This window comes from Cryptomeria japonica, chromosome 1 (genome assembly GCF_030272615.1).
Source record: "Cryptomeria japonica chromosome 1, Sugi_1.0, whole genome shotgun sequence".
Lineage (NCBI taxonomy): Eukaryota > Viridiplantae > Streptophyta > Pinopsida > Cupressales > Cupressaceae > Cryptomeria > Cryptomeria japonica.
The window spans coordinates 544,546,917-544,619,005 of record NC_081405.1 but is presented as its reverse complement, the minus strand read 5'-3'; the positions used below and the strand labels follow the sequence as shown (position 1 = coordinate 544,619,005).

At 35.4% G+C, this 72,089-nt stretch overlaps 1 protein-coding gene and 1 long non-coding RNA gene across 2 annotated transcripts; one reads left to right on the top strand and one right to left on the bottom strand.

Moving 5' to 3' along the window:
- Nucleotides 1-24,155: 24,155 nt before the first annotated feature.
- LOC131856128 (uncharacterized) lies at nt 24,156-24,619 on the bottom strand. The gene is made up of 3 exons (XR_009358263.1): nt 24,556-24,619; nt 24,350-24,463; nt 24,156-24,224 (listed from the first exon to the last, which is right to left on the bottom strand). It is a non-coding gene; the product is annotated as an uncharacterized LOC131856128 (long non-coding RNA).
- Nucleotides 24,620-34,232: 9,613 nt separating this feature from the next.
- LOC131044944 (protein DETOXIFICATION 27) lies at nt 34,233-56,075 on the top strand. The gene is made up of 9 exons (XM_057978435.2): nt 34,233-34,670; nt 53,212-53,753; nt 53,851-53,937; nt 54,722-54,778; nt 54,859-55,097; nt 55,223-55,341; nt 55,440-55,526; nt 55,678-55,747; nt 55,858-56,075. The coding sequence occupies exons 1-9, from the start codon at nt 34,401-34,403 to the stop codon at nt 55,863-55,865; spliced, it is 1,479 nt and encodes a 492-aa protein (XP_057834418.2). The 5' UTR covers nt 34,233-34,400; the 3' UTR covers nt 55,866-56,075.
- The last annotated feature ends 16,014 nt before the right edge of the window (nt 56,076-72,089 follow it).

The window sequence follows — 72,089 nt, the reverse complement described above, 5'->3', positions numbered from 1 at the left end:
AGCATATTAGCAATGCATGTGCAGAATTTACAACCACGGAGTCAGATCTCACACATTTGAGGTTGGTGATCTTGTCCTTAGACAAAATCCAAAGAACTAGCAAGATAGAGAGAAAAGGGGCAAGTTTGAACCCAACTGGCTTGGTCCATATATTATCACGAATGTGTATGGATCAAGAGCATATCAACTGGAAACTCCCGAGGGTGAACCGCTTGAAGATCTAATCAATAGCATTCACCTTCACAGATTCTATGCATGAGTACCTTAGAAAATTTTCTTTACAAGATCCTAAAAAAATACAAAAGAAAGAGAAAAAGATCCTGAAAAAATATTAAAAAATGAGAAGAAGATCTTGAAAAAATACAAAAAAATGAGAAAAAGATCCTGAAAAAAGATCGTCACTCTGGTGAAAACCTATTAAACAGATGCCTTGTGACACAAAAAAAAGTGAATAAATTCATCCACTGGTGAAAACCTAGCAAACGGATGCCCTGGGCAAGTACCATGGTGAAAACTAGGCAATCGGTGCCATGCGTAGAGATTTCACTTCTCCTTCCTTCCTTCAGTACTCTACTTGATCATTCCCTATCTGTATCTACCTTCCCATTTTATAATAGCCTTTCCACCCCCACCATAGCTTGTGGATTGTTTGCATACCCCGTGCACAATGCTTCTCTTGCATACTATGCTAGTCTTATCCCTCACTAGGGCATCTCCTCAAATAGCTATGCATATAAAATGTCCTATTTGAGATTGGAGGCTGACATTCAACCTCACTGGGGCATCTCCTCAACCTTAGGAGTGGGTTGGGATAGTTGGCATCTCACGGTCGAAGGAACTATCTTCTAAAAATGTCCTAAAACAAATCATAAAAATCATAAAACGTCATGAAAAAATCATAAAATTTTCTAAAAAAGAATCATAAAAATCATAAAATGTCCTTAAAAAACCCTAAAAATTAAAACATTTATAAAAACCCTAAAAATCATAAAATCCAAAAACACGTAATAAACATTATGATGACACAAACACTTCGGATGACCATGCAACTTTTAACTTCAACGAACTCTTGATGTGACGAAATTATGATTGAGCAGACATAACAACACGCTATTGATATATCCAATCAACATGATAACTAAACGAGAATCCCCGTGGCATAAAACATGCAGTTTGTTTGTTTGCTTTTATCTTTTGATTATTTTTTATTTTCTTTTGGTGACATGTGTTTTAGCTTTTATGGGATGTCTCTAACTAGAGATTTTATCTCCAGGATGTCTTTGACTAGAAAGGCGAGGATGGGGCATCTTCACCTATTTGTTGCTTGTGGATTATTCCTTAGTAATACGATGACTCATCTTAGGACATGATCATGCAAGATCATCGAGGACATAATAGTCTGATGCAAACTAAGGCAATCCTTCTTGTCTGATGTGTTTTCTTTCATGCAATTGGTATGATGATTCATTTGGGTCTTATTTGTATGTATATGAGTTTTTTCATTTGCCATAATAAGTTCGATGATGACTTTAGCACTTAAAAAGCACAAGAATTCTCATCACCTTTCATATCCTCTTTCTCATCACTCATTCTTTTTTCCCATCACTTTCCTCTTCTCATCCTCCTTCTCATCTATCTTTTTCATCATTTATTTCATCATCTTCTCCATTCTTCTTATTGTAGTGAGATCGATCAAACACTTTATCCAAGTAATGCATGCCTTTGAATCTTTAATCGCTTTATCAAATCAACCAACTTGCTTCTTGCAATCTCAACGCCCCTAGATCAATAAATCATTGGATCACCTTATCTTGCACTATTGAATCAATCCCAATCAGCTTAATTAGCTCCACCAGCTTGATCAACTTATCAACTTGGCTATGTTGTTGTTGTTCAGTTACGCCTTCCAACTGTGCATTTCCATCAAATGTACATCTCAATTTAATCACTTGCGCAATATCATTCATCCAATCTCATTTTTGTAATCTATCGAGAGATCAATATCCATCAATCTCTCGAGGGGGCATAGCCAATCAATCATCACCCTTACCAAGATATCTCTGGGGCATATATCAGTTGATCATTTTCTTTGAATCAATGTGACAGGCGACATTGTCTCAAAGAGAGGCAAAATGTAGACACATGAAAATTTCCATTAAAATGTACTCTTAATTAATTTTATTTTTTCCAACATCATCACTTGTGGATCCATTAATTAATATTCATTTCTCATTATTCCATCATTCTCCATTATAATATCCATTCATCAATATTCATTATTCCATTATTATATCTTAATAGTAATAAAATATTATTATTCCATTAAATCCATTAAATCAAAATATATTCTATGATTCATGCATTTAATAACATATATTCCATTTTATTTATTTTAAATAAAACCATTTTTCCAAATTTCTTTTATATCTATTTCATCTCCTATTTATCCTATCCCACTCTTATCAATCTCACTCGTCCAATGCATGTGGGATAAACACTAAATTATCCAATCCAATATTTTATCCCACATTCACCCTACAACCTAAATCCACTTTTGAGGACTTCTATTTAAGCTCAACCCCTCTCTCATTAGAGGCTATCTAGCAATCTAGCAAATCTCTCGCAATCTAGCATTTAGCTTATTTTTGCACTCTTGCATCTCTTGCTTTAGTTCTCATTTGCATTCATCTTTTTGAATCTCCATTCACCATAGCCTCTTGTGCATAGTGCTCTGAGAGAAAAATCTTAAAAACACAAGACCTTGGTTGATAGGAGGGAAATGGAGGCAAATTCCTCTTAATGCATGTGTGTGTGTTTTGTTTATTTTGGCTTTGCATATGTGTTTCTCTTGCAGGTACTTCATTGTTTGATGTTGAATCAACTGGATCTTCTCTCATAAGATCTCAGGCTTGATTTTTGCATCTACACTTCATAACCAAGTGTCGATATCCATTTGGTTCTAGGTTCTACTACCTCCATAATACATTCATATGTAGTTATTTAAAAAGTGATGTTATCGTGATATTTGTCAACAAGGCTTTTGGGTATTCTTTCTCTCTTCTGCATCCATTGTTGGAAAATGACAAAGAAGGTAGTAAAAGCTTCATATTCCATTATCAAATCCTTAAACTTGCTCATATACTCACATCTTTGATGTGTCATTTGTCTGCTTGGAGTCCAACCTACACTGGTGTAACTAGGAAAATCACCCAAAAAGTAGAATAGTATGCACAAAGTTAATGTGCCATACCAAAAATTATGTTTCTTCTCTTTTGACTGCCTTAAATTCTCCAAAAAATGTTGCCTCAATAGTTCACATAGATCATAGTTTGCATTCTTCATCACCATCTCATAGGGTACATTGATAGTCGTTGTTCATACAAAGTTCTTTCTATTGGTGAAGTAAATTTTATTTCCAATTAGTAATGATGCATGCTTCACTGCAAGGTTAATGATTGTGTTACCTGGCATAGCTCTTCCATCCGGGGTAGCTCCAGTTAAGTTAGCCACAACAATATTCTTTACTAACCTCATTACTAGAACTAATCCAGTAGACCATAGTCGAGTAATCCATTCAATCACTTCCTTAGTTATTCTGCAAGGTCATTCTAGCCACACATACTCATCACGAAAACTGCTAATAACCATGCACACACATTTGTCATCATAACAGAAATAGGGAAATTAGTTCCATACATACAACTTATTTTCTATCAAGGCATTGCATTTAGGCTTCACTTCATGGTTGTCATCAGTCAATTATTTATCTCGTATCTCCGAGAGGTTCCCATGATTGTACTCTTCCATTTGAACATGTATGTACACTATAACATCTTCAGTTAGAAAACCTCCATATGGAATGGTTGACAATGCTCCCATCGAATCATCTTTGGTTGATTTATTAGGGTATCGTTTAAACTTAGGATGGGCCTTATCATTGATGCCAACAACATTTGGCATTATCGCCATTGAAAAAAATAAACTTGGTTGCAGAGCCTAGGGTTTAGAAAAACTAGGGCACATAAATACCTTTTTGCACTTTGTCAAAAACTTTCGCACTTGCTCTCCTTGCTCTCCTTGATCTTCTAATGAAAGAAATGACTTAAGAAAATCCCTTTTAAAAGATCACCCGACTTGCCAATGCATACGATACATGTTTTGTGAAAAGCTGCTAATAAGTCTGTCTAACACAATTACAAAGTAAAGTACCACAAATCACCACATTTCAATGTTTCTTACCATAATATTCGCCAAAAGGTGAATTAAATCATTCTACAAATTATATCTTCATGTTGTGACAACATCATCGCATTCTTCAATATGGAATAATGATCTTCTTTTTAACTCCCCCTAAGCTAAAGCTCTTGACTAAATTTTTAGAGGAACTTTTTGCACTAGAGCTAGGTGCAACTACATTTTCCTTTTTCCTCTAAATATTTTTCATTTCCTTTTTAACTTTTTCGACACTGACCCTTTTCACAAATTCATCTCTTTTCACCAGATTATCTTTCTTTATACTTTTGTTTCTACAAAACTTTGCAAGATGTCCAAACTTATTGCAATTGTAGCACTTATCATTCCTTTGTCCCGTATTTCCTTTATTCAGTCTACATCTACACAAATTTTCCTTATGACCAAAACCATTGCACACATAACAATGACCTTTGAAGGAGCTAATTATTCCATAGTTGTTCATGATCTGACTTCTACACTTACTAGCTATATGACCAAACTTTTTGCAAGTAAAACATTGACCTTAGAATGATCTTACTTTTTGATTCGTCCTATTTCTACATTATATGGCTTTATGTCAAATTTATTCCATAAAAAACAGTATCCATTAAAAGAAAGGTACCTTTGACCATTTGGCTACTTGACTAAAGATTTTTCTTTCTAGTTTTGGATCTACTTTCCTTTAGTAAGCTAAACAGGTTATTCCTTCTAAGTTGTGTTGGCTTTGATTTTGTCTTCAGTTTTCTAATGTGAGCATTTACCAACTTCAAATCCTAATCCAGTCTTGTCTTTCAAAGTCTTCTATATAACTAACATCTCATCAAGTTCTATTATACTCATCCTAAATTTTTCTTCCCGATTCTTTGTTTTCTCTAGATCCGATTTTAGGGATACTGCTTCTTGTCCTAGTTTCTTGCATTCCATTGTTTTTCCTTGAATTATGTCATTTAGATAGTCCTTAGTAATTTTCTCATCTTTAATCTAGATCTTTAGATTCACAATAATGTCATTTGCTTGTTTTAATTCTTTACTCACTACCTTATGTCTTTTGTTAATTTTATTGTTCTATTCCCTTAATTTCCTAATGCATTCATTTGCTTGCTTTAAGTTTTTTTCACATCTCTGTTCTCATTTTCTGCATTTTCAAGATCTTCAAGAGTTGCCTCAAGTTCTCCATTTTTTCAAGTTGACATTCTCCTTGGAATTCTGCAAGAATAGATTTTGGTGGCATATGTTCAACCTCCAAGATCTCCTTTAAGTTGTTAGACTCATTCAAAGGACAAGGCTTTATACCAATTACTGAATATTCAAGATACTGAGAGGGGGGGGGATGGTGAATCAATATACCCTTAAATAAATTATAACTCTTAAACAACCATCCACATAACATAATTAAAAGAAGGAAAAGAAAGGAAACTGTAAGAGAAACACTTGACACTAGTATTTAAAGGTGGAAACTTGTAAGGAAAAAACCATGGAGAGGGTTAACTCTAAATATCTTATAAATGTTTACAAGATATTACAATAGTGCCCACTGCACGACTCGCTGTCAAAGGGCTTATTTCCCATAAATACATATAAAAATGAATTGTTAAAATTGCATCTCAAACATGCATGGAGTATAGTTCCAATTAGGCCCAGTAAATAGATTCTACACACTTCATCATCTCTTCTTCCACATATAATTGTGTAACACTACTATTTTTATATCTACATCATTTTGCATCAAAACATCATACATACATATATGCATCGATTCATATTTGATTCAAGCCGACTGCACATCCTTCATACTGCTACACTTTACATGTTACATGATTCATCCACATAAGTCGGCCAAAACATGATGCAAGAGAGTGTCTAATAAAATTTACATTCTATGACCAATTCTTAGTCTTATCCCAAAACCACAAAACAAAATGTGGACCCATGAGCTAACTATCATGTTTCAAAGAAATAGGGTAACTATTAGATAAAGCTTCCAGACCATGTATCTTCCTAACTTTTCTATGCCAACATGAGGAAAATTAAATATAGGTTCTTTAGGCATCCTCAAGCTTACTGACAAAACCACAAGACGATACCATTTGTCTCCACATTCCTCAAGGTTCATTGGTAAAACTTCCCAATGTGCTTAGGGAAGAACAAGGGATAAGATATTCCTTGAGGGATAAAGATGAAGAATTAAAAATTCTTCAAAAAGGATGTTCATGGGGTTTGGAGGAATAAGGAGGAATTAAAAATTCCTTGGAGGATGGGATGTCTAGAGGAATGTGAGATTTTGAAAATCTCACATTCACCTAGGAAATTCAAAATCTCACATTCACCTAGGAAAAGAGCATTTAAGGAGGGTGGTTGGATGGAAGGGACAAGGAGTTGACTTTGTGGCCAATCATCATGATTAGCCGCTAGCAACTCATTGGGAGAGGGATTAGAAGAATGATTAGGTGGGATTAGGGTAGATAAGATCTGTAGGAGGATTTGACTAGGAGAGAGAATGAGTGGAGGGAATAAAAAATTAGAAAAATAATGTTGGGTGAGTTTCTAGAAGAATTCATTAGGTTAATGATGGATTAGGAAAAAGGTGATTTGTAGGAATCACCTAGGTTAACTAGTTAATTGAAATTAATTAGTTAAGAGGGGGAATTTGAGGAGATTTAATATTAAGGATTTTTAGAGGAATAAAAGGGGATTGATATATTAAATCAATCAATGTAGACTATAGTGACAATATTAATTATAATTAATTAATATTGAGGAGGAAATTAAAAATGGCACAATTAATTAATTAATTATGCCAGGGACTTAAAATAATTAAAATAATTATTTTTAAGTGTCTACAGAATGTATTTAATTTTAAATAATTTTTTAGTTGATACAACTCTAGGAAACTAGAATGAGAGACTTGTCTAAACCCTTATAAAATGAAATTGAACTAGAATATAATCTAGGAAACTAAATTAATTTATAAAAATTGAGGTTGGTCCAATCTTTTGTAAGCATTATAAATTAAAAAGCCATTGTGCACACAAAAACATCAATAGAATATCCCACAAATTATTAGGAAATCAGTTTGAAAACCATTAGTTGAGCCTAAGGAATTCTGAAATAAAAAACTCCCACAACATAAAACATTATAGGAAATGATGAGACTATAACTACCCTACCAAAATTAGTTGGCTCATTTCCTTCAAGATGACTTGCTCTTCTAGTTTGGTGGAAATTAAGGAAATTCCTCTTGAACTATAAATCAAATCATTAGAAAAAATTATGGATGCTATTTATATTTAGTTTGGAACAAAGAAAGGTATGTGAAGAGTTAAGGGAAGAAGTTGAGAGGTAGAATGGAAGTAGAGTGAGATTGTGAGGTCTTAAATAAAAATTGTGAGTAGAGAACAAGGAGTAGGAAGTGGAGTGCATTCTAAAATAATATAATATTGTAATATAGGGGAGGTAATTAGACCAATATGTAATTAAGAATCTATATTATAATATAATCTATGTTTGAATTGTTATAGTAAGTGTAATTAAATAGCTATGAAGTAGCATGCAGGAGAGCCTATTAGAAAAAATGAGAAGTAAAATCATTATTATAATCATATTAGCTTAAATAAATAAGAATGGTTTATTTTCTCCGAGGTCTTTGTGTTGTGCATATTAATCATCGTTATAATCATGTAAGCTTAAATAAGTTATGTTCATATCTTGTAGTGAAGCGTTCTGTGAGACCATATTTATTTAAGGTATTTTGTCAAACAATTTACATGCCTTGTCTAGGCTTACACATTTTGAATACATTTCTAATAGGGAAATTGCAACTACACCTTATTCCAAAGCTCCCATTTTCACACAGGCTGGAGGATGTTAACAAAGCATTTGGTTGAAAGAATCTAAACATTATTCATTAAGATTGTTTTGTGCATAGCCAAAAATCATAGCATTCCACGAGCCAACATTTCTTGGAGGCATTCGGTCAAACAATACACATACCTCATCGATGCTTCCACATTTTGCCTAAATATCTATCAAAGAATTATTGACTGTAATAAAAACTCACATAACATTTCTGACTAATAAAAACTCCCAGAGAATTTTTCTATAACAAACCTTCTGTTATGCTTCGATGGATGTCTACCTTGTTGAGAAGCTCCCAATTTGGCACAAGAAATAAAGTTGTTGTGATGGAAACCTATTTTCTACATACGGTGAAACTTCTACATGGGAACAATTCGAATTCAAACATTAATGGTGTTGTTGGTTGGGATGGAACAAACGAGAATGTATGGTTAAGTGAAAGGACTGGGCCCACAGCTACCTAAGCTCGGTCAGAGCTTAGTGTGTGATGTTTAAGGCTAGCTATTATAATAAGTGCCTCAAAGTGATGATTGTTGGGATTAAGGTGTCTCAACCTTAGGAGTCTCGAGTGGTTTTTAATTAATTGTTTAAATTGGTCCTATGTGACGAAATTAATTAATTCAATGTTTTAATATGATATTTCCAAAGTGCAAGCAACAAGCATTGAGGAGGAAGCAAATTTGTGACACTTGTCACAAGGAGGGAACTTTATGAAGAAATTTTCTTTGGAGCTCTTCAAACCTCCGCTCTTGCGACAAGTGGCTGCGTAGTTTTGTTTTCTTTTCTTGTGCACATTTTTGGAAAGATTTTCAGCGGGACCAAATCTTCCACATGGATAGATTTGGAGCAAAATAGAAAGTTCTTGTTTTTTGGCAAAAAGGCTTGATTTTTTTGGACACCTTGCATTTGTGGAATAAATAATATTTGTATTAAATATTATTTATGCAAGAGTTGTGCAAAAAGGAAGTTTACATTGAATGTGGATGCTTTGAGAAGCAGTAAGAGAAGTACAGTGAAATATTTTTTAAAGATGTCGTGAATTAGATAGCTATAGCTTTTTAATATTGTAATACAATTGATCTATGCTTTGGTGTGATGGGTTTTTTCCCAAAAGTATTTTCCCACGTTAAATCTTATGTGTCGTGCATTTATGCAAAATCTGAAATTTATTTGTGTGTGTTTTTTATTTAATCTGTAACGCTATTCAGGGGTTTGCAAAGAAATTTGCATTCACTCCCCCAATTTTCCCACGTTAAATCTTATTTTGTGTCATGTGTTTATGCAAAATCTGAAATTTATTTGTTTGTGTTTTTTCTTTAATTTGTAACACTATTCAAGGGTTTGCAAAGAAATTTGCATTCACTCTCTTTGAAGGTTTGCATTAGGAAGGTTGTTTCTGCTCCTCTGCTTTCCTTTCAATGATTATCTCATGAATGCCATTGTTACAAGATATACACAAAATCTTTTTCATTGAAAAGGATTTAGAAACTTCCAACTAAATGCAATTCATATGTGTGGAGTTAAATACCATCACCTTTTGCTAGCATTCTCTCTTACCTTTGGTAGAAAACATGGAAGCATTTATAAATGTATGCAATGTGTTTGACTAAACACTTCAGAGTAATCCAATCTCATAAAATATTGAATTTCTCTCCCCACCGTTTACTTTGGAAACATCAACTCTAGCTCTCGGAGCAGCATGACCAAATGCACAATATCCAAATCCACTCTTAAGTGCTAGGACAGATGGCCTCAATTTCAATGTTGCAGAGGGGTAGATATCTATGAGAGTGAGCAGGGAACGCGAATGCATAACCAAAGGGGATCAACAGAAGGGCTACGAAGAGTTCGGGGTTCGACATCCCCCTTTGATCGACAACCCCTTATTATGGACAAGGTAAATTTGCTGGAAAGCTGTCATGCAAATGCAATTAGCAGGTGCTAACCAAATCCCACGACCTTTGTTGTTATTTTACTTGTTTAATCGGATGGATTTCAAACCCACTTTACCAAATAAAAGATGGATTTCATGCTTGAGATAGGTTTTAGTGAAACCTCATGTTTTATAGTTTATCGGTTAATAAATACAATTTAAAGAAATTAAATTATGTTAAGGTAAATAAATTAGTTCTAATTGATATCATTTCTTTAGAAAGATGTATTTAAGATATCTATATCAATTTTATTAATATTGTTTATTATATATTATTCATTTTATTTTTAATTAAGAATTATTTTTATTTACTAAAAAGTTACTTTATTATATTTAATTTATTGGAACAAATTTTAGTGAATATTGTTTTATAATTACAATAACTACTATATATTAATTTAAAATTTGAACAAAAGTCAACAAAAATTTGAGGCACTTTGTTAATTTTATTTTGCATGAATATAATCTAATTAACATATTAATTGATACAATATATCAATATAAAGTTGAAAAGATTATAGTTTTTGTTTTAACAGGATAATGTTAAAATCTACATTTAATTGAGTTTATTATTTAATTTGATGCTCAAATATATACTCATAATAAAATTGATATATATTTGAGTGTATTCATTAATTGACATGATGATTAATATAGATCCATATTAAGAAACCAAACAAAGTCATTTATAAAAACAATTTTTTTTTTTAATCAAAGCTGAAAATAATAATTTTATGAAGAAAATAAATAGAGTCAAAAAAGGACTGCAAAGGTAAGGAAAAACTACAAGGATATCAAGATACCTTGACATCAATAACACATAAGCAGTCATAAATAGATGCAATCAATTGAAGCATCCTAGCCCATGAAACATAGAGGTTGGATGTACATTACAATATAAAATACAATCAACTGAAACAAATCAACTACTAGGGATGTTGTGAACAACCAGCTGAAGCAACTTATCTTATGAAACATGGAAGTTGGAAACTCATTAGGATACAATTTATAAATAGCTAAAACAAACCTACTAATGAAGCATAACAAGCTACCAGCTGCAACCACCCAACTCACGAAACCCGGAAACTGCATACAAATCAAACTTGGAATTTGAAAAGGTTTTGCAATTTCTTGGCACATTTCATCTCTCTGTCATGTAGTGCATAAACTGATGTTTAATTTAGTGAACATAAAAAAGTGAATTAAAACATAATTTGTCACAGTAAAACTTTAGAATTTATACTTCTTGATGCAATATATGATTAGAAAACATTGCATGGCATCTATTTTTTCTTATGTTTAACAAAATGCATTGCATCATAGAATCAACAATCACATTCTAATGAAGTTTATAACCCAAAATCTCTTAAGGCATAATAAAAAGTAGAAGTGTTTAAAAATAATTTTCCCCTTTTTTTGCTCTTAAATAGTACGAGAAAATATGTTTTAAACTTTCCCTTCAATGACAAAAGGTAGCTAATTGTAATTTCATAAATTTAAGTGTATCACCAACATGAAGCTTATAATGCAAGATTTTTCAGGATAGAATATGTGCATTTGCTTCAAACTTAGACTTTCATATATTTTTTAAATTTTTTTTCACAAAAGGGGTAAAAATTTATTAATCACAAAAGAAGAATACAAAACAAAATTGACCAATGACCCAACAAAGAAAACAAAGAACAACCAATCATTCAACCTTGTCCTCTACAACAAATTACTCAAACATACGAGATAAATCCAAAGGCAAATCTCCTCTATCTACAACATTCCAATCCCGCAATCATAAATGAATAACCAAACTACTTAAATCATTATAAATAGGTATGTACTTGTCTACTCCAAATACTAGTCTTCTAGGTTTTAAGTTGCTAAAAGTATTGGCAACCAGTTGGAAGAAAAACAATGGAGGAAGAGTCTTTCATAGTTCTCTGAATTCTAAGTTACTTGTACTTTTTAAAGTAGTCAGTGGTCTAGGATTTATATTATTTTTATTTAAGGGTAAAGAACCAATAGTCATTATAGCTAATTTTGCACACCCTAAGTTCCTAAATGGTACATGGGATTTTCACAATTTTTTGTTTTGGCTTCTAGGTAGTAAAGATGAACGTTGTGGGATCCACACACAAGGGTCAAAAAGTGGTCATTTGAAAGTGTCATTTGAAACATATTCCCTTTGCCCATTACTAGTTTGCTTTGCAATCAATTTTTTTCACAATTTTTTTAATACTTATGCATCTATGCCCCAATATTTGTGCTTTATTGGTACCATTAAAGTTGCACAATTGATCTAGTTACTAACCTCTTTCTAGAAAATGGATTGCTATTGGCCTACTAGATTCTTTAGTGGACTTTTAATTAGCGAAATCCAATGAATAGTAATTAGAACATAGGTTGGTGCTCTTTCTCTAAACCTCTAATCCTAAATGAAGCTTACATCTAATTCTTTTTAAAAAATTAAAAAATTGCTTAACTATAATTTCAATTTCACCCTCATAATGTACTTTTAGATATTATTTTAAGTATGAATTCATATTTAATTATTAATTTTTTAATTTTTGATTAGATGAGCAAGGAGAGGGGCCCAATCCCTTACAAGAGAAGAAACAACTTAAATCTCAAGACCAAAATCAGCTAAAGCAAAAACAATGAAGGAGCCCCCAACACGACAACCCAACAAAAACAAACAAAACAACAACCCCAAAACACTAAGAAACTAAAAATCACTACAACAAGGCAAAAACTCTACCAGACCATCACTGACTTTAAAGAACCAAACAAAATAGAATTCTTCGATATGAAACCCATCTTAACTAAGCTATCCAAAATTATAAGGATTTGAAAAAGTTTAAAGGCACCTTCCTAGATTACCAAACTTGAGCTTTCCATCCATGTCACTCTTTTCTCAACCTTCTCATACCTTTTTCCATCACTCTTATTGGTCTTGTTCAACATGTTAACCTTCACCCGTACTAATTTCATTTGAAATAATATTTTTTATTTTTAGTGGGACTATATCCATGTTCCAATTGCTCCAAATTTGAAAATGAAGACCTTCATTAGCTATGCAGTCACCTACCATATTCCCCTCTCTATAGACATGTTGAAATTTGAATTGGGAAAAGCTTTTAAGAGAATGAATGTGTTCCCTCATCAAAGACTTAATCTCCCAAGGCCCTTTTATCTCCTCTTTTAGGGTATCTATGATCATTCTTGAGTCCTCCTCAACCTCAAGCTTATTCAGACCTAAATATTTTGCCATTTGGATACCTCTCCAAGAAGCAATGGCTTTCGCATAGTTATTTTACTTGACCCCCAAATCCATGGTTGAACAAGCTACGAGTCTGCCATTGTAATCCCTAAGAACAACACCAGCTCCAACCTACCCTAGGTTCCTTTTAGAGAAGCCAATTGATCCAACCCTGATCGAGAGGTCTCCACTTCATTGTTATCCTATTCTTCTTCTTCTACCAATTCACCTCATAAGGTCTTTGGTTAGGCCCCATAATTGTTTTAGTCTCAATTCTTGAAGATTGGGAAGATCTTTGAAGACACTAAAGGAGGTAGCATTGATGTTTTCCACTATGAGATGTTTTATTGTCATGAAGACTTCCTTGCTTGATTTAGAGCTTTCCCATAAGATTATATTATTTCGTTCCTTCCACAATCCCCAAGCAATCATAAGAGGGATATGTCTCCAGAGTTCTTTAAAAACATTTTGCTTGAAAGGACTTCATTACTAGGAATTAATATACTGACTTAAGGATTTAGGACTTACCCAATCCACCTAAGTCAAGGGCTTGATCAAAGACCAAACCTCCACCACGAACGGGAAATTTAAGAAAAGATGATCAACACTCTCTATTGGCATAACTAATGGTGTTGGCACAACCGGTTCATTAGTTAGTATTGTCATTGACGACTAACACTTATCGGTGAATAAGGCCAAGCTCATATGCAAGGAGATGTAGTAAACCCCAATGGTTTACTCATGGCTGCAAACAATATGGAGGATTCAGTGCTTCCCACATATGCATTATTGACACACTTAAGCAGTATGTTAGTAGAAGACTAATCGGTTGAAGGATAAACAAAGTAGCTGACCAGTCAGTCAGGCACCCAATAGGTGTTGAGATCAGTTTCTTAAAACTGGCAGATGAAATGATGATGTGGTCACAAGAGGTGACTCTAATTGTAGTTTTGTAGTCTTATGCACGATCAGAACACTCTGGATAGACTAGTGATTAGTCGGATTGATGACTAGTGACCAGTGGAAAAAGATGAAGAGTTACACCGATGAACTGGTGATACAGGCTGAAGAATGCTATCCATCGAGAATCTCATAGTAATGACCGGTAAGTTGGATGCGATGAACAAAGATGAGTCAATCATGGCAAGATATCATCAAACAAATAACTAGTGAAGTCTACAACAATTAACAACCACTTAAGGTGAGATTTGTGCATATTTTACGGTTTGCATCAAAGAGACAGAACATGACCCAAAGGTTGGTGAAATTATGACTTGGAGAGGCAGACAAGGATGAGTTGCTAGCAAGATTGATGGAGAGCGTGCAAAGAGAGTGCAGGAAGATTTGGGAAGATTTGAATTTCAAATCTACCGAATGTTAGGTGTAAACTAATTGAGGAATCAATAGGTATGTGTTGGCAAAATATGGTATAAAGGTTTTTGGTGAAAACCAAAAAGATTGATCGAAAAATTGCTAAGTGCAATTTTGAAGAGAGGCGATCCAACAAGGTGAGAAGAGTGCAGAGCTGTTAAGTGAATATCAGAGTGGTGAAGAGAGTGTGCAGATCTTAGATAGTGTGAAGAGTAGAGAAAGAATGCAGAGCACCAGTAGAGTGCAGAGCAAGTGAAATGCAGAGCACCAGTAGAGTGCAGAGCAAGTGAAATGCAGAGCACTAGTAGAGTGCAAAGCAAGTGTAACCGGTGGTCAAAACAAAGAGCTTCAATTGGATCTGATTAATCTAAGAGTAGCTACTATAGCAGATCATTCTCTGTTGTTTTCTAATAACTACAACAACAAAATCCCTTAACTGGGTGGATTTTAACAGGTCCCTTTGTAAAATCCCTTAATTAGGTGACATCTTAATTGATGATCCTAAGTCCTTTAACAAGGCTGCCTCTAATAGGCCTTAAAGAAAATCCCTTAACTGGGTGGCACCTAACAGTGTCTTTTTAATCTCTTAACGGGGATGGCTCCTCACTAGGCGTACTCTGGAAGAGTACAGATTTTGTGAGTTTCTACTCACATTGTGGTTTTCTCCCATTTGGGTTTCCATGTGATAAATCTTGGTAGTCATGTGTGCTTGATTTTATGTGTGCATGTTTCTTCTTAATGTTGCTTATATTGATAAGTGCTAAGTTTGAATAGAAACTTTGATTAAGGTTAAATCTGGTAAAAACCGGTATAGTGTTGATTCACCCCTCCCATCTCAACACTGGTTGGGACTAACACTCTCACTATCTTGATAACACAAAGTACACCTATTTACAAACTTAAACCCTTTATAATCGAGATTATCAAAAGTGAGAATTCTATTGTGAACAACTAACCACCAAAAACAATTAACTTTAGGAATAAGCTTCGGAAGCCAAACTTTTTCCCAATCAAATTGTTGTTGTCTTGTAGGAGGGTTCTGGAATGAAGAGTAAGCAAACATAATAGAGAATTTTCCTGAAGGGTTTTCCCTCCAAACCCATTCATCTGACTTTTCTGAGAGTGGAGGAGAACAATCTCCCAGAAATTCCATAATATCCTTTATGCTTCTATCCCATTTAGGCTGCCAACTATACCTCACTTGTCACTCTCTTGTCAACTAATCTTTTATATTAATCCAAGCAAGATTTCCATTATCCTAATTAATATAGTAATGAAATCTCCTTCCCACCAATAATCTGCAAGCATCTTTTAAACGTTCATTTGTACAAACTAAGGAAAGAGGAAGGTTCCCCTTCCAAACCTATTCCCAGAACAAAGTATCTTTACCATTACCCACTACCTTTCCAAGTCCCCTTCTTATCACCTCTCTGCATATAAGAATATTGTTCCATATAAATGAGTCATACGACAACCCTTTTTCATGAAGGAAAGCTATAGGTTCCTCCCCCTTGAGATACTTAGCCTTTAAAATAGACACCCAATCTTTAGAACCCTGAAGAAATTACCAACCAATCTTAGAAAGAAGAGCCTTATTGAAATATTTAAGTCTTCTATTACCCAGACCGCCTTGATTTTTAGGGGAGCAAACTTTTTCCCAACTAACTAAGGAAATTCTTGTTTTGTCTACTACCCCAGACCAAATAAACTTTTTTTGCACCCGTTCAATTTGATTTGCAACATAGGGACCAAGATTTTTAATAGAGAAAAATAATATACAGGAATATTCTGGAGAGAAGCCTTAAGGAGTTAGACTTTGCCCGCTTGGCTGAGTATTTTTCTCTTCCATCCAACTAATTTCTTATGGAATCTTTCAATTAGCCCATTCCAAAATGCATTACTGGTGGGTTTAACGATTAAAGGGAGGCCCAGATAGGAAGAAGGAAGATCAACCTTTTGGCAAACTAAGATGTTCGTGACTTTAAGCACCACTTTGTCATCAACATTAAAGAAGTAAGTTTTGCTTTTGCTATAATTAATGAATTGACCCGAAGCAACAACATAGTCTTGTAAAATAGATTTCCATTGATTAGCTTCCACTATCAAAGTAGCTCCAAAAAAGATTGTGTCATCAGCAAATTGCTGATGAGATTCAACAACCGAAGAGGAGGTTGCTTTAACCCCTTTGATACAACCTTGATTAAGCAATTTTTAACAATTTCTTCCCAGAGCTTTAGAAACAAGAATAAATAAATAAGGTGATAAAGGCTCACCTTGTCTAATACCTCTACCACATGAAAAATAACCATTCGGGGAGCCATTAACAAGAACAAAGTAGGAGGGAGTGGTGAAACATGCTTCCAAAATTTTGAGGAATCTGCCTTTAAACCAAAATCTTTTTAGCACTTCAATAAAAAATGACCAGAAGACTCTATCATAAGCTTTTGATATGTCAATCTTAATCACCATACCTACCTTTTTGCTAACTTGCAATGAGTGAATGAGTTCATGGGAGATGAAAACAACATCCATTATGTGCCTCCCTTAAACAAAGCCTTTTTGGTTGAGAGAAACCAATTTGTCTAAGACTAATTTAAGCCTAAAGACCACCACTATGGACAGTATTTTGTAGATTGAATTGTAGAGACTAATAGGGTGAAAGTCCTACATAAAAGAGGCATCTTCCTTCTTTGGAATCAAGGCAATAAAAGTGGCATTAATTTGATTTGAAATTCTTCTAGACCTGAAAGAGTCTCTTGCCATCTTAAGGATGTCATCAACTACTATATCTCGGTGTTCTTAAAAGAAGGTCGGGGGAAGCCATCCGAGCCAGAAGCTTTAAAAGCACCAAAAGAGAAACAACCTTCTTCACCTCTTCCAAAGTCACGGGCTTAATCATTTATTTCAGGCCTGAATCAGTAATTAAGCTTGGAATAACTTCAAGGACTTGATCCATCTTATCCTGATCCAACTGAACTTGTTGATTAAGGAGGGAAAATAATGAAACCGCTTCTTCAGCTATCTCCTCATCCTTACTAAGAACAACCCCATCCTCTCTGATTAGCCTCCTGATTCTATTTCTTGACCTATATTTCATTGTGGAATGGTGAAACAACTTTGTGTTCTTGTCCCCCTCTTGAAGCCATTGGATTTTGGACTTTTGTTTCCAAAATACCTCTTCCTCGTTTACAAGTTTAATCCATTGCAATCTCAACTCCCTTTCTCTCAAATGGGTATCATCATCTGGGTAAGTGCACAAAGATGGTGGTCAAAAAGAGGGGTATAAGTGGACACTTTTTTTCTAGAAATCAAGCGAACCTGAACTTAGAGGCAAAATTTGAAAGTCATCCACTCAAGATATGAAGATAATCAAAGAACAAATATTGTAGTACTCTGAATCTAGTTTCAAAACTACTAAACTTTTTCAAAATTGGATAAGATTAAGGGTGTCAAATCCTTCGTGCACGAAAAACTGACCTTTTTTTTTTTTTTTAATTTATTTCTAAAAAACATAACATAGTGTCTGACGTGTGCATCAAAAAAGTCATAGTTAGATTTAGCATTTTGACAAATCCTTTGGCAAAAAGATAGTTAAGAGTGAGCACTAGAAGATGTGTATTTTTTTGTAATTTTTTGTTGAGTATTTTTTTTTCATGATTTTTCCAATCGAGCACATCTTGAAAATTCGGTACCTGTTCATGCGTGAAGCATAAGTTGCACTAAACAAATCGAAAATATAATTTTATTTTTTTAAAATTTTAAAGAATCAAGTGGACTACAATAATATATAAAGTTTTTAAAATTTGGATACGTATATCAAAAGTTATTCAAAAAATGGTGCACCTATGTCTGTGAGAACTATGAAGACACTAGTAAAAAAAATTCAATAATAATATGTTATTGTTGTTCAAATTGAAAAAAAATTATATGGTTAGAAAGCTCAGAATATGGGTGAAAATATGGTGGCAATTTTAGAAATACCCACTTTATGAAGTGTAAACCTGATGATGACAAAGTCGATAAACCAAGTTGATAAAATAAAACACGTCAAAAAAGAGAGAAATGGAAGGAAATCAAACTTCCAATCCATAGCTTTGTCATCCAGGTCTATTTCCAAGCCTAAAAAGTCAAAAGCGCGTACGGGGTACTTATGGTTTAAAAAGCGCGTACGGGGTATTTATAGTGTAAGAAGCACGTACGCGCTTGTTTCCCTTTAAACAACGCATACGCGCTATTGTATAATATGATATTCTATGTATAATATGTGTATATTCATATAATATATGTAATATATAATATGTGTATAATATGACATTGTATATATAATATGTTTATATACATATAATATATTAAAACATATATATACACATGTAAGTGTATCGTCTCTCCCTCTCAAACGCATACAAGGTCTCTCTCTCTCTCTCTCTCTCTCTCACTCTCTCTCTCTCCCCTTCTCCCTTCCTCCATACCCCATCCCTCTTTCTCTTCTTCTCTCCCTCCATACCCCACTGCAACTGTGTCTGCACTTCTATAGAAGTAAGTGAATTTATTTCTTATCTGCAACTTCCTCTTTGATTTTTATTATGTATTCTCTCCCTCCCTCTACCTCTCCCTTCCCCACATGTTCTCTCCCTCTCTCCCTTTCTCTCCCTCTCCCCTCTCCTCTCCCCCTCTCTCCCTCTCTCCCTCTCCCCTCTCTCTCTCTCTCTCTCTCTCTCTCTCTCTCTCTCTCTCTCCTTCCCTCTCTCCCTCTCTCTATCTTCCCTCCCCCATCTTCTCTCCCTCTACCTCTCCCTTCCCCCCATGTTCTCTCCCTCTCTCCCTCTCTCCCTCTCTCTCCCCTTCTCCTTCCCTCTCCCCTCTCCTCTCTCTCTCTCTCTCTCTCTCTCTCTCTCTCTCTCTCCCTCTCCCTCTCCCTCTCCCTCCTCCCTCTCTCTCTCCCTCTCCCCTCCCTCTCCCTCCTTCCCTCTCTCCCTCTCTCTACCTTCTCTCTCTCTCCCTCTCTCTACCTTCTCTCTCTCTCTCTCTCTCTCTCTCTCTCTCTCTCTCTCTCCCTCCTCTCCCTCTCTCTACCTCTCCCTTCCCCCCATGTTCCCTCCCTCTCTCCCTCTCTCTCCCTCTCCCCTCCTCTCCCCTCTCCTCTCCTCTCCCTCTCTCCCTCTCCTCTCCCTCTCCCACCCCCTCTTCTCTCTCTCTCTCTCTCTCTCTCTCTCTCTCCCCCTCCCCCTCCTCCCCTCTCTCTCCCTCTCTCCCTCTCCCTCTCCCTCTCTCTCTCTCTCTCTCTCTCTCTCTCTCTCTCTCCCTTCCCTCCCCCCTCTTCTCTCCTTCTCTCCCTCCCTCTACCTCTCCCTTCCCCCCATGCTCTCTCCCTCTCTCCTCTCCTCTCCCTCCCTCCCTCCTAAGTCGGCAAGATAATTTATTTCAAGTGTGTTATGTAATAGACATGATGGTTGCATTTATTATAAGATGCCTTGTTTGGAAGGTTCTTGTGCTATATGTGGTGGTTTGCAACGTTTACCAAGATGCATACATTTGGAGAGCACACATGAAATTGGCATGAAACTAGTTTCTTTTGGAAAATACAAGATAGTCACATATGGAGTTAAAGATGGAAAAGATTTGAAGAGATGTGAGCTAGTGAAAAATGATATATGTGTAGCTCAATTTATGAAAACGTTTCAAGAGAAACTAGTTTATGAGTACATAATGCATACACATAGAGCTTGATGGTTAGATGAGCAATTCAAGTTGTGTAAGGACACATTTCCTCTTGGCACCATTGTCTCTATCGTTGATTTTGCTGAAAATTATACTCTACAACCTCAAAATGAAGTGCAATCCATGTATTATCACTCTACACAAGTTTCTATTTTTGTACACATAGCATTCATGCATGCAGATGATAGCACAGAGGAGGATAGAAAGGTTGTAAGAGAGTATCACTTCTACATAAGTGATGATCGTACTCATTCATCAGAGTTTGTACAAGGATGCTTTTAAGTTTTCTATGATAGTTTAAGGGAAAGGAACATACGATACAACCGACACTTAATATGGTCAGATAATTGCACCGCACAATTCAAGAATGCAAGGATGTTTTATTGGCTGACAATGATGCATGTGACAAGCGGTGTACAACATTTTTGGAATTTCACTGAGGCTGGACATGGTAAGGGAGAGCACGATGGTGCAGGAGCATGTGTGAAAAGAGCCCTAGTCAGGGAAGAATTGAAGTACGAAGGTGGTGTTGAGTTGGTAGATGCAGAAACAATTGTGCGATGGTGTAAGTCTATGATGGGTCTAGGTAATCCAGGTACGTCATTGGTTCGTAGATATTTTTGGTTGACTACTGAATCTAACATTGAAAACTATTTAGATTATTGTACAGTTGCAGGATCGAGTGACATGCACTCATTTATGAGTTCAAATTCAAGTTCACTGGTAATTTATACGAGACAGATGGTATGTTTTTGCTCTTCATGCATGTATTGTTTGTGAGAAGAATGTGAATCAGAAGAGTAGGTTGACAAATGGTCTTGTAGACCATTGGTTCCCATTGATTCATATCAAATTCCCAAAGCACTACAATTGAGCCAGACGGAGACATCAGTGGATTTTGACCATGTATCCGACCTAGTGGATTCAGGTGATTTTTTGAGTTAATTTTTTTGCAAGTATTCTTTTTAGTTCATTTTGTTGTACATCATACTTTATTTTTGGTATTAATTAACACTTTATAAAATGCAGGTCATGTGTATGCAGTTGTTGCAGAAGAGAACAATGAAGAAGGAACAAATTACTATTTGTGTCGTTGTGTTGAGCCTAAAAGAAAATTGACAACCATAATCATTGACGGAGAGGGTATTGAGTACCCAATAGGGTCTGTTGTCGTGATAGGAACATGGCTTTGGAGATACTCTATCAAGAATTCTGATGTTTGGTGTTCGAGGACTTTGAAACACACAGACATGTTCTTCATTTCTCTAACCTTGTTGTTGCAACAAATATTCATTTGATGAAGTATCATGGTAGACCTCATAACAAGATTTTATGGAAAGTTCGTGAATCTGACCATGAGGCAATACTTGACACAATACGGGTTAGAGCCGATCCTGAAGGCTCACTTGATTGATTATACGGTTCAGAGTAGAATGATTTTGTGAATTTTGTATAAATCGTCAACGAATTGTTCTATATTCCTTTTTTGTATATATAAATGCCCATGAGCTGATTTTTACATGTTTAGGGGCATAATTTTGTATATTTAAGTGGCAATGAGCTGATTTGTACATATGTACATGCCAAGTTTTGTATATTAAAATGGCGATGAGCTGAATCGCACATATTGTAATGTCAAATTTTGTATAAAAGCCCATGAGATGATTTGTATATTAAAATGGCGATGAGATGAATCGCATATATTGTAATGCCAAATTTTGTATAAAAGCCCATGAGATTATTTTAAGACAAATTTTTGTATAATCAAATAGCCAAGAGCTGATTTGAATAATATGTGACAATGTTTTGTGACTATTTTGTGTGTCAATGTTTTGTGACTATGTTTTGAGTATATGTGATGTGTCCCTGGTCAATCATGAGAATTCTTGATTCTTGTATAATCATGGATAATTATTTGAGTCACTATCAGGTCATAGGGGTGATAGATTGAAACTAGATACAATTTGAGCAAAAAATGTCATTGTTGTCCAAAAAATTGTCAAAAATGTTGTCAAGCAACTTCTACATTGTGTCGGTAGGGTATGACTCTCGACGTTCTAGTGCTTTGGGATGCACGATAGGGGCATGCCTAGCGTAAACATGCCCACCTGGATGCGCTTGCGACGTCAGTTTGTGCACACGAGGAATAGAATCAATTCTAGCCAATCTTGCAACTTTTCCTTGCAAGCAACTGACGGTTTTTTGAGCAGGCAAAAAAATGCTACTAATTGAAAATGGCTTCGAGTCGTTGAAAACCGAGATAGGCAATTGTAGAGGAGCCTCACGCGACCCCACAGGATCAAGCAGATTGACCGTATGTGTCGTGGATTGGAAGAAACAGTCCGTCAAATTTTGATAATTTTTTGGACTTAGGGCACTTGAGAGATCTCACCGATAGGGTATGACTCTCGACGTTCTGGTGCTTTGGGATGCATGACAGGGGCATGCCTAGCGTAAACATGCCCACACGGACGTGCTCACGACGTCGGTTTCTGCACACGAGGAACAAAATCAATTCTAGCCAATCTTGCAACTTTTCCTTGCAAGCAACTGACGGTTTTTTGAGCAGGCGAAAAAATGCTACTAATTGAAAATGGCTTCGAGTAGTCAAAAACCGAGATAGGCCATTGTAGAGGAGCCTCACGCAACCCCACGGGATCAAGCAGATTGACCGTATGTGTCGTGGATTGGAAGAAATAGTCTGTCAAATTTTGACAATTTTTTGGACTCAAGGCACTTGAGAGATCTCACCAGTAGGGTATGACTCTCGACGTTCTAGTACTTTGAGATGCACGACAGGGGCATGCCTAGTGTAAACATGCCCACCCGAACACACTCGCGACGTCGGTTTGTGCACACGAGGAACATAATCAATTCTAATCAATCTTGCAACTTTTCCTTGCAAGCAACTGTCAGTTTTTTGAGCAGGCGAAAAAATGCTACTAATTGAAAATGGCTTCGAGTCGTCAAAAACTGAGATAGGCCATTGTAGAGGAGCCTCACGCGACCCCATGGGATCAAACAGATCGACCGTATGTGTCATGGATTGGAAGAAACAGTCTGTCAAATTTTGACAATTTTTTGGACTCAGGGCACTTGAGAGATCTCACCGGTAGGGTATGACTCTCGACGTTCTGGTGCTTTGGGATGCATGACAGGGGCATGCCTAGTGTAAACATGCCCACTCGGACGCGCTCACGATGTCGGTTTGTGCACACGAGGAATAAAATTTGACCATTGCGAGCGTGAGGGTGCTCTCGCACCAAACACATTGTTGTTTAAATTCATATTGTCGATTTTTGTTGTTTATATTCATATTGTTAATTACATATGCAATTATTCATTTAAATTTATAAAAGGACATCCACCAAATACAACGAATACACAATAATGAACTAAATACAAGGAGTTTTGTATGGTTAATTCAACATTTTAGAAATTTTATCAAATCATATTCCACGATTGCAATGTTTTATATCATATATTTTTGTTGTTTATATTCATATTGTTGATTACATATACAAATATTCAATTAAATTTATAAAAGGACAACCACAAAATACAACGAATACAAAATAATGAACTCATTACACATTTATTGGATCGAATATCGATATTTATATATATATAAAAAGGCAGAATGTGTATCAAATATTGATATTTATATATATATAAAAAGGCATGTCTGCCAAGTCAATACAAGTATTACAAAAATGTGGCATATGCCATGTCCAAATCGGTATACAAAAAAAATGTAGAATATATCTACATGTATTGGTCATTCTATGACCAAAACTAACACTATATGATCCTAAACTTCTAGTGGATCATCAAAATCAAGCCTCTTCGGTGCAGTACGTGGCTCTGTAGATGGTTGCAAAACCACAATTCAAAAGCCAAGTTAGAATTCTTTAGTAGAAAATAGTTCACAATTGACATCATAACTATGCATTTAACTTTAATTCCTTTGCAATTGAAATGTAGATTACCTCATCGGCTGATCCAGGAGCTAATGTCTTCGCTCTCCTCTCCTTGTCACTCTTAGGAGTTTTCTTGAAGACATACTTAAATGGATCCACGTTATGGCCGTACCGCGAACAAGTCTATTGTAGATTAAATGTACAATTAATACAATGTACTAACATAAATATATCAAAAACACTTAAAAGCTATAATATAGAGAACAATGACGTACCTATGCCTCAGATGCTTCTCCAATGGACTGAGGATGGCTCACCATTGATGTAGAAACGATCGCTATTACCTATACAAAAAATGTACAAAGATTAAATACAATTAATATAATGATAAGTATTGAAGGTTGAAAACAATTAATTTTACATATCAAACAAAAGTGTACCAGATCCTGATATGCTTCTCCAGTGCAAGGAGGAGGGTTCACCATTGACGAAATAGGTATGGATATTTGTTGTATGAAAAAAATATAAGATTATAATATATCACAAGTTCACATGTACGCGTGCATATAATCATGAAATCAAGAAAATAAAGTAGAGATACATACCTCCGCCCTCTCTTGATTCGCGAGCGAATCAGGTGCATTCAACATATCCACAAAGCTCAATGGCCGTTGTACATGTAAAATAGACAAAAAACACTAATCAATCTACAAACCCCAACTAATACTTGATTTCAACATTTTCAAACAATTGTACAACTAAAAATGTGTTCAATTACCTTCTTCACACATTTTAACGTCTTCGAGATATTCTTTTTCTTTGGACGGGCCCTAGACGCGGAGGGGGTGCCCTAAAAACAGAAAATTAACATGAGATATTACTACAGATAATAAATTAAACATAATTTTAAAAATCTAAAATGAAATGACTTGCATATTCCATCAAAACAATACATAAAAAGAGTTGAACAAAATATGATACCGTATAGCCTTGTAGGCCAAAATCGATCGCCGACAGCGTGATGTCATCAATCTGGGATATTTCGTCCCCTGTCAACACCTGCAAACCAAAAATTGGACCAAGCATTAAAAATAGTTAGTATATCTTGTATTTTTTTGAATTCAAAGTGTACTATTCTATTTTAACATGTTACAAAATTTATACCTCAGGCATCGAAGTTGCAGCTGTGGTAACTGGGGGAGGTGTATGGGATACCGCTACTGCATCTTGAAATGCATATTATTTGTCTCAATTTAAATCGATGTATAAATGAAAATTCATTTATGTAATTACAAAATTAAAGTGACTGATAAATAAAATGTTATGAATTCAAATCAACACACCTGTGTCTGTGGCTCATGGGCAAACACCATGTCCATCAACTCATCTGTCAGCGCGACATCCTCAACCGTGTGAGCCCGACATCTACAACCGCAAGTTGTGCATCGATGATATGAGTATCCATCTGCACCGGCTGCATCATCTATCCCCGAGCATATCCCCGAGAAACTGACACACATATGCTCGATGGGCTCTCTGTTGCCCTCTAACGGCTCATCATCCAATACAATAAGGTGTGCTAATGATGTCCCATGCTGGATGATGGCACCAGTCAATGTTGTGGCCGCCTAAAGAGTCTGTAGCTCCATCGACTCTTTCAGCTCTAATGGGACAGCTTGATGCACCTTGGGTTTGGGTGCTAGGGGGCGATGACTCTTCGCGGCTAATCGCCTACGGGCTCCAGGTTTATCTTGGGCAGAGCCACCACCTCTACCATGAAACTCTCTCATATCAAAATAATTTGGGCGCACATTGAGCACAAACTCACAATATATTTTTCTCATAAAATATAATGGCACCTCATAATTATTACAAGGTGGATCATCAAAGACCATCCACCACCTCTACCAAAAAAGATTCTTCATCCGCACATTGGTACACCAATGTATGGGAAACCTCTTTGCATTAGGAGGTAATGACTGACCAGTTTTGGGGTCAACAAACAGGGCACATATTTGTTGTTTAGAAATATTTTTGTTTTTAACTCCATCGTATGATAGCCCATTGGCATAGAATTGACGACACCTATCCCTAAAGCTTCCCCATTTGGTAATTTCTGTGGAAACAGCTATGACACCACTAGCTAATGTTTCTAGGCTAGTGGCGAGGGATTGATGATGGTCAAGTTCAGAAGTTTTCAATTTTACAATTAGTCTATTGATTTTGGATGTATTTTGCTCTAACTGATTAATTAATTCTTCCTGTGTTTCGGCTGTGCGGTCAAAAGGAGGAATTGGGGGTTGTTCTTGTGTGTTTTCAGGAGATGCATTTGGTTGTTCTTGTGGTTTTTCAGGAGGTGCATTTGGTTGTTCTTGTTCTAGATTAGAAGAATGTGGTTTTTGAAACAAAAAATGAAAAAACCTAATCAAAATTAATAAAATTAAATTCAAAATGTAAAACAAATTGCATAAACCAAAAAGAAAGACAAAAAAAAAAAAAAAACTAACCTTGATCCATAGCCTAAGGACAAATTTCACACCCCGTTCGCGGTTTAGGTTAGAAAATGGGAAAAAAAGAAAGTAAAAAACATGCTTTTCGGGTAAATGAGGACCCAGTTTTTTAAAAAAACTTTTTTCATCAGGCACTGCGTACGTGGTTTTACTAGGATTATTAGCGCGTATGTGCTCATTTTCCTATAAGCAGTGCGTACGTGCTAATTTTCCTATGCGTAGCGCGTACGCGCTCAATTTCCTAAGCTCAGCGTGTACGCACTACCTTTTCTAGGCTCGAGAAGAACAAACCTAAGCGTGTACGCGGGAATTTTAAATTTTAAAACCGCGTACACGTTGCCTGTTTTTCCAAGTTTTTTTTGGGTGGTGTCCACTTTTCTGACCACCATCTTTGTCCACACGCCCATCTATCAGCCCTTGTTCCATTTTATCTTGAATCTCTTTTAAGGCAAGACAAAAGGAGTTCTTCCTTTGGAAAATATTTCCAAAAGAAATTTTGTTCCATCCTTTGACCATCTCCTTAACCTTTTTCAATTTTTGGGTAAGAATGAACATAGGAGTGCCAATGAAAGAGGGTATTCCACCAATCTTTAACTAACATTTTAAAATTCAGATGGTAAGACCACATGATTTTATACCTGAAAGGAAAATGACCTTTTATCTACCAATCCTCCCAATTAAGGAGTAAAGCATTATGATCTAACCCTGTTCTAGGGAGGGCAGACAAAGTGAGGGATGGAAGGATGTTCCAATTACTACTAATTAGGATCATGTCCAATTTAACCTGAATTAAGTTATTTCCCTGTCTTTTGTTACTCCAAGTGAACTTTACCCGCTTGAGATCTATGCCTATCAATCTAGTTGCTGAGAAGAAGTCAGTGAAATCTGCCATACTATCTAAGAAGTCTTCTTGACCTCCCATTTTCTCTTAAGGGTATAAGGGAGAATTGAAATCTCCACCTAACATCAAATTTTCATGTTTACTATCCTGGACACAATCTGTGAATTCGTTCCACAGTTCTGCCCTTCCAACTCTAGTATCGGGAGCAAGGATGTTTATCAATTTCCATCTTTTTGAAGAGTTTATGTTCTCCAGTTGAACTATTATACTATTCCATTTTACAGACAAAGGGGATCCTCTGAGAATCGAAGGATTCCACAAAATAGCCAATCCACCACAGGCCCCTTCAGAATCAAAAGCAATAAATTGAGCCAAATGCCAAAGGGGATCCTCTGAGAATCGAAAGACTCCACAAAATAGCCAATCCACCACAGACCCCTTCAGAATCAAAAGCAATAAACTGAACCAAATGTCAACCTTCATTAAAAAGAAAAAGTTTTTTAGCACGACTATTAAGCTCTCTCAAGTTCCATGAAAGAATCTTCATTAAAAAGAAAAAGAGCCAGATCACACCTTAACCGCCAGTCTTTTTTATCTTTACCCCTGAGAAGTTTTCAAGGGTATTTTGTTTTCCGCTTGCCACATCTCGATGTTTCTTTGATTCGTGAATCCTTCTAGGAAGGTTTTCCCACCTTATTGTCTGTCCCTACATTAGGTTTCTTGTTTTTTTTCGTTTGCTGGTAATTTGTATCCAAACCCCTTTAGGGTCGGGTCTTCAGCCTTATTGGGGAAAGCGAAACATAGAATAGCCAGCGAGTCCTTTAGAATTTTTCTTTCCTTGGTCTTATCAACAATCTTCAAGACTTTCTTCTCCACATTGGGAGAAAGGAAACTTTCTCCTTCCTCCGTATCCTTGAGAGAACAAACCTCAACCTGTTGTTCCCAAATCTCTGTGGGAGTAATAGCTTGGTTAACAGGAGTGGGATATAGGGACTACATAACTGGAGGGGGAGTAGCCTATTCCTTTTTTTTGCATGGAGAACCATTTTGCTTACTAACAACTCTTCCTCAGAAGCCTGTAAATCCGAAGAATCCCTCTTATCTGTACCAACAATAGAGTTAAGGGCATTGCCAGAATTGATAATATTCTCATGATCTAAGGTAAAGACAAGCAAAGAATTTCCATTCTCCATCTGTAGAAGCCCCAACATTTAGATTTGTTCTCTGAATAGAAGCTTGTGTTAAACCCGTGTTCCTCCACAACAATAGGTTGTTGAGCCTTAACACCCTCGTCAATAGCATTGTTTCCTAGATGTTGATTCTGTTTACTGCCTTCTGTATCATTTCCCTCTTTATTTTGTAGCTGCTCTGAATCCTTTTAATGGCCCTTGGAACTCTCTTTTCGAGAGGAGCATTGAGTCTGTTCACCCACAACAACATTCTTCTCCCCATGATAGATTTTTTGCAGGCCACACTTAGGTGACCAAAATTATTGTAGTTCTAGTAAAACAAGGTAGCATTTTCATATATTCAATTATTTGGTTCCACCTACCAAATTTAGATCGAAGAGTGATAGAAATAGGAAGGACCTGATTCAGTTCCACATTAACACAAATTCTTGCGAAGATCAATCTGGACCTTTGCATGGTAACCTTTTCAACTGCCTGGAAGAGGGAGCCAAAAGAATCAGCAATGTCTCTGAAAACATTATGATCCCAAAACTCCAAAGGGAGGCCAGAGAGATGAACCCAACTAGGAGAGACTACCCCTAGATCAGCCGAGGGGTCGAACCTGGCTTCCACTTACATAGGGAGAGAAAATTTCTTAAACCTTTATCAAATGCCTAGAGGCCTCCCATCAAAACTTTTATCAGATCTTCATTATTAACAAAGTTGAAGAGGAAAAGGTTGTTGGCCATTGCAATAATTGTAACACTTCCCTTAAGCTTCCATTGCCACCAGCCCATCTTCTTACCTGATCCACATTGGGTCGAAAGGTGATGAAATTCCCAATTAGGGCAAGTTTCATGTCTTCCATCTTCATATCCATTATTTTGTCTGAAACAAAAACTTTTGGTCCTCCATCAAAGCAAACAGCTAAGCTCTTCCCAGAATCGATCTTCAGGTCTTTACACCTTGGGGAGTTGTTTCCCACCAGCTTTGCAACATACAACGCCAGATCCTTATCAGCACAAGATGAGTCCAACCCAAGAATTGACGACTTCGCAGCAACATGAGTTGTAGACTCAGGGCCCACACAAGAGGACGAAGCAGCCATCCCAACCTAAACAGCTATAGACAAACTTGGAAGGGGGGCCACAAGGGGACCCCCTCCAGCCACACCCATGAGCGTGGGAGAGTAGAAAAGTTTAAAAAATAAATAAAAAAAGAGCGGATAAGAGTTCGGGCGGCAGAATGGGAGAGCAGAGCCCAACAGATAAAGTTTTTTATTTTTATTTATTTTTTTTGGGGTGCAAATTGCTACCTAGGGGTAGCTACCATTATATTCATCAGAAATATTTTTTTATAGTTAATTAAGATTAGGATGGAGGATTTAGTAATGAGCATCTTAATTTCCGATCTCACAAAATCATATGTCATAATTTCAAAAGATTTGTTATTTTTAATAATAATTATCATGGCAATGTCCCTACTTATAATTAAGGCTTGATATCCACATGATCAAATATGATCTCCCATTAACAAATTTTTTCTTGAGACATCTAAAAAGATTTCAAAAGAAAGATAGACTAATAGGTATGCGCCAAGTCATGCTTTTATTAATATGTTCAATTAGTAAATCCTCTCACTTAAAAAATTAGACAATATCACATCAATTTCAATAAAATCATTACTAACACTTTATTAATATTAAAGAGACAAATACTATTACAATTATTAAAACATACTCAAATAATTTAGAGTGGATTGTAGTACAAATGATGTCATTTTTGCAAGACACATCCAACTTCGTAATAGTAAAAAGAGTCTGTATCCTTAAATTTGATACATGTTAGACAAATTTTATAGAAATCTTAAAAAAAAAATTTTTAACAAGTCCTACAAATCTTTATACTTATTGTAGATTTTTTTATTGATCAAAGCTGAATTATAATAGAAAAAGCAGTCAACAAAAAAACATTGCAAGAAGGAAAAGAATGGAAATATAAAACCAAAACCGTCTAAACAAAGACTATACACTGAAGACCGAGCTTGAAGTTTAAAGCACTTCTAAAGCTGCCCAGAACAACAAACATCCTTCTCGTGTAAATGTAGAAGTTGTTAATTAATTTCTTCCAAAATCTTGTTATAAGTAGCATCCATCTTGAGCTGAAAACACAAAGAGGCCAAATGTAATATAATGTTATGGTAAAATTGTAACATTTCAACTTCTTGATGCAAAATGTGATTAGAAAACATAGCTAAATGTCTACTTTTCCAAATATGGAGCAAACTAGTTTGCCTCATAAAATCAACAACCAGATTCTTATGTAGACGAAAACCCAAAATAGCTTCTTTCTAGCTGAAAACATGATAAACAATAGCAGGGAAATAGTCAAATATTGCGTTCCATTTCATTTTTGTCCAAATGCACCTCAAAAAGAATGTTTTATATTTGTCATAATGTTGACAATAAGAACACTTAATTGATTGAATCTTTAAATATTTCAGCCTATCTCCAATAAAATAATTTAAAGTGTAATATTTTCCAAGCCAAGACTTGAGCATTAGCCTTACCTCTTGAAGTCCATATTTGTGTGTTTAAATTTTTTCACCTCCTCTTTAAATTTTGCAGCTCCATTTGATATTAAGTTTAGGATTCATCTTCATATTGAGCAGTAGTTTCCAATAAATTTTCTTCAATGGAAAACAAAAAAAAGGCAACTCAAACTCAACCTTTGAAGACACTCAAGAAACCAAAGAAGTAAAAATTTATCAGTCAATAAACCCAATCTAATGAACTAAAGTCTCAAATGTCACTAAATTGTTGCACTCTATTGAACGTTACTAAATTGTTGCACCCCATTGAACTCAAATCTCAGATATCACTAAATCGTTGCACTCCTTTCTTGAAAAAATACAAGTGAAAAGTTGACTCAAAAGACTGCCCATGGTATTGAACTTCATTTGTTCTACCGAATGGATGAAGAGGGAAACTAAAACCACATTGAAGAGATTCCTTGCAAGCTTAAATGTCACATCCCCTCCTATATACTCTTATTTTGATACTTAGTTGTGTTGGTGCCTTAGATGGATACTAGTTACTGAAACAGTGATTTTGATGCCCTACAAGATTTTGGTTTTGCTAAGAGTGGTATTCGGTTTAACAATGATGCCCTAAATGGTATTGAATGCTAGAAACAATGGTTTAGCCTAAATGATGCCCTAGTTGAAATTGCTTTATTCCTTTTTTTTTAATATTATAAATATATGATATGTTGTGATGTTTCATTTACGTAAAGTAATGTTATAACTCATCTTTTGATTTAACAAATATAAACATTAAGGTTGAATTGTCGAGATGTCGGACTAACTACTCTAGTTTGGACAAGTGGATGCAGGAATGACTTGGCCTCCAAGAAGAAGGGGAAAAAGATATCACCAGGAAAGAGGGAAGCGAAATAGTTATGGTCAATGATTGTATGGAATATAAGACTGGTATGTACTACCTAATGTCAGCTAGTGTGACTTTGTCAACCTAGTTTTCCCTATTAGGACCATGGGAATTATGTATGTTAGTGTCTCTGACTTGCTCCAACTCGTTTGTCGAACCTTTGTTCTTGCATTGCGAAATCATTATTATGTATCTTCTATTATTGTCTTAATTATTGATCAATTGTAAAATAATTCTAATAAAGGTGTATTGTTATTAAATTTAAAATGTCTTAAAAAAAAGAAATATTTATTACCTTTATTATTAACTTAATGTATTTATTAAAATATATATGAAATGACTTAGTTATTTTAATTTTCTTGGACCTTAATTTCGTTTATTGTAAAATCTAATTTTAATAAATATTAGCTCCATTTACGTTAGAATACTTTATATTCTTTTCTCCTTATCGTAGTTGCAGGACTTCTCTGTTAGTCACGTTGTACAATCCTTTTGTTGTGCAAATCCTTTCACATTCCAGGCACGTGGACTCTCTGGTATCTTTATTTTTCAGGAGAGAGCATATATACTATTGCAATGAGGCTTTAGCTTAAGACTACGAAGAGGTCTTAGTTTTAAGTTTTGTATTCTCCCTTCCTATTTTCTGCATTGTTGTTCCTGAAGGAGTCTTTTGTAAATACAAGTACTGACTTTCTTTTTATAATCATTTACTGTTCAATAGGAAACCTCTGCCACAACAAGAAATTAATGAGAATTTAATTAATGAATGATAAATTTAAAATAGGGGTTTACACCCAGTCAGAAGAAGATTAACCTGTAAGTGTGAGTTAAAAGTATTAACCTCACAAGTACCATAAGAAAATTCTGGTGAAATTCTTGTTTCTTACTTTTGCTAATAATTAAAAGTGCAAGTTGGATAGGGTGGAAGTGAGCCTCATAAAACATGTAGACAAATCCTTGGCCAAGGTGCACTAGTTGCATGTAGTGCTTATCAATTCTAAGAATCCAGATATAGTCCTAGTTTGGAAATTACACTAGTTAGGGTGTAATTGATTACGACTTGATTACGACTGTAAGCTCTTACACTAGTTCCAACATGACTTGACGTAACCATTCTCCTTACCCTTGCAGATGGTCGGGACACTTCAGTTAGAAGTGAGCAAGGGGGATCAGAAACGATCTAAGGATGGCTGGATAAACGCCCTTGGTGATATCTTTTTCCCTTCTGTGATTCAGAGAGAATTTAAAGATGAGCAAGTTTGTCAGATAACAAATGAAAAGTACATTCTAAACCCTTCATCTTTTCCTACTAATGTTTATTTTGCTCAATAAAGAATATTTTTCTTTCTACAGTATAATTTTGTTTTATCATTAAAATGTATATGATAATGACAAAGGGGCTAAACTAACCGTTACTTACTTTCTTGTTATTTAATGTTCAAAACTAGCTGTTATATGCTTGAGATTTTTATGTATGTTACATTAAAAAAATAAACCACTCATCTTAGAAATATTAATCTGAGTAACCCCACACTCATGTAAATATTAATTCTACTAGGAAAATGTGCTGCTCTTGTTGCTATCATTATTACCCCACACTCATCTAAATATTTATTCTACTAGGAAAATGTGCTGCTCTTGTTGCTATCATGGTCATGTTCCATTTTCTACAGCTGATTTCAGCACTTCTAATTCCTTCCAGCATAAAAAAATGTGCTTCTCATGACCTTTCACTAATGGAGAACATTAGTTTTCAAAATACAATGGACATGACTACCTTACAGCTTATATTTGTATACAACCGATGTATACTTCCAGGCAATAATTCTTCCATCACATATTAAACTATAGGAAGGGGAACAGATACCTATTTATAAACCTTATTTTTACTCCATCTTACCTAAAACCAAGGAAATGCCTTGGGCCTGAACAGTAAGGCGTCTGACTCGAGGAAGACTTAATGGAATCTAATGGGAGATGACCCCAAAGTGAAAAATCCAGTAGACCCACAGAAGAGTACTTTAAGAAGGTGATTGAATCATTTTATATATTTACCTGTATATTCCAACTACAAGGGATAGGATAAGACCAGGTTAAATAACTGGGTTTTTATGTTCTTGCAAGTATTGGCAATCAATTGGAAGGAAGAAAGATCATGGAGGAAGATTCTATTACAAGTGCACTGTTACCTGCTCAAGGAAGAGGGGGAGGATTGAGATTCTCCATAGACCCAGATCTGCCAGGGAGATTTTGGGTTGAGTCAAAAGCCACATGGAAAATTGCAGGGGCAGCAATCTTCAGTAGGCTTGCAACTTTTGGGCTCAATGTCATCACACAGGCATTTATAGGACATGTGGGTGATTTGGAGCTGGCTGCTTTTTCAATGGTTATTAGTGTTATTGTGGGTTTCACTTCAGGCATCATTGTGAGTATTCAAGATCTAAATCCTTCTGTATTAAAGTTATTTTTCCTTAGTTTTGGGTTGGTAAATGGATTGTTGTTTTTGCAGTTCATCATGTTATGTGTAATGGTGTTTCTGAATTCATCTGTCAAGTTTTTTCATCAACGTTTAGATTATGTTCTATGATCCACCATCAACAAATAGATAATAAGAAAATTCATTATGATTGATTAAAAAGTTAATCAGATTATTATTAAGATCTATTTCACATGTTTGAAAAATTGAAAACGGTGCTTAAACTTATAAGGTTCATCATTACACTAAATGTCATAGTTATCAAGGAGTTGTAATCTTAAGTTTTCTGAGACGGTCATTTTAAACTTAACCTTAAAGATGGCATTATCATGAAGCATGATATTTCTGCAAAACAGTAGAAAAATAACCCGTTTTCTATGCATTGCAGTGCCTGGGACAGTAGTTTTAAGACCCTATTTTTTGGTTTAAAATAAGGATGTGTGTGTGTGCGTGTGCGTGTGTGGGTGTGGGGGCACGTGCGAGTGTGTGTGTGTGTTTGTGTGTTGTTGAGTGCAAGGTTCCAACATCAAAAAGCGATGAGGCTATGTGTTCTTTTCTAGAGTAGCAAAAATTAATTTGTGAACTAAAAAATATATATATGAAAAAAATAGAATTTAATATTTAATTTTCAATAATTATCAATAGGATGGTTGGGATTTAAAAAATTAGATTGTTTAATTTATTATTTATATATCTTATAAAATATCAATAGATTTTATTTATGTAATATTTTTTAAAATACAAATAAATATTGAATTAAATTTTTTAAATAATTTATTTATTTATAATATAGTATTAAATGAAATAATAAATTTCAAAACATTCATAAAACTAACAACTTTGTAAAGGGCACTTACTAAATCTTTCCAAATGTTTAAAAGATAATAATAAAAAAAAAATCTATTATTATTATTTCTAAGAGTTATCACAATCATATAAAAGTCATTTGACATTCTTTAAGAAATGTAAATTTGGTTGACCAAATTATTATAGAAAAATTAGATTCTAACTATTCTTCAAATTCAATACTAGTAGGGAATTGAAAGGTCTCAATGAAAAATATAATAATAATAATGTTTTGATAAGTACAAGATTGCAATAGTTCTTGGGGACAACGATTAATGAGTGAAATTTTCTTGTTAGAAAAGATACTAATGTCCACACCCAGGGAATTGAAAAGATACTAATGTCCACACCCAGGGAATTGAATGAATATTACATTTAATCCATCTCTTTAGCCTTTTCCCTTATATTGGGTATTAATATGAGGATAAGATGTTAATTTTTTATTTTTATTTTTTTTTGATAAAGGAATAAAAAAATTATTAATTAAAAAGAAGAATGCAAAGTAAGAAAGGTTTATCGTTCAATAGAAAATTAAGAGTTGCTCATTTCTATCCTTCTCAACCAAATTTTGTAACAAAAGAGACAAGTCAACCCGTAAATGTCCCTATTCTAGAATATTTCAACCATTCAATCCATCAGATGCCCATTTCGCCAAGGAATCTACTACTCTATTCCATTCTCTAGGAATATGACAATTAGTAATAGAGTTAGAAGACCCACTTAACCATAGAATCTGTCGAATAACCATAGCTAAATGCCAATTAAGACCACCAAAGTGTTGCTCATTCAGCATATGCACTACCACTTGGGAATCAAATTCACAAATAATATGTTGCCAACCAAGAGTACAAATTCTCTCCAATGCATACAAGATGGCAAGGGCTTCCATGAAATTATTATTCAATAGATGTAATTATAATTTGGAAATAAGATAGTTGTAATAGAATGATTGGATTAAAAAATAAAATTTGATGGATGTGCATAAATGTGTGTGTGTGTGTGTGTGTGTTAATGGATGGTGGAATGAACTAGTTATATCAAGAGAGTCAAAGATCAAATGCTCCCCATTTTTAAGAGGGTGACAAAAATTAAATTTTGATGTTGCCTTGCATGACCACCTTGGAGCATTTATAGCTAGTTGCTTAACTCAAGATAATGCAAAGAAACTCACATAGCAATCTTGAAAAGAATGAACAATGACACTAACTATGAAGTTGAGTTTCAAGCTTTGCTAGTTGAACTCAAACTATGCAAAGAAAAACTCATCACCAATATTGAATATAAGGAGATTCGATGACATGTATCAATGCAATTCAAAAGATCATAGTAAATTGGAAACTCGAAAGTATCTTGGGAAAAATTTAGCAAATCCTTGAGAAAATGGAAAGCTTGTCTATTTCCTATTGCCGTCATGATTAGCAAACCTTAATGTTGATCAAGTCAAAGAAATCACTATGTTCTATGATAGAAGTCTTGGAGTACAATCTATAGGAGGATTGAAATTATAAATGAATCCCAAAGGACCATCATCAATGTACATACTTTACCGAATCACCGATCATAAGAAGTGATTGTACAAGAGTATCCTTTGGCATGGAGGAAGATTACAAGGTCATAAAGGAGACCGTCTCCCCACACATGGGGAGAAGAATCAAGGAAAAATATTTATCTAGAAAGTTAGAAAATAATCTCAAATAATATTATAAACTCCATGCACATTAAACCAAAAGGATGGGGGATAGAGTTATATTGATGAATGTGGATTGCAACTATAGTGACCAATATACCTCCACTTCACTACATAGACACTTTTGCATTGAGTTGGAGCACATTGAGAGAATGATTGTTGTGATCATTGGCTTGAACGAATGTGAGGAGGATACAAGTCACAAACATGACAAAGTCTTCAATGATATTTTCCTCTCAAATATAATTGATACTATTGGAAAGAAGAGGTGGGGGGAGTTGGTGACAATCAAGTATATATAGAAAAAAATAGGATTTTTTTTGTTATAGCAAAAAGAAAGTATAACATCAAGGTGATTTCAAGAAACCATGAAGGAGTTTTTGAGATCTTGGAAATGGAAACTAATGTTGCACTTCATAAGGCCTGGTAATTGTTGGGACTAAGCTAATCAAATGTAACTTGGAGGAATATACCTAGGTTCATGAAAGAGAGAAATGATTTATTATCAAAGGATCAACAAGATTAAACACTCAAGTTAACAAAAGAAATGTTTTATATCATGTTCAATGGGACTAGAGGAGGATAAGCATTTGAGAAGATATGTGGTGCAAACAATTCAAAGTAGTACAATAGGTTGTCCTTGAAAGCCTTATTTTTGAGGTTTGGAATGCAAATATTTTATGTTTAATAGGGAGGGAATTTCCCCCTTGGTAGTATTTTGGATATATATCTTAAATATATCTTTCGAAAAGAGAACAATAGATATTAGATATAAATATCAACACATCTATTTAACCTATGTCATAAATCTAATATAGGTGACTCAAGACTACTATCTTTATATCTTTTTAATAAATGTATTTAAGATATTAGTACTAGTTCTTGTCCAATCTCGTTGTTCGTATGAATGCTCTCTAGTTAGCTTATGCTTTTAGCCCCTAGCTAGTCCCTATGTATGTCTTTTTAAGAGGGAAATCACTTATAAAATAGAATAGAATAGAACAAATAAAATAAGGGCTTCAATGATATAATCACTACAAACAATCTACCTTGTTGATATCTACATTCTTAACATGACTATTATTGATTTCTCATTGATCGTTTGTTAGGATGCTTATTTATCCATTCCCTCTAGGTCCTAGCTTGTGGAATGTTTTTTGATCATTTCTTGTCCTTCCTTGTTAACATTGATTTTGTGTAAGAAAAAATTATGCATGAGTTTAGTCTTTGAGTTATAAAACATTTTAAGTAAATATTATATTCATAAATTGAAATCAACATACTCTTGATACTTCGTAAGAGTAGTATCTATAGAGATGATTTTTTTAATTGTTTCAATCAATCAAAGTGCGCATATTTGCAAAGAAAAAGAAACTTTTTCTTATGTAATCTAAGCTAATTAAATAAATGCATACAAGTGAACAAAATTAACTTATATCAATAAATATATTAGCTATGAATGATGATTATGTTATAGATATTTTAAAATTAAATAAGGAGGATTAGACACATAGCTCTTGAAATTATAATTAAGAATTGAGAGTTCATGTTGAATAGAATTTGGTCATCACAATACAAAATATGTGTGCTCTCAACTTGCTTAATGTCTTTGAATTGAAATAGTAATGGTGCCATACTATGTGGATTCATTTGCATTCCACCTAATTAATCATGGTCTATGTAGAGATGATCTAATGTATGTAATTATCATAAAGCTTTGGGATTGTTCTAACTAGCTATTGATTGTAGAATATCTCTAATGTTTTCTATGATGTATGGATAAATAGTATAAAAAAATACCTTGGGAGAATTGCTAGGTCGCAAGGGTTATGTTTTCTAGGTCAACCCCCTCAATCAAACTATCTTTATAATTGTTGATGAATATCTAAGACAACGTTCACACATGCAAGTGTCCTAAATGGTCCAAAATGTAAATTTTGGTTCTTTTAGTACTCCAAAATGGAGTGTTTCTAGAATGATTCTCCTCATAATGCTTAGGATTTTCAGATATGCCTTTTTATTCCTACTTATGAACTAAGTACATATTGAATACCTTTAAAAAATAGTACATAACACAACATTACTTATATATATAATACCAAGTTGGCTCCTAATGTCAGTGAAAAAGAGTGGGAGTCGACAATTTTTATTTTTATTTAAAAAAATTAATTTGGTTTTAGTTTTGTATCATGTGGAAGTGACACATTTTGTGGTATTGACACAACATAGGGAATGCAACATCTAAGGATTAGGGATACATAGATGAAAGTGTGGAGTAATAATGAGGTGAATGTGTGGAAAAATGCACAAATAGGACTAGGAAAAGGTCGAATATATAGAGATGAACATTTAGGTGAGACTAAAATGAGGATGGATAAGAGTTGATAAATGAAACTAGCACAAGAGTGTGCTACATGTTGCAATATAATCACATTGAGGCATTCATAAAAATTGTCTGAAAACTAAATGATAATTGGCATGGGTATTCCCCATTTTCACCATTAAACTTATATATTGCTTGTATGTGTGACTTGTGAGCGATAGTACTAAATGCAATCAAAGGTAACCTAATCACCATATTTCTTGGTTTTGTGTAGCTTATAAATTACATTTTTAGAAAATTATCCTTCCATGATTAAATCACACCAAAAATGATGTTTCTAGCATTTCCTCTATTGAAAGAAATATAATTAAAGAACCTTTGAGACTTAATTAATTTTCAAATTCAAACAATATTCTCATCAGTATGCATAAAATGCACAAGAAAAGACTTAAATTTATTAACGACTATGATTATTATAGATGCAAATATGGATATTTGTTTCAAATGATACATAATAAGGTATATAGAAATTAATTTAATAAGTTTATTGAAGATTGGTCATGTTCTTATTTTCATTCAACAAGCATAAAATCTTAAACAACTCTATATAAACCAAGAATTTTCAATAGTTGAGCTACAAACTGACATTTAAAAATATCATAAACCAAGTATTCTTGACATTGAGTTATCCTTTAACATTGAGAATTTATTCATCAAGTGTTGTTATCAGCTAATTATGTATAGGATTATTTATATTATTAGATCTACATGTACTAAAATTTCATAACTAGATTTGGGGTCTATTAATCAATTTACATATCAAATGCTTAGGCGAAGGACCTTGAAATTCATCTATGAGGACATTGTGGAGAGTGATTCATAGAAAAGTTTCTAATGTTTGATATTGTTTGCTTTCTAATTAAGTTGGGGTAAAGAAGGTATGGGTATGACATGCACAAAGATGGGGGTAAAAAATTGCTCAAACATTCTTATTAGCTAAAATGATCTAGCATCCCAAAAAATTATAACACACATCATAACATGCTAATGTTGAGGTCCAAGCATGTTTTTTGGTGACACATAAGCATGTTAGAGTAAAGTAATTAATTAACTTTGCTCTCCTCTTAAGATTTCTCTTTATGCATACATTAGTCATTTAATAATTAATATTTAATTATTAAATGCTCACACCTTAGGGTTAGGTTTTCCTTTTGGTGTTGATCTCCTTTATAAGGATTGATCTCTTGTATTATTCATATTCTTGATTCATTTTTCTCTGATAATACATCTTTTCTCTTTGTCAGAGCCAAAACCCTTGTATTCGTTCTCTCTCTTTCTCTGTGACAGGTTTCTTGCATGCAGGTTTCTTTTGGGTTCTGTGGATTTGTATTTCTCAAATCCTACATGGTATCAGAGCTGGATCTGCTGCAGCTTGTTCAGACTTTTGAAAGATTTTGAGATCCAGGTTTTGGTTGCATCAGATCTGTGTTTGTCTTCTGTTTTTTATTTTGGAATAGGAGGTATTTTTTTTTCGGTGCACTTTGAGCCCAAACGGACCTCACCGTTGAGCTCGTAGTGCCCAAAAACCCCTATTTCCATATAAAATTCGTCCGATTTGGACACAGTTGCACCAGGAGGCAAAATTTTTTTGGCCCCAAGGCCATACGGCCCTAGGGCACGAAAACCGAGGCGAAAAATTAAAAAAAAAATCAAAAAAATATAAAAATCGGCATTTTTTTGGTTTTTGGCAAGCGCAGCCAGTGTTAAGGCCAGCGCCGCCCTCGCCCAGCCCGGCGGCCACCGCTCGGCCACCGCAGCTGGTGGTAACCTCCGCGCCGCCGCCCAACGCAGCGCGCAACCCGCCTACTGCCAGTAGCCCGCGCGCCGCCGCCAGCTCGCTCGCGCCGCCGCCAGCCGCGCCGCCCCAGCGCCGCCCACGCGCCGCCGCCTCCTGCGCCTGCCCCTGGTCGCCCAGAGGACCAGGGGCTGATTTTTTTTAGCCCTTCAGGGCTATAAGAGCCTATTTGGGCCCGTTAGGAGCAGTTTTACAAAATCGGGCATAACTTGGGCGTCCGATCTCCGTTTTTTGAAAACGAATAGGCATTAGAAAGCTGGTTCCGAGCTGGATCTAATTAATGCAGGACTTTTTTTCTGATTTTGCCATTTTGTAGTGTTTTTTGCCAGTCAAAGTCAGAACAAGTTTTTTGCACTCCAGGAGCCATATCTTTTGCATACGGACTCCGTTTTTCGAAAGCAAATAGGTGTCGGAAAGGTGGTTCTGTGCTCTTTCCAGATCTACAGTCTATTTCATCAGAAAAATCTTCAGGTGCTCCAAATTTTGTCTCAACCCGTTATTGCTTTCTATCATTTTCTGGCTTTCAGTTTGTACTGGGGATTAGTTTTTTGCATTGTGGGGGGGTGTTTTCTCTTGCTTTCTGTTATTTATATCAGAAAACCAGAATTTACAAACACCAATACAAAAAAAATCAAACCCCGTTCTGCATCTTCTGTCTAGTTCTGAAAGACCACTTAATAATAATTAAAAATTCAGAGCAGTTGAGGCACAGTTCACAGGATGGCAGACAGACCTATTGAATCTCTCACACCACATAATTACCACACTTGGAAGGGTCGCATGATGACTCTTCTCCAGTCAAAAGGGTTATGGTCCTGTTTGGATGAGGTTCAGCCTCAGTTGACACGTCCTTTTGAGATTATGCAGCACAGGAACAATATGGATCAGGCTATGGGATTGATGGCTTTACACATTTCCGACAGTCTCCAGTTTCATCTTGAGGGTTGTATCACTCCTCGAGCCATTTGGACCAAGTTTGAGGGACTTTTTGGTACTGTCAACGAGTTCAGAGCTTTGCAGCTTGAGGCAGAGTTAACTTCCTTGGTACCTGATTCATTTCCTTCTATTGAGGACTTTTTGATGAAGTTCAAACAACAAAGATCTATCTTGCAGGGTTGTGGTAAGACTAAGACTGATACAGAGTGCATTTTCTTAATTCTCTCCAAGCTTCGGGGTCCATTTTAGATCTTCTCTTCGACCTTCTATTCCACCATGGATGCCTTGGGTGCTCGCCATGTCATGCCTTCTTTTGAGGTCTTTTGTGATCGTCTGACTCGTGAGCAAGCTAAGCTTAAGCAGTTGGATTCCCTTTCAGGTTCACAGAACCAAGCATTGGTAGCCCAGCCCTCCAAAGGAAAACAAAAGCAGAAATCGAAGCCTAAGAAAGATTCAGAGGCTAGTGAGAATCCCTCCAAGCCACCTTCTTGCTTTCCTCGCACTTCACACGCTGTCATTCCGATCACACAGTCTATATTCAGCGTCAGGAGGGTGATCTTTTGATTCTAGTGCTATATGTAGATGATCTCATCATTACAGGTAGCTCATCCTCCATGATTCAGAGTGTTCAGAGAGCTTTGATGGAGTAGTTTGAGATGACAGATCTTGGTCTCTTGCACTTCTTTCTGGGTCTACAGGTTATTCAGTCTTCGGATGGGATTTCCATTTTTCAAGAGAAGTATGCTCTTGATATGCTTCAGCGATTTGGCATGCTTGATTGCAAGTCTGCCCCCACTCCATTTCAATCAGGTGTTGTTTTGTCTTCCACTTGCTCTACTCCTTCAGTAGACCCCACTTTATACAGGCAGTTGGTTGGCAGTCTGTTGTACCTGACCCATTCTCGTCCTGATCTTTCCTTTGCGGTTGGCCTTGTCTCTCGGTTCTCCCATGATCCTCATGAGAGCCATTGGCAAGCAGCTAAGCGTATTTTGAGATATATTCGGGGCACCACACATTATGGCATTCACTACTCTTCAGGATCCCCTCATATCATTGGCTTCACTGACTCCGATTGGGCTGGTGATGTCAATGATTGGAAGTCTACTTCTGGCTTCGTTTTTTGCCTTGGTTCTGGTCCTATTACATGGTCTTGCAAGAAGCAGTCCGCTATTGCATTATCATCTACAGAGGCTGAGTACCGAGCAGCAGTGTTAGCCAGTCAGGAGGTTTTATGGCTTCGGCAGTCGATGACAGAGTTTGGGTTTCCTCCAGATTGTCCCACTCTTCTTTGGTGTGACAACCAGAGTGCCATTCACATTTCACGCAACCCAGTGGAGCATCAGCGGACAAAGCACATTGAAATCCACATGCACTTCATCAGACAATTGATTCAGGATGGTTCTCTCATCTTGGAGTATATTCCTACAGAGGAGCAGGTTGCTGACATCTTCACTAAACCTTTGGCATCTCCGTGCTATCTTCAGTTGCGCTCAATGCTTGGGGTGAAGGAAGTTGTCCTTGGGGGGTCTCAGTGAGGCCTTCCTTCCTTCATGTTTTCTTTTTAGCATGATTCTTTATCTCTTTTTGGAGAGGAGTTTTTTCCCACTGGGTTTTCTCCTTTACTCCGCTTTATAGAGATTTTCTTGTATTCGGGTACCTCATCAGGCCTTGTTGCCGGGACCCTCTTTTGCATTGTAGTTCCTTTGCTTTCTTCTGCATTGTTTGTAGCTGCATTGTAGCTCATCTTAAGGGGGGGTGTTAGAGTAAAGTAATTAATTAACTTTGCTCTCCTCTTAAGATTTCTCTTTATGCATACATTAGTCATTTAATAATTAATATTTAATTATTAAATGCTCACACCTTAGGGTTAGGTTTTCCTTTTGGTGTTGATCTCCTTTATAAGGATTGATCTCTTGTATTATTCATATTCTTGATTCATTTTTCTCTGATAATACATCTTTTCTCTTTGTCAGAGCCAAAACCCTTGTATTCGTTCTCTCTCTTTCTCTGTGACAGGTTTCTTGCATGTAGGTTTCTTTTGGGTTCTGTGGATTTGTATTTCTCAAATCCTACAAAGCATTCAAGTTTTAATCAATCAAATCTCTTCCTTAGGATTGGAACAAATTTGAATTTATCAATCCTAATGGTTGGACATTAAAAATACAAATGTTGAGAGTGCTCTCAATTGAGTTCACATATTTTAGGACAATTTTCCTTAAAACACTACTTCAACATCAAGATTTATCTTAACCTTTTTGTCATTTTTTCTAAAATTCAAATATATTGAGACCTTTGATCTTCAAATATTTTTAGTAGTATTTATTAGTTTGTATTATACTATGTATTTTTAGTGGTATCTTTGACCTTTGAGCATATGTATTATTTTTCTACATATTTTTTATCGACACTTCAAATTTTAAAAATTCACATTCTACAAACTATACTATATATATTTGGGTGGGGTAGGGGGTGGAACACATTTAATTTTTAATTTTTCAAGATGTATTCACTTAAAAAGTAATAAAAAATAACATTCATTAAAAAATATTATAATAATATCTTAACTACTATATTATCCTCAATAACTTTCCACCAAAGAGATTTATTTAATACTTTAACAAATTTCAAAAATGAGGGAGCACACCTATTACAATGTTATTTTTGTGATAAAAGTAGGATCACTTTGTGTGCTCTTAGTGTTTGACCATCTTAATCTCTATTATTAAACAAATTAAAATATAGCAATTTAGAAACCAGATTTTAAGCACTATTTTTCTTGTTCTCATTGCATCTTCAAATTTGAGTGTAGACTGTTATTTTCTAGGAGTGAGATCTAAATGAGTACAAATTTGTGCTAATAGAGAGAATAGCTTTGTCTGGTCAAATTGTGTATCCCTTAAAAATACTATCATGCAAAAACTATAATGGAAGCGTGTCAAAGTGGAAGAATGCAAAAATGTAGGTAATTTAAGGATTCCATCATGAAACAAAATTAATAGTTTAATATTATAATACTTTTTAGATTGATTTTTAAAGACCACAAATATACCAAGCTTTAAAATATCTCACCATACAACAATCAAAAATAGTTATTCTTATATACAACTATTTATTTAATACAATTTAAAAAAAAAACAACTATCTACTAATTATAATTAACACCCTAGATTACAATAAACAATTAACCTCTTTAACATAAAAGAAAAAAAAAATAGCTAATTTAGAACCTCTAGTACCCACCTCTTAATCTTGCCAATTGTAGCCTTCTATAATTAATACTAACAAAACCTATGTCTCAAAAACTATCTATAATTTGCATGATATAGTCACCTTATCACATATGATTGCATAGACAATGTGCTTCATGTTTAGTAAACAACTCCTTTTAGTCTATATTAATCACCAAAATAGTCAACCTCATCATGGGAATTCCAACACTTTTAGTACTCATCAAATCTTAAAAAGAGGAAACCAAAATGGGATAACACCATTCTATAAAAAATGAACAATTTATAAGTAATACACCCAACTTAAAGCTAGAAAGATAATTGCAACTACTTGGAAACTAAAATTGTCCCACAAGTAGTACACCCAATTTGTGAGGAAACAACAAGATTAGAATGATCTTCCATCATCTTAATAGGGTCCTCCAACCTCCACTAAATTAATTAGAATACATGATTATTAGCATGTTGTGTTTGTGGACCACATTCTATGTAACAAGCTTCCTCTTTTTGAGAAGGAGAAACATAATGCACATTTATTCTTATTTGATTTTTTCTTAAAACAATATTCTTGGGTATAATTTTGTATTTAACTATATATAAAATACTTTATTGAATTGTTTTTATTGAATTGTTTTTCTTCTACTGATGGGGGATTGCCAACATTGACATTTGAGAACTTGAAGAAGAAGAAATTGTTTGGATTATGATACAAGTATGTGAGGATACATTTTTTCTATTTAAAAAATTTAATACTCTTTATGTGAACCTCAACAAATTTTTGTTCATTTTATAAAAACAATTTTCTCAACAAATTAATGCTCATACTAGATCAAAAAAATTATGTTAAAATTAGATTGATTTAGTTTACCTATGGGTTGAAATGTATCTAGTTGGAATTAAGGTCATTGAGAAATTTGTGTATTAAAGATTGGTAATATATTGTAATTGAATTTCTTAAAACATTTCCCATGTGTATCTTGTGTTCATATATATTTGCTATCACTTTTTGTTTTTTATATTAAAAAGTAGCAAAATAGGGGTGTTGTCCCCAAAATACAACAACAAATGGGGCGTAAAGACAACTAGATCCAATAGCAACACATTAACAATACATTAATCACCCACTATGAAGATCAAAACAAAGACTAGCCAAAGCGGCACTTCGAAACAAAACAAAGACAAACCCTGAAAGAAAACCTTGTTAAGCCAATTGACAACCGAAACCCCAATCAAGGAAGGGGAGAGACCTTCAAACTCAGACAAGGTGGGGTTTGGGGAGGGGGAGATCCCCTTCTGCCTACGACAGACCACGGTCCAGGCAATATTATCATTAGGACCATCAGAGGAAGGATTGAGCGAGGAGGGCTCCATCGAAGCATGAAGAGAAGTGCCAGTAGAGTGTTATTGTAGGATAAAAATAGGCTGGTGTAGAACAATAGTAGACTGTTGTAGAACAGAAGTAGACTATTGTAGAGAAGAAATATTAGGAACAAGTTTAGAAGTAGTGGAACGGATCTGTAAATCAGGAGCAACAGGAGTTGAATCCTCATGGACAGTAGTAGTAGTAGCAGCATCAGTGGTGAGTAGTGCAACATCATTCGAGAGGGAGGATTTATCCTCCAAATGGGAGTCAACTGAGTCAGAAGCATAGATAGTCAGGTGATCCAAAGTGGCATCCTTCCACCAAGTAGCAGTGCCCTTGTGATGTGGGAGGGAGCAATTTGCCACTAAATGACCTGTGGCAAAGAATTTATTGTAGTGGAAGGGGAGGCCCTCAAAATCTAGCGATTGAGTCCAAGGCCTATCTCCAACCATAAGGACCACATCCTAATGGAGGAGCGAGGGTATGTCAATATCAACCAAGAAGAGAGCAAAGGTGGAGTGGGCTATGGAAGACGTGTCCTCATCGAACTTCAAGAAATGACCAATAGAGTTACTGATGGCCTCGTAGCAAGAATGCTCCCAAAAATGAAGAGGAAGATTCGGAAGGTGAACCCAAACCAAACGCACATTTAGTGGTTTAGTAAGGGGATTAAAAGAAGTTGTCCAGGGCTTAATAGAGAGGGAGTGAACTCCTCAAGCCCACAACTTGCCCAAAATCAGGTCACGATCAAAAGAAGTAAAGGAAGCAATGAAAAAACCTTTAGCACAAGGAAAGAGCTCAATACTATGAGAAACTAGAGGCTTCCGTGAGTAACTCACCCAACAATGAAGGTCTGGAAATGAAGGCCAAAGTCCAGAGCATCTACACACCAAAGCACAGCACTGGAAGAATTCAATGTTGTCCACAACATCCTGACCACACACCACCACATGGGAGGACTTGGCATAGGGAAGAGGATGAACCCCCATGGAAGGTTGGGCAGTAGATATGGCCACACAAACAAAGCTATGCTTCCCAACAAAGGAAGGTTTGGGCAAAGAAATAACACCCATTGCAGGGTTACCAACAACAACACTAAACCATGGAGAAGCATCATTAACCCAAATATCCCTGGCAACAACAACCATATGATGTTCATCCACACCCAAGGTAGGAGTAGAGACACCCAAGGTAGCCATAGGGGTACTAGTTGAGGAACGACATTCACCCAGTGTAGAGGGTGTGGGTGTAGGAGGGATAAAAGCAGTAGTATTTGCACCCACACTGATTGTAGAGAATCCACCACCAACAATAGGCCTGACCACGACATGCATAGGAGAAGAGGGGTAGGAACCTCTCGCATAGGGAGTCGTAAAATTCAAAACAGCAGTAGAGGTGGGAGGATCATGGAGAGAGCGAAGCAATCCATGTTGGAAATAAAAAACTTCCAATCCACTACTATCACTTTCTGTTATTCTATTATAATGGTTTGAATTATCCATATTTCCTTTCACTAATAGAATACAACTTCTAACACCCTTATAATCTCATATTTATAAGGTTGCAATAAAAATATATGATATATCCTTAACCAAAATTACGTTTTTGATATTAATAAGAAATATTGAAAGGACCCAAACCCTTGTAGAACAACATAGACAAAAGATAGATGAAACATGCCCCATTAGTAATGAGACAAAATAAACCACTCAACAAGATAAAAAAGAGTGAGGTGCAACTACAACCAAAAGATAAAGCTAGGACCCCTAGGGTTTCACTTAAACAATACTAGAACTTTCTCTAATTGGCCTCACACCATTCATTCTAGTATCGAATTGGAATAAATATTTAGGAAGATCTTTCTTCCCCCTTCTCATAACAATACACGAGATATTATCCATCAAGTCCTCAAAATAGGGGGAATCAAGGGGCGATTCACCCATAGAGGGCCTATAAAAGTGCAAAGGAGCAATAGTTAAATAGGGTGAAGATAAATGGTGACCTTCCACCATAAGATTAATTTTAATTTGATCCAAATCCAAAGGAAAAACAAGTTGAGAGATCAAAGCAATATGTTCTCTAATGGGTTCTAAAAGGGAGGAGTAGGGCAAGTCTAAGCCACACTAGAAGCTAAAGAGTCATTTTCCTAAGAAGATTGATCATCTTGAGGGGAGCCATCTATCATGGAATTAGGGGAATGAGTATTCAAGGGATATTCATTGGTATTCTTCCATCAAGTATTCATGTCCTTGCATTGACAAAGAGGATAATTTGTAACTAGGTGACCAATGGTAAAACATCATAAAGGGAGACCTTCATAGTTAATCAGATGAGTCCAAGTCATATATATTTCACCATGAAAACCACATACTCATGAAGAGGATTGAAGATGTCAATGTCCACAAGAATGTGAATAAAAGTAGAGTACACTATGAGAAAGTGGAATTACCAACCTTCAAGAAGCATCCAATAGAATTGTTTATGGCCTCATAACATGAATCCTCCCAAAAATAGAGATGGAGATTTGAAATTTTAACTCACACATATAGAGGCTTTATAAGGGGGATAAGGGAAGTTGACCAAGGCTTTAGAGAGAGAGAGAGAGAGAGAGAGAGAGAGAGAGAGAGAGAGAGAGAGAGAGAGAGAGAGAGAGAGATTTCTCTCCACAAGATCACAACTTATTGTTAAGCACTAAATCTATGTCCTTCGAAGAGGCAAAATAAGCAATTAAGAAACCATTCACGTAGGGGAGGAGCTCAATATTTCCCTCAATAAAATGCCTTCAAGAATCAAATACCCATTTTTGAAAGTTAGATAAAGAAGGCAAAATATTGTATACTCTACACAGTAAACCCCCACACTAATAGAAGTCCTCATTTTTCACCACATCCTAGTTGTATATCACAACTGAGGGGGATTCATCACAAGGGATGGGTTATATTTTCTCCTTCAAAGTGTTAGCAATACCATTAGCACTTCAAACATTATGAAATGGCCTCCTACTACTAGTAGCATAAGCCTTTCCCAAGTTCCATTAGGAATGACAACATAGGTACATCAAGTACTAAAGGAGGGGCACTGTTTGAAACCCCAATGTCACCAATAATAGACACAAGAGGCAAAATCATATTACAAGGGTTTTCAAGTAATCAATCCAAATAAACAGAATGAGAATCCCAAAAACCAAGGTTAGAAGTAGGGCGACCATGGTGAGATTGCACCAAAGATAGTTTGAAACATGCCATGAAAGGGAAACATGACAACATTGATTAGAAGAGGCATCCCATGAATTCCAAGAGCAAGAGAACCACCCACAAGATATGAAAAGATATCACCATTGCCAAACATGATGACCATTTCAATAGGTAGGATAATATTATTTTAGACTCTTATAGTTGGAGATGGTAGCTCTTTGATGAATATGCTTTACATGTTTCAAATATCACAAACCATAAGATTTATAATTTGAGGATAATTTATAATTATATGATTTTGACATTCATTCTAATAAATTACTATGTGAGAGATACAAAAAAAATTGCATATAGTAAACAAGACATTTACATAATTTAACAAGATAATCGCATAAATATTGTAAAGATAGGGAAAGTAGACTCTCAAATTCTAATTAATAGCCCCTAATAATTCAACATACTCACCATAGTTGTAAAACACTTGTTGAACCTCTCTCTTAGTAGTTATAATTATTGTCATAAAATAAATTAATCCAAAACATCCATGGAATTTTCTGGCACCCCATTTTGTTATCTATCTTTTTATTTTTTTGTTCATATGTTGTGCATTATCTTGTCTACCCAATAATGATAATTGACCTAAGACATTTCCTATTAGGCGAACCCTTTTGTTGAAGGTTGAATATGTTTCCTTATGTTCCTTTTATCTTGCAATAGTTACATAAATTCAAAAAATTCCAATTGTTAGGTTTTTTTAATTCTTTTCCTTGTGTATTTGAAGTTGTGAAAGTTTTAACTTTTCAATGTTGTCCATCCTCGTGTGTCATTTCACTTATCCCTATACTTTTAATTTGTCTTCATCAATCTATCAAAATTCAACTTCCTAATATTCCTTTCCCCTCACCCTCAACCTCCTAATCCTTTATAATTATAAAGTTTTCTAAGTCTTTCAGACTAGGGATTCATACCATCCCTTATCAAAACACTCATTTGGCTCTTCAATTCCCAACTCCCAACTCATTATTTCCACTAAGTTCTTTACCATAGTTAGGGTTGTGGGTTTCCTTTTTCTTAAGTGCCCTTTCCTTGTCATCCCAAACATCTTGATTCTCTTCCCTCAAAAGTTTTCTAAGCCTATTATTGATATTTTTAGACTCGTCATTCCATTCATGCTTTCCCCAACCCTCTAAACCCTATTTACCCCTTTGCATATCTTTTCAAATTTGAACATTCACCCTTCCACTCACTTCAGTACCTATCATGTAAATTACTCTTGACTCCTGATCCCCAACATTCTAGAGATTATAATATTTTTTATATTTCTTGTTCAAACATTCCCCATACCACAAGCCTTAACTAGTATGAGATCCTCATCATTCCTAATCCTTGTTACTTTGACCAAAGTATAATTCATGAGTTATTTCTTACTTTTGATCATTAATAGTTCAAAAAATATCACATTTTCTTGTACCACTTCACCTTCTTCTTTGTTTGCTCTAGAAAGTAATTTATGGCTAGTTTTGAGGCAAAAACTGATAAAAAGGAGTTTTTCCTACTGAAAAGCACTATTCATCCTTTGAGCATGGATTTGTAGGGTTTTTCCAATTGTAAGGTGGAAAACCACCAAGGTTGTCATTAATGAGCCAATATGGCCTTATATAGATCATTGTTGATGTAGGAAGGTAAATATTCACAAAATAAAACAATGTGAATAGTGTTGCCCTAATTTAATGTGATGATTGAGGATTGTAGAGCCTAAATATTTTCATCATTTCCTAGACCACTCTTTGATAAATTTCATGGGCTCTTTCACAAACTGAGCAACAAATAAAAGGCACCATTAATGATGATGATACACAAAAATTGAGGAAGAATATTTCCCCACATTTTCCTAGTGCATCTAGGTAGATTTACAATGTGATTTATGACATGAGTTAGGAATAACATGTATGGGTGTTCTCTACAGAACATCTATAGATATGTCACATTTATTGTAGATCTGGCATTTCTCATAGTAGGGTATTAAGACTAAAAATTATATTCATTTGAGATGATGGAAAAATTGGAAAAATAGGAAAAATAAATAGTTATATAACTAGTGAGTAGAATATATTGCAGTAATTGTAGAGTTACGAGTTTTAGTTCTAGGTATTATAGTTTGATATTGTATCGTGTGGGTTTGTTTAGAGTATGTAATAGGACTACTATAGCCTAGAAAAATGGATGTAGCTTGCATATCTAACATTGTTTGAGTGTATCTAGGAGTTTTTAATATATTCTCTTGAGAGGTTTTGATTAGTTTGTTAGTCAAAAGGTTGTAAAATCATTTCAAAGATTTTGTAATGTATCTTTTCAACATAAATGAAGAAATATATATGTTTATTGTTGGATTATAGAGTAAAATCATATAAATTTCTACAAACTCTAGTATCTATATATTTGGGCACCTAAAATATAGTTTTTTTTTTTTTTTGGTGAATATAATCTTCTATTATATCTTGATCAAGATATCCTATTTTATTTCAATCGCTATAATTTTGATTATAAAATTAATGTACTAAAATTACAATTTTTATTTTAAAAAATACCATTTCAATTATCAAATTTTAGATTTTAAATAAAAAATCATTCCATAATTTAGATATTAAGTAAATTTGTATCCTTCTATATATTATTTATGATTTTTAATAAAAATATCGTATTTAAACACAAATTTTAACTATAGACTCTAATAACTTTCTTTAGATAAAATCTTTAATATGCTCCAATCATGTAAATATTATACTCTCTCAATATAGCTCATAATATAGGGGTGGGTATAATAGTTTGAATACCTATGATTTTATGTCTCTTAAGTAAAAGATGAAAGTCCTCTTTTTCCCTATTGGTGTCATCATGCTTGTTTATCAATAAAAATATTAGAGCCCTTAACTATTGACACAATAGTGAGTTTGACAAACAATTTTCCAAAGTATATTTTCTTTATTTCCAATTATCACTTTGGAAATGAAAGCATAATGGACATGGATTTATCTCCCTTTGTGATGATTTTTGTGTAGATAGGAATGGGTACAGCACTTGGCACACTATGTGGACAAGCTTATGGTGCACAAAAACAAGAGATACTAGGAATTTACATGCAACGGTCTTGGATAGTTCTCTCTGGTTGTACAATTGCACTTACACCCTTCTATTTTTTTACTGCACCTATCTTAAAGCTCCTTGGTCAATCTAATGATGTTGCAAATTTATCAGGCAGAGTATCTTTGTGGTGCATTCCTATGCTCTTCTCCTTTGTGTTCTTTTACACTCTTAGTAGATTTTTGCAGTCACAATCAAAGAATTTCATAACTGCATGGTCATCAGCACTTGGAGCTGTATTCAACATTCTTTTATGTTGGCTCTTTGTGTCCAAATGGAGAATGGGCCTTGAGGGTGCTCTTATTTCCTTAAATGTAGCATGGTGGACTCCTGTGATTGTTCAATATGTGTATGTTACATGTGGTTGGTGTCCAGATGCATGGACAGGATATTCAATGGAAGCATTTGTAGATATTTGGCCCTTTTTAAAGTTATCAGTGGCCTCAGGTGTCATGTTATGGTTAGTTACCCTTTTTCTTAATTTTTCAAGAAGTTTTGTTTCTAATCATTAAACCAAAATGAGTGTTACTAATTTTTTTGGGCTATTTTCTTAATAGGTTGGATCTTTGGTATTACAAAATATTGGTTCTACTCATAGGAAATACAAAAGATGCAGAAGTTGCAATTGATTCACTTTCTATTTGGTAAGAAGATCCTTTTAATAAGTCTAGAAATTCAATTATTCACATTTATATCCACATATTTTCAATGATTTATTGAAAGACTCTTAATACAAAGTATATAATCTACCAATGTCAAAGAAGTAGTATTCATTATTATTTGTTATTTAAATGTTTAATCATTTCTATGTTTCGCCTATTAGATAAGGAGAGCTTAACAAATTAGAGGTGAATTTACTCACATTATGGACTTTTTTTCTTTTAAAAATGAAAAAATACATAGTCTACAAAACATAGATTTAGGGTCACACAATTTGATTTACAATTAAGATGAGATGAAAACGAAACTTTAAATACTTTTATGCAAATTACTATTTAAGAGATCTATTTTTATAGTTTTGAACTTCAAAAGTTTAAAATCTATATTGTAAATCGTGTTTCTTTTATGCATAGAATTTTTTAATTGAAAGAAATGTTATTTTTTGTAGACTCAACTCAAAGTAATGCATTTAATCAAAATATCTAATGGTAATAATTCTTGAAAATTTCTTTATAAATTTATATTAAAATCAAGGATACAAAATTTAAAAGAATATATAAGGTAAATAAATAAGAAATCAATTCAAACTTAAACTGACGTAAATATAGCAATGTAAGTGGGTAGCCCTTGATCATAAATGAATTGCCAAGGTTTTGTTTGCGGTGAACTTAATCAATTGAAACATGTATATGTCGAAACATCCACACATGTGTAGTATTTTGAGTCTTTTTTTCCTTGAAATCCATTAATATTGTTTTTGTATTATAGCTTAAACATCAACACATGGGAGATGGCCATTCCACTTGGTCTACTTGCTTCAACAAGGTATATTTACAAGTTTAATCACAATATCATTTTTTTTTAATTAGACACCTTTAATCTCACAAGGTGTTGTATATATGTAGTGTGAGAATTGCAAATGAACTTGGAGCAGGGAGGCCGGTGAGAGCAAAATTTGTAGTAGTTGTTTCTATCATAACCTCCACAATTATAGGACTTGTAATACTAGTTCTTATTATGGTCTTGCGTGGCAATTTTGCTCAAGTTTTCACCAACAATGTTATCATGCAAAAGGCTATATATAAATTGGGACTATTACTAGCATTTACTGTTCTATTGAATAGTATACAACCAGTTCTTGTAGGTGAGTATTGTCAAACCTTTCCATATCCTCGTCTATGCTATAAAGTTTTAATATTTAAATAAAATGTCATTCTGTACATTGTTTTCTTTCTTAACATCCTTTAGCATCATTTGTTTTATGTTAAGGTGTTGCTGTGGGATTAGGGTGGCAAGCTTTTGTTGCCTATATAAACTTTGGATGCTATTATATAATTGGTGTTCCATTAGGCATGATACTTGGCTATACATTTCATTTAGGAGTTATGGTGAGTAAAAATTTATGGTAAAAGTTTTTTTTGTGGATATATGTAAGAAAGTTTAATTATTTATATATTTGTTATAATGAAAATTATTTATTTTGTAGGGGATTTGGTTAGGAATGATATTTGGAACTGGAGCTCAAACTTTAGCATTAATGTTTATCACATGGCGAGTAGATTGGGAGATAGAAGTAAGCCACTTTTATATATATTAGTATTTCTAATCTATCACCTACTAAATGATAATAGATCATTGGAGTTATATATGTTTAATTCATATAATTGAAATTGATATTTAGAAAATTACCACTATTTCATCTAACATGTTTTTCTCATATACAGGCTAAAGCAATTGAAAGTAAATTGAATCAGTGGTCATCTATCAAGTCTCAAAACGAAAAGAATAAACAGAGTGGGTGTTCATTTTCTATTGAAAATGTGTTGTCTTGTGCTCAATAGATAGCTCTAATTTTTCCATAAATAAATTAATCTAATACGCAATTTCTATTGGTTAATTTGCAGCATGTTGAGAATTTGGGAGATGATGTTGTAGAACCAAGTATAAAAAAAGTTGGCATAGCAAGACAATGAGAACAGATTTGGAGTTCTGATATGTAAGCTCAATGGCAAGACTATACAGTAGTTATATTACTAAATAATCTTTTACCTAAACATGGCATTTAATCACTGATTACTGAATTTTATATCACAGGAAAGATGTAATATTCATTAAACTAGTAACAACACGTAATTTGCTTATATAAATAGGTATGTTGGTCTATTGTAATGTAAACCTTCCAACAAAAGAATATTGCTCCATCCCTCTTCCATTTGAAGACATAACTAAGACCCAAAATAATTTAAAAAAAACTATATATCTATATATGCATAATTATATCCTATACCCTTAAATATATAAACAATTGAATATATGTATATTCTTATAGTAGTTGTAACTGGCCGTATGTGTATCAAGAGATCTTGGAAAATCGTCATCAGTATATCGATATCTGATACTGAACCTGTTTCCATGCAAAACTGTTCTCCTTGCTTGGTCAACAAAATATCCAACAATGTGACCCAATGTCACAAATGGACACTGAAAGAATTGCCATAAAGATTTCTCAAATTGGTCATGCATTCTACCTCAAAATTCTGTCAAAAAGAGAGATCGTGGCACTCAATTGGTTCATAGTAATGTATAAATATTTTACTTTCATTTCTTACCAAAGATGATCAGAATGTAAGCTTTAATTTTAAATTTACTCAGCTCAGGGAACAGGAGGGGAAAATATAAAATTAAAGCACATGATTTATGAACTCCATGGCATTTCTGACCTCAGGAAATAGAATGTAAGTTTTGGGTTCTATTATTTCTCTGAAGGCTAAAGCGATACGGAAACTGTTGGACCTCAATTTACACATTAATTACAGGAATGCATATCATTAAGAAACAAGTTTCTTCTTGCCACACTTTTCCATTTAGGAACAGAAACTTGCAGCAAATGGTTAAATTATTTTAGCGAATGTTCATAATAAAAACTTCTAACGCAAAACCAACACTAAATATTTCAGTGCCTTCAAACATCTTTCTTAATCACATAAAACCATCCCATATTACCCAATACATTCTAATGGGGATAATTTATGAAACAATATTATGCTATTCCTATAAAAAAATTAAAATCATATAGCTGTACATAGGTATGTACATGGCTATACAGAGCTTCTCGATTGAAACAAAAGCCAACATTAACGCTCATACGAAGATTAATGTGAATCTATACGGGTCCTCCGAATAAATTGAGAGTATGTACACCAGCGAATAGTAGTGCATAACATACAGTGGTCAAGTTCCGTTTAAATTTGGCATTTTCCTTTATATTGTATGTAACCGGGTTCTTCCCTGCAGGCCTGGGTTCTGGTTCTGGTCCTGGTCCTATCCAGGTACTGGTCCAGTCCTGGTACGTCCCTGGGTTCACCCCAGGTACTGGTCCGGTCCTGGTACGTTCCTAGGTACTGCCCAGGCACCCGGGCAGTATCCTGCAGCCTGGCCCCCAAAAATCATTTTTTTCACTGTCTTAGTCACAGTATCTAATTTGCTTTCATGTCAGAATCCGTGTTAGTCACAAATTTATTCACTTGAAAAGAGGAGCCGCTTGTTGTCATAAACGATTGAGAGGCCATGGTCTTGTCCAAAGTATAGACATGGGATCTTGTCAAGTTGAGATTCTAACCTTCCCACAAAATTACTGCTTTCATTTCTATCTAGCCGATGCCCAAAATTGGTAGAATCTGAGGGCTTCTTCAATATTGTTGGGTTTCTGATCCAGGCCTTGAGATTTTCTTTGGAATTCTGTCCCAGAACCTCAAAGTCCTGTAGAATATCCTTCATCTAAGCTAGTTTTCCATTGGCATCTTGTTGGGTATCTGAAAGGCCAATAAGGGGATTTTCATGAACAAGAGTTGCTTTGGCACTCAGGCCTCTCCTAAACTTCTATAGGAACAATCACACTAATATAATTTAGTTTTCCTTGCATTTGTACTTTCTATACTAATTGGCAATCATGAATTGATGAGTATCACTTTTCTTATAGTTATAATTTATAATTTTGAACACATACACACACCATACCCGAATTGACAACTTAGTTTATATTATTAACAATACTTAGAAACATATCAGAATACTGGATTATAAATTATTGCCATAAACAAATCCCCACTTTTCCTTTTTAAATTTTAAGGCAAGTTTTGAGAATATATAGTCTTACTGTATCAGAGTTCTTGTGCAAAGTTGGTCTTCACTCTGACACATTTCTCCCTCTTTGAGCTCCAAAGAATAACACTTCATGGAAAGGTTGCTTCGCGAAAGCTATGGAAAAGTTGTCCATATAGGCTGGGACATGACTTGATCTCATCGTGATCCTCGCTTTACTTTGATTTTCACAAATGGGCAATTTGGTGAGGCGGAGTTCATCAATTCTTATTGAAAACAGCACTTAAATTGAAATTCCCAAATAGCTCATTAAACCTTACCATTGTTAGAGGGGAACCGGGAAAAAAATGGTAACTTATCAACAAATAAATCAAGCTAACATTTGTTTGCTATTATATGGTCAATGAAAAATATCAAGCTATTGAAACTTCCAAATGAATCACTGAAACAATAATTCAAATCTTTATATAAAATGAAAAATATGTCAAATCAAATTTTATTTTTGATCAAGTGAAAAGGAAATCTGAAGTTTGAAGAAGTAACACTTCCTAAACGAAGAGGATGCTTCAGTCCCCTTGAGAGAAAAAAAATGAGAAATGTGGTGAATGCATATAACATCGCTCTGTGATGAGGGTTGCACGGGCACCTTTTTGCCCAATAGAATATTAGATCACACAACAGGACTAGAAGGCGCTAGAAAATTTTGCGCTGCAAGTCTGGGACAATTAAATTTTGCTGCTTAAAATTACTTATTGGGTATTATACTGCAGCTAATTTGTTTTATCATGCACACTTTATTTAACCTAGGTCGGTAGCAAGCTAAGCCTATTTGGTTGTGGGATAATTTTATGATCAAACATGTTTTAGTCAGGTACTACTGGGATAGGTGACCTTCAACGAAATTTCAATATTTCATCACTGTAAACATCATCTAAATGCTAAAAGGATGGGTTCATCAGAAACACTATTCAGAAAGATTAAATTGCTCTAAATAACAAAGCTGAATCTCAATAAATCATCACATAACAAGGTGGGTGCATTCAATCATCTCTTTGGGTAAACAAATTTGACTAAATATATTTATATTCAATGATCAAACTTCAGAGACATAATTTCAATCAGAATAACGTCTGGGAAAGAAGGTAAAATTTCTTTGTACCCTTCCAGCAAAGTTGCAATCCACAATCACCATGGCCGTAAGATTAGCCATAACCCTCTTGTTTTAAAAATTGCAAAAGAATAACATTAACTAAAATGTTCAAACAAGACAAAACACAACCATTCGTCTGATGCGAGAATTTATTTCATAACAAATTCTCATTATCGTCCTCTACGAAACCAAGCACATTTTGTCAAACAGATAGCATACCTTCAATTCTGCTACATTCGTATGAGGCGCTTTATCAAACATATGGCATGTAATCTCCATGCCAAAGATTGAAAGGCCTTCTCATCCTTTTTCATGAAACCCAAATTCTTCTTTTCCGGTGATTTCTGTCAAATGTCTATACACACTTCGAAGCATCCTCATCTCCAGTTTTTATTACCCTAAAAATTTAATTGAAAATTTGTCTTCGCTTTACATCAATCAATCAAGAAAACAATTGAAGGGAAACAAAAGAGCAGGAAGAAGGAGGCTTCGGAAGCGTGTACAAGGACATTTCAGCAGAAACTATAACCATTAATTTCCATCGCCAGATACCGGAACCCTCTTTCGGCATGAATGTTGAAGAATAGCTATGTGACGCTTTGGTTTTATCAGATGGCACTTGGGATTATCTGGTGGATTTATGAAAGACAAAAAGTTAAAATTTAAAATTATTATATACATTTGTCTGTACCTCTACATTAGCATCTTCCACAAAACTCATGGCTTCATTGGAGAGCGGCCAAAAACCGATAGGCCGAGCGTAGGGCACATTAGGACCGGGGATCGAAACCCACTGGACGGCTCTCAAGCACACTAATAAAGTAAGGAAAAATTATTAAGTGGAATTTTTTTATGTTATTGTAAACCTATATGCAATCAAGGTCCCATGGAGGGGGGCTTCCTAAAAAATAGGTCAGGGTTCTATATTTTTTAGGAATTTTTTTAAGTGGGTGGTCTCATTAAATTTTAGCACAGATACATAGCTTTGTCTTCTATTCTTTCTGCAATGAAAAAACAAGTTAAAAAACTTATTTTCCCTCCAAAATTATTTTTTAACAACAATCTAAACTTAAATATGTGACAAGTGGTAGATGTCATCCTTAAGCTAGTAGGGCAATTTCTAGCCCCACCCCAATTTCACCCGCTAAAATAAGCAGTCCTAAAAAGTAGGGGCTGCTATTTTTTAGGAAAAGATTCTAAATAAACCTATAGCCTAATTTTTTTTTTCATGGGACCTCCTTCTCCATGAAAATAGAAGCTTAAACCCCCCTCATGAGACCACACCCTTAGCTAGCACCCACCTAGCCTAAATGTTACATCGGTATTAACTATTTTTTCCTTGTGTATGAATGTAACTTAATTGTTAATAATTATTGTTTTGGCTTTCGGGTAGTCACGTTGCACGTTGTGGGTTATTCACACAAGGGTCAAAAAGTGGTCATTATAAAGTGTCACCTGATACCTACTTAAAGATACCCCAATAACCATGCACCAAAACCACCTCAAAAATGGTCAATTTACTTATGCACAAATACCCCATAATCGTGTGCTATGGGTACCATTAAAGTTGCACAACTCCTCCAATTAAAGTCCAAACAATGGGGGGTAAAGTGGGCGGCTATTGATATATGAGAAATTTATTAATGGACTTTTAGTTACCATTTGTATGGTTTCTTTGAAGTTAATAATTAGGGGATGGGTGGATGACTGAACAATAATTGGAACATGAGCGGTAATTGGTGCACTTCCTCTATATGTTGATTATAATGCTCTAATGCCTCAAGCTATTGCCCAAGGAATTTCTAAGGAATGAAAAAGTTGACTTATACAAAGGAGATCTTCCTCAAAAGTTAATCTTATCCTTTGCATTGGGATAAACTAGTGTAACTTTTAATAAACAAAATATAAATAACTAGCTTAAATGCTTACTAAAAGCAAACTGGTAAAAATATTTAAAAATAGAAAAATGATCATAATTTTCTAACTACAAAACTGAAAAGTGGAGGCAAGTGGTTGAAATGTGGAAGTCATTGGTGGGGACACCAACCCATCACACAAAAATCCACATGTAGCACTACTGTTTGTATGAATCACGAACATAAAATAATCGTACACCAACTACATTAACCTTATCATTGATCCTATTCCATCCATTCCCCTTACTTTCACATCCCTCATGCTAGATAGCTACTCTTTAGAATCTTCATCATCACCATTCACTAGCATAGTGGGTATGGTGGACCCTACACCATAATCATCATAGGTTGGAGCAATTCTTGAATCCACATCTCTTTCACATTTGTTGATGTTTTTGCTTGTGTTTACAATGGGTCACTCTACATTCCCACTTTGGCAAACTAGAAAACCATTTATGGTGCCTTAGTTGATGTAACTAGCATGGTCATTGTAGTAATCAAGGAACCCTTATACTCAAACCAACTTCAAAGAGATTTATATGATTTATCTAATATTCCTTTACACATGCATATGATTTCTATGTTTTATCCATGGTTCCATAGTCTTTTCTATTCAAGTGGTACCAAAGATTTTGGATAGCTACCTCACCATCATTCCAACACTAGATCACTTTCACATCCTCTTGGGCCACCCATGGATCACAAACATGAAATTTTTTGCATTTACTATTCATAAGTACTTTAAATTTCCTCACAATGATGTGTTACACACTATTGTTCATAGTGGATACTAGTCAATTAACCTTTAAGATAACTTCTCCCTTAACTACTTATAGCATACCCCTTCTAGTTCTCTCTTGCCTTGTAGTGATATTATATTTACTCTTTCAAAAGTACAAGGTTAGTTAGATTCATTCTCATATACCCTCCTCATTTCCTTCTACACCTCTCATGATCACTTAATCTCTAGTGGTTGCTCCTATTTCCCCTATACCCTTAGGAAACCTATTCCCTTCTTCTTCTACATGTAGTATGGTCACCTAACCCAAATAGTTGCTAAAGTTCCATCACCTACCCCCTATGATAGATATTGGTAACAAATTCAGTTCAAATGACCTCACCCCTCCTCTTCTAAGTCTATCATGTACACCTAACATAATCAGTTGGCTTGACTACATAAATATTATCATTGTGGCATTGCTTGTGTTATCACTCACATCCACCCCCAAACACCCCACCACCATCACATATCCTTATGCATCTTGATCTACATCCATCACCCCATTCTAAAAATACCACATATATTCCACTTAAGGGTCCTTGTAACCTAAAACCTTTGTGAATTTAAGTTTTCTTGGCTCCTTCTCTCAATCCTCCCATCATTATTAAGATTTTTTTGTTGTTTGCAATTTTCCACTCTAATATAATTTTCCAATGTGAGTGGTATATCTAGCATGATTGTTTCATATCTTGTCCCTTTCATGTGCTCCTATCATTAGGTATTCATTCATCTTCTCCCATCCACATTAGACATTGTCATACTCCACCCACCACCTAAATAAAATCACAAACACTACCACACTCCACCTTTTTGATGAGTCAACCCTAACCCCATCTCTCCACCTTTAAGACATATTATATCACTTCTTCCTAGCAAGGAGGATTTTCATCCACCCTAGTCTATTGATGTTCATACTCACAGTATTGTGGCTAGTAGTGAGTCAAAACTACTAATATCTTATTAAGATACTAATTGACCCAAATCCATCTTCTCAAAAGTACATTTTTTTAATCTTTTGTGAAAATTCTAGCATTAAACAAGTGATCTTTACACATTTTTTGACATTGTAAGTCCTGTAGATTCCATGGAGGATGTTGCTCCAACTTCTCTTCCAAATTTAATCATATTATTCATTCTTTTGTCAATGGGATTCATAGGGTGTCCCACCACATAGTGACCCTCCTTTAACCTTGAATCTAGAATGGGAGCATGATTATTTACATGACTAAGGACTCTCATTTATCATCCTCATCTCATTTGTTATGTTTAGCTAAATCTACTTGATTTGTTTGTTCTACTAGGATGGATCATGTTATCCTTAAAAATGTAAATATATATAGGAAGAATACCACATGTAGTGACATTCTTCTATATGTATATTTGTTCTATTTGTTTTTTATTAAGGTAAAAGCAGGTTTTGAAGGGGCCCCAAAACCCTTTACAAGCAGAACTTAAACAACAAAAGCAAAGAGGAACAAAAAGGATCAGACCATCCAAAAGTCAGCAGAAAACCAAAGAAAACCAGAAAAAGGCCCACAAAGCCAGCAAGCCAGCCAGACACCGAGAGAGAAGCTAGTTGATTTTTTCCAGGGCTTTTGCCACGGTGTTGCTAATTTCGTGCAACTCTTTGATGTTATCCCTGAGATTAGGGAGATCCTTTGCAGAAGCAACCACAACTTTCTTGACACTAGCCCTCTTTGCAGCGCCACCAACCGGAGTAGCTTCACCACTGCCAGTCTGGATAGTCTCTTCATCCAAGTCAAGTTCCACAACCGGATTAGGATAGCTGGTGTGATCAAAGACCTTAGCACTATCCTCCAAGTTTTTAGTAACTGCAGATAGGATACTCGGGATAACGCCCATCAGATTTTTCATTGCCTCTCTCCCTTCTTCCAATGAATTAACCTTATCCTCCATATTATGCTTCCATTTTATCTGGTCTCTGTTGTCATCCTCCCTCTTCTCATCCGTGTTTTTCCCCTTTTTTTCCAGGTTCTTCAGGAGCTCATAGGTCCATTTGTCATAATCCATTCTCACCTCAGTGAGTTTCTTGAGGTTATCCAAGAGTAACCCTTTATCCTCACTTTCCTTATCCTCACTAACCCTGTCCTCACTAACCCTGTCCTTAGTTAGGTTCCTCTCAGAATCTTTGTTCGTTTCCTTCTCAAAATTCACATCAGTTTCCTCATTATCCTTGAAATCCACTTCCTCCATGGGATGGCTGTTGTCCTTACCAGGGCAATCACTGAGGATAGGGCTTCATTACCAGGCTCATTATCACTACTTTCTTCCTCATTACCCAGCTCCTCATCGTTCCAGTTATCTTCACCATTGGATTCATCCGTCTCCATTTCGCTGCATTCCTTGTCAATATCCTCTGTTTCCATCTCAGGGGCATTTTTTCTTTTTTTGCTAGAGGATGCCTTCTCTTTGCTGGAGTCTCCTCCCTCCATCTTTCTCTTACCCAGAGAGGCGGAATTCCTCTTGTTTTCTAGTAGGGCAAGGGTTTTACAATGCTCGTAGATGAGAAGCAAAATCCCACAGTGGAGAATCGGGCTAGAAGGATTTTTGCTATTTTTATTGAGGGACCTGGAAAGGAACCTAAAAAGGTAGTAGGGAAGAGATACCTTTTTTTCATGTCTGAAATGGTTTAAGAGAACGAAGTGGTAGGTGTGGGCCTTGGAGAAACGACCCTCAACCGTGATGTATTCCATAATTGCATTCAGAACCCAGCCCCATAGTTTCTTGATATTAGCAGCTTCGTAGTAGCCCCCAGTGGCTTTACCGATTCTAGCCCTCTCTTTCTCTTTTCGCGGGAACAGATTGACTGCATTGTTGGAGACTTTAAGGTCTCGAAAGAAATTAAGCCCAGAGTGGGGCATACCAGTCACTATAGCAATGAGCCCAGCGTCCAGCTTGAACTTAACTCCATAGATTTTAAAGGATCCATTAGACCAATTTTTAGAAATCTTGGAAACGACGAGGTTTACCCTACCTTTATCATAGTCCATGAGCTTCTGCTCTCTAAAGGCATGTTGAATAATAATTTCTTTAAAACTTGCAATGATCTCCCTAGATTTCATGATAATATTTTCAATTGACCAAGAAGGTTCCGACTCCCCCTTCAGACACTTAATAATATTAAGTGAATCTCCCTCAAGCCATAATTTATCATAATTAAGACTTTTGGCTACAATTAAGGTGTTCAGGGCAACTAAGGCTTCAGAGAAGTGACTAGTTTGATTCCCCAAGGGACCGACCACCGCCTTTAAACAACTTCCAGCAAAATTCCTGACTATGCCCCCATATCCGGCTTTACCCGGATTCCCCTTTGAGGCCCCATCAAAGTTAGCCTTAATCCACCCTTGAGGAGGAAAACACCAAACGAGACATTCTCTTCCTTTCTCCTTGCTAGTAGTAGTGGTAGAGAGGTTCCACCTGTCTTTGAAGTCATCTTTAGCAGCTGGTCCATAATCAATGCCATAGAGGCATTCAAATATACTCCTATAAATTTTATCTGCCACCACTTCAGGACTAGCCCTTTTATCCCTAAAAATCCTATTGTTACGCTCTTTCCAGATATTCCAGATAACAATCAGTAGAGTAAGTCTCCAAGTCTCCACAATTTTAGGATTAGAATTAGGGCAGTGCCATTGCTGCCAGGAATCCCAAAGGGAGTTCAGGAAAACCCAACTCAGGTTCCACCTTCTTAAGATGATTTTCTAGATATCCTGACTAAAAGTGCACTGATTGAGAATATAGCATGTTGTCTCTTCTTCCCTGCAACAAAGAGAACACTTATTAGGAAAAACAAAACCTCTATTTTGAAGGTTGTCCAGGGTTAAAACCTTGTTTTGGATGAAAATCCAAAAGAAGATGTTAACCTTAGGAACTAACTTCTTGTTCCAAACTTTAGCCCAGATAGGAATTTCTTCCAAAGAATCATTATGAATAGCCACAGCTGAGGAAACAGAATATTTCCCATCCGAAGTTTCCCTCCATATCAATCTGTCATCTTTGTTGTGTATAGGGATTTTAGCAAAAAGAGCAGTCTGAAGGAACTTGAGCCCTAGACACTGTTGGCTAAAATCAATCCAGTTCCCATTTCTCTAGTAATCTCTGACCAGCTCACCAAACCTACTTTTGAACCATTCTTTCCAATCTTTTAGGATTGGAACTTTCTCCAGGGGTTTGTCCAGGATCCACCTGTCTTCCCAAAATCTTATTCTCCTCCCATCCCTAAGGTTCCAAGTTCGACTAGCAGCAACCCAACTTTTAGCAGATTGAACAACATTCCATATAGCCGAACCTTTGACAATGAAAGAATTATCAAGGAATTCCTCCTCAGAAGGTTGCATATAGAGATATTTGTTTTTCCAGATTGAGTTCCATTCTCTTTCCTCTCCTTTCAATCTCCATATTTGTTTGGCTAATAAGGCTTTATTCATTATATCAATATTCCTTAAGCCCAACCCACCAGAGGCCTTAGGGGAACAAATTTTATTCCAGGCAATAAGGGGAATTCTTTTTTTGACTTCCACTCTCGGCCAAAGAAACTTTTTTTGGATTCTTTCAATGGCTTCTCCAAACTTTGTGGGGATTTTGAACAAGCTGAGAGCATAAACATGAAGATTTTGGAGAGTGGCTTTAAGCAGAGTAATTTTGCCCACTTGACTAAGGACCACCCCTTTCCAACTAGCAAGTTTCGAGTTGAGTCTGTCTATTAGCTTATTCCAGAAGGAATCCTTGGGCTTGAGACACAGAGGAAGCCCCAAATAAGTAGAGGGAAGCTCAGAAATTGTGCAGCCAAGAACTCTTCCAATCCTTAGCTGCCTTTGGACTAGGGTATTGATGAAGAACAAAGAACTTTTATCCCAGTTGATTTTTTTACCAGAGGTAGATTCATATGTATTCAGGATATTCTTCATATTTTTAGCTTCTGAGATGGTAGCTTCCCCCATGGTAATAGAATCGTCAACGAATTGTTCATGAGAGCAAACAACATTAGAAGAAGAAGGTTTCAGACCCCTAAGATTGTCATCTTCCACATTTCTAAGAATAAATCTACCCAAGCATTTTGCTAGAATGGTAAACATGATAGAGGATATGGGGTCCCCCTGTCTAAGACCTCTAGAGCTTTTGAAGAAACTAGACGGGGAACTATTGACAATAACAACAAAAGAGGAAGTTTCCATAAGTTGAGAACATAGTTGAATAATTTTGCCACCAAAACCAAACACTTTCATAATCCTAAGGAGAAATTGCCAGTTCACTCTATCGAAAGCTTTAGCCATGTCTAACTTCAGGAAGAAGCACTGGTTATTCGCCACTTTTAGGGAGTGGATATTTTCATGAACGGATATGATGGAATCCAGAATCTGTCTACCTGGGACAAAGCCATTCTGCTGGACAGAGATAATTCTTGGAAGAATATCCAGCAACCTGGAAGTCAGAACCTTGGATAAAATTTTGTACACAGAGTTACACAGGCTAATGGGTCTAAACTTGTTGAGAGAATCAGCACCAGTGATCTTCGGGATAAGGACAATGAAGGTGGCATTTAGTTCCTTAAGGAGCCTTCTAGAGCCAAAGAATTCTTTAACCCCATTGCAGATGTCTACCTCCACGATATGCCAAAAATTTTGGAAAAAAAACATTGGAAAACCGTCCGGTTTAGGGGATTTATCACCCTGAAAAGAGAACACCACCTTTTTGATTTCCTGATTAGAGGGAATACATGTTAAAAGGTTGTTATCAACTTCAATCAGGATAGAAGGAATAGCTTGTAAAAAGGTGTTTTGATTGTTGATATCCAGGTTATTCACTTCTCCCAATAGGGTGCTAAAATGCTCAAGAGATTCCTTCCTAATATCATTATCCTCTGTTAGGATGCCTTCATTGTAGGATAATTTGGATATTCTATTAGCCGCCCTATGCTTGAGAGCAGTTAAGTGAAAAAACCGGGTATTTTTATCACCTTCCTTCAAGAACAAGGCCCTGGATCTTTGTCTCCAGAACAACTCTTCATTGGAGATAATGGTGTGGTATTTAGACAAAAGAACATTTTTGGCCATCCTAAGATCTTCAGATAGCCCAGCCTCTTGGATTTTATCCTGAACATCCTTAATTTCAGTTTTGACTTGAATTTTGCTCTTGAATATATCCCCAAAAATCTCTTTGTTCCATATTTTAATTTTGGCCTTTATGATATTAAGGTTTTTGGCTATTCTAAAAAGAGCCTTACCCTCCACTTTAGAATTCCACCATTCAGCAATACAAGCTTCCAAAGATGGATGAGAGAGCCACACTTTTTCAAATCTGAAAGGGAAGTTTCTCTTGGCCGAGAAAGAGTTGGCAGTAAAGGAGATGGGGTAATGGTCTGACCCAATTTTGATAACAAAAGCAAGGGAACAACTAAACTTGGTTAACCAATCAGGAGAGATTAAAGTTCTATCTAACTTAACTTGAATCAGGTCAGCTCTGGTTCTTCTATTGGTCCAGGTGTAATTAATGCCCTGGAGATCCACATCAATGAGAGCTTGATCATTAATGAAATCCATAAGGTCTTGTTTCCCATCAAGTTGTAAAGGGAGACCTCCTATTTTCTCTTCCTCTTTGAGCAGAGTATTGAAATCTCCCATAATAATCCAGCTTTGGTCAGCAAACTTGAGTCTATCGTCTGCAAGGCTTCTCCAATATTTAACTCTCCCGGTTTTGGTTTTAGGCACGTAGACATTAGATAACACCCAGACAAAGTTGTCCTTAATATGCTCAAGCTAAACTGAGTTCCTATTGAAAGCAGAGATGATTTCCCTACCTTTTATGGTTTTTTGGTTCCAAAAAATCGCAGTTCCTCCAGAAGCTCCTTCCGAGTTAGATCCTATAACACCATTTTCCTTGAAAATTCTTATCTTTTCAACTTTTTCCTTAGACATCTTGGTTTCCTAAATGAGGACCACATCTAGTTTATGATCTCTGATGATGTTTCGTAACACATCCTGCTTATGAGGGGCATTCAGCCCTCTAATGTTCCAGGATATTATCTTCATGCTTTAACCGAGGATAGGGCTAACTCAATGGAACACTGTGTTCCATCAGCACAGTTCTTCCAGCTTTCCTGTTCCCTTTGATGTTTTAGGGATGGCCTTCCCCACTTTTTGTTCTAACTTCCAACATCTACCTTTTTCTTATTCTTGCTTCTAGTTGAGATCCCTCCATTGAGTTCCTCCTTGTTCATTTTTCCTTCTCTCGAGCCAAGAATCCGGAGACTCCCTTCCAGGATATCCATAACCACACTTTGAGGAGGGGTTTTACAAAGATGAGGCTTTGGGCTTCCATTGGTTAAAAGCAATAAGGGCTCGATGTCAGAAGGGTCTTGAGCTTCATTAAAGTTTTCCTCAACCGATTTAGAGAATGAAGGAGCTTGAATAGATTCTACCTTCTCCTGACTGACAGATCCAACCTCCTGGTCCTCTGGGTTATTTTTGTTGTTCAACTCGGTTCCTTGCTCTACTTCTATAGAATTCTTTGGTTGGTTATTAGAGCAGACACAATCTTGTTTTTCATTATTGCTATTTCCAGCCTTCTTGACTTCATTAACTAATTCCGTAACATCCTTAATCTGGTCACACTTAGCTAATGGGTCTCCTTTTTTATTAATCGTTTGCCAAATCTTTTTGTTCTTAATATTGCTATCAGTCTTTCTCTCCTTTCTCTTCTTGAGTGGACATGATTTTTCCCAATGCCTCGATTTTTTGTAGTGGAAATAGGCAAACAGAAGTGATTCATATTCAATAGCTTGGGACCATTTTCCAAGTTTAGATATGATTTCTATGGATTGGGGCATATCCATCATTTGATTAACATTTATACAAGTGCGAGCAGAGACTAACCTTGATTTAGCCACCGTCATTGGATCAATCATCAGAAGTTCTCCAAAGGATTTCACAATACCCTTGAAAACTTCCTCGTTCCAGTATTCTAGCAGGAGACCCGGGAGGCGAGTCCAGACTGGCACAGAAATGAAGAAGGACTCGTCAAGGGCAAGGTTCGAGGTCCATTTCTGAAGAGCCAAGGATGACTTGTCGAGCATCGATGGGCCTTCATAGAGAGCCTTATTCATGTCTTCTTCAGAGTTAAATGCAAAGGAAAAAAAACCCCTAGGCAGTGCTGCCACATCCACTTGACCTTTAACAAGCCATTTTCTCCTTATGAAATTCCTCACATCATCGATGTTAGGCCTAAAGCAAGAAAATCGTCCCACTAATGTCATGGATAAACCTGCTACAGTCATATCTGCCACTTTATCTGGAATAGTGATAGAAACCAGTCCAGAAACTGGATCTGAGATATTTGTAACTTCTGGGAGCCCAGATTTAGCAAGCAGTTTCACTCCAAGGAGCGAAGACCATTTTTTGCCTTTACCTCTGTTGTGTGGGTCCCTAGATTTTGAATCTTTATCCGTACCCGGTTTGGCTGTTTCCTTATCCTCTTCTAACCCTTGAGATGCCTGTCCTCCTGCCTGTTTGCCAGATCCGATCCCAAAGAAATTGCCATCCCTAGGAAATCCGCCTTCCCCAGGAAATCTGCCATTCCCCAGTTTGAAATTTGGGATTCCCGCTCCTTTTCGCTCTGCCATTGTTAAAGTTACCAAAAACAATTCAAATGTTACCCATGACTCTGTTGTTGAAATATGTGCATGAGTTTTGTTACCATTAGTCCTACATACAATATTCCAGTGAGAAGAATATGTTACCCATTGTTCTATTTGTTATCTACCTTTATTTTTTGATATTTTGGGGATGATAAATTTTTTTAAGACATATAGGTCTCTACCATATTAACCTAGATATCTTATTTTTATCTCATTACTCTATGTCATTATTGTATTTCTATAGGCTTTGGGGATAATGATATTCCATTCCCTATCTAATGATTATTATCCTTATACATGAATATCAACCCTAAGCCTCTAGATCTTCTTATGTGTGATTTTAGCGATGTTACTTTTTCGTAATTGACATCCTTATTCAATACAATTTCATTCAATGAGCACAAATTCAAATTTTTATGCTTGTAACATCCTATTTTATATATGTCATTGGGTCATCTTATTTCTCTAATTTATGACTCGAAGAACATATCCATATTATTCCTAAAGGCTCTTCATCTTATTTTCCTCTTTCACCTCAAAATCAATTGTATATTATTTATCCATGCAACAATTTTCAGGTGGGGCATTTATGTTCACCTTTGATGTGTTTATCTACATATATGCACACACACAAAAAATAGTAGTATTATCCTTGTAGTATCGGTAGCATATGATACACAAAATAATAGAGTTTTCTAGTCGTTGCACTTTTTTAGTAGCATATGAGCCACCTAGAATCAAACCTTGTTAGCCATATGCATCATGTGCTCTAACCTTTTATCAACTCATGGTCACCCTACAATGTGATTTTCTAATGCCTATGATGCATGTAGGTATTGTATGCTTCCTAGCTACAAAGCATGATAAACCTTGAACCATATCTTATTTTTCCTAACAAAAAGGAACAATTGGACTATAACCCCCTCTTCATATGTGCCCTTTATTTTTTTGTTTGTTTTGTATGTTTCTTAGCATTTTATTATATTTTATTTATTTATAGTATTCAAATTAGGTTAAATAAGTTTTTGATATACTTATTTTATAGATTATATTATTTTAATACTTCTTTCATACAAGTTTATTGTGTTATTCAAACAATAGTTTCCATGTAGGTTTTTGTTGATTAACAAGAAGTTGTTAGCTTGGGAGCTTAATCACTCCACTTGAAGAATAATTTGCATAATCTAAAGTATCATTTTAGATGTTTAATGATGATATTTAATTTATGTAGATTAGTATAGCATGCCACTTAATTTCATAAGCCCACTAAAGTTGGGGGGATGTAATATTAAAAATTATACACTTGTAATTTCACATTATATTTTGGATCCACTTTATTGTTGTTTCCCATAGTATATTTTTAGACTCATTTACACCATACATTAGCCTCTTTCCCCTTGTGGTGCTAAGATCATACTTTTTATGGTCTCTTTTGTCTAAAATAATGCTTCAATAATGTTAGCCTTGCAATTTTCTATTATTTGGTCTTTCTAAGAGCTAAAACTATCTAAACACTTACGCAATATGTGGATGTA

Coding starts and splice junctions, on each gene's coding strand:
- LOC131044944 (XM_057978435.2), top strand. CDS start 34,401: ATGGAGGAAGATTCTATTACAAGTGCACTGTTACCTGCTCAAGGAAGA. Junction 34,671..53,211: donor GTTTCACTTCAGGCATCATT/GTGAGTATTCAA, acceptor ATTTTTGTGTAG/ATAGGAATGGGTACAGCACT. Junction 53,754..53,850: donor GCCTCAGGTGTCATGTTATG/GTTAGTTACCCT, acceptor TTTTCTTAATAG/GTTGGATCTTTGGTATTACA.